We start from the raw sequence: 72,089 nt of genomic DNA, 5'->3' as shown, positions 1-72,089 counted from the left end.
TTGAGGGGAGGACTTACTCGGGAAAGTAAGGCACGAGGAAGTTATCCTTATCTTGGTTTGCCAGAATGACGCCTTCGAGGTAAGAAGTCGCGACTTGCCGGTCCCCAGCGCTGCCCAAGATCTTGGCACGCATGTAGAAGGGGTCGACTATCACGATGTCCGGGGTCTTGTCGCGAATGATCCGCATCTCCATACTCAGCGAAAATAGCCGAACGAAGGTGTAGTGCAGCGGATGAAGGTTCAACATAGCGTGGATGTCATCAAACCGCAGGACGATCGTACCCCCGATGGAGTTATCCACAAAGCCCTTGCCCTCTGGCACCTTGGCCGCGAAAACCGGGTATGCCACATCCTTCTCTCCGAGACGCCGCTTCTCCAAAGAAAGAACACTGTCATGCAGACTCCGCATAGCACCGGTTGCAGCATCGAGCATATTTCTCGGTAGCATCGGCCTACCCGCCACATGCACCCTCCTCGAGATATCCTCAGGTGAAGGTGGCCCGTCCTGAGCACGGATCGTACTCGGTGCCGGCTGGCCCGCACCCTTGTTAGTCTTTCTTTTGCGTGCCTTCTTCTTCTCCTGTAATGGGACCGAGTTCTGCTCACAGACCGCCTTCTTGAGTGTGTTGGGGCTGATAATATTTCGCACCTCGCCTATCTGAGGCTCGGTGAAGTCGGCAGCTGGAGGCGTCTCCTGAGAGCTGAATGGCAGACGACGCCTGTTGCAACTTGGCTTCTCCACAGTACCAGCTAGATCGTGCACGTCTTTTGTTGGGTTGGGTTCTTGAGAAGGAGGCCCCATGAAGTCGCCACCGTACCCATGATCGGCAAAGTACTGATCGACGTTGGCAAATGTATCGTCGTCGTCGTCGTTCTGATCCTGTGCCATATGCATGTTTGGATCCAGTGGCATAGGGATGTCCGGCACCGTTGCGGCGGTCTTGCCATGGGGCCGACTTGGCGCCGGCACGACTGGCGGTGTTGTCTTTGGGGTGGTGTCCCCCGCCCCCAAACGAATCTGGCTCTTCGGCGAAAGCAGGGGCCAGCTCAGGCAGGCGCTGAGGGTCATCACGTCATCATCTCGGCCCCGACGGGTCGAATCGGAGGTAACAACTCGTCGCAGCCTGGCAGCACCCGAACCAGTTGAACCCTAAACAAGTTGGGTGGCATCTGGGTACCGTGGAACAAGGGGTTGCCCGGTTGAACGATTTTGCCCTTGGCGACATCGACCAACTCGTTGTTCACGAAATGCAGGTGAGTGCACGGAACGTCGGCGGCGCCCTACGAAAACATGTAGGGCGTCAGGGATGCCCAGTCAAAGGCAAGGAGATGAAGTCCTCGGCCGAGAGAGGCTTAATTAGTTACCGTGATGATGGCGTCGAGCTCGGCTAATGTCGAGGCACCGCCAACGGCGGGCTTGCAGTTGACGGAGGGGCCGCTTGCTGCAGAGGTGCCGGCCGGCGTACACCCGGGTGCATTAAGCTCCCGTGCCGGCGTCGGAGACACCAATGCGCCCCCGAACCAATGGCCCCGCCATCGCGTTCTGCGAGTTGCTGGCCGTGAAGCTAGGAATCGGGGGCGGCCCCTGTTGGCCGCCCGCAATCCATGCACTCAACCCCTGGATCAAGGTAGGCACAATGGCGGTGATCATCCTTCCGAGTTGTTGTTCCACTTGCTCTTGGACAATCTCCGGAATCCGCGCCACTTGTGCCTTGAGTTCTTGAACCTCGCGCGCCTGGCTTTCCGAGCTGGTCTTTTTCTCCTTTCGCCCACCAGTGTTATAGTATGACGACCATTTTGTCGACAAGCCTTTGCCGGCCACACGACCAGCTGACGTCGGCTTACTGATCTTATCCTTGTTCTTCATTACATTCAATTCCCTATTTAGAGTGGTGTCCCAAGGGTTGCTCTTAGTCGACCCCGCGCTACTGCTTTCAGTCGCCTGCAGAAGGAATGTGAACCATTTAGAAATTTGGCTTCATTAATTAGAATGCAACCATATGGAGCTAATTACACAGGGGTGTATTCCTTACCAGAACAAGCTCAAGCGCCCTGGTCTTCGGATCCGTGGTAAGCTCCTTTGTTTTCGGGTCCTTCTTGTACCGGGCCCTGACAAAGTTCCTGGTCTGCTTGTCACCGTATTTATCGAAGAGGGGCGGTAGGCCTTGCTCGGCACGGTCCGCCTCCTCCTTGTCCCATATAGGCTCCGCCACTCTGTAACCGCCGGGACCGAGTGTGTGTTCCCCTAAGTTCAGCTCCCGCATTTCTTTCCCCCACTTACTTGATTCGGAGTTTGCGGTGCTCGAGCAATTGATCTTGAAGTCGTTGTAGTCATCTTCGGTGATCGAAGGATTTTTCTCCTTGATCTTCTCATAACTCTCACCTTTCTCGATCATTCTCTTCACATTGCTTTTCCAAGTAGACAGGGCCTTGCTCATCTTCGTGAGGGCAGCATTGTTCACTTTATTCCCTTTGAGGCTTGTGTTTTCAAATTCAGCGGGGAACTTGTATCGTTCGTGCAGCTTCGTGAAGAGGAGGTTGCGCAAATTCCCTCGGTCAGGATGCCTCAGGTTCTCGGTGTTGATCGAGACGGTGCTCCGGAGAATGCACCCGAGCTGAAGCGAGTACCCCTTGACTATTCGTTCGGGCGCCGTTGGATTCCCGTCGGAGTCCACTTCAGTAACTTCCTCCTTGAGGGTGCGGAGCACGGTCGGGCGCCGGTCCTTCCGTTGCCTCTTCGGTTGGCTGCCATCTGTGCGTGCGCCGCCATCATCAGTGGTGGCATCCTCGGCGGCACCATCAGTGGTGGCATCAGTGGGGTCATCCTCGGCGGTACCATCAGTGGTCTCAGGATCGGTGGGGAAGGCGGCGTCCTCATACAAGTGAGGTTGTTCCTCCATCTCCTGGGACAGCTCCCAGAATGCCTTGACGCCCGAACCCCCGGCCTCATCGTTGTTGGCCATGTTTCTCTCTAAATAGGAACAAAGTTTGGTCAAAAAGTTGGTTATTGTCAAGGAACAAGATCATGGTCTCATCATTTAGGGTTTGTCGACACCGAGGCATCCTAAAAGCTAAGCTTTTATCATTGAGGGTTTTTCGACGCCGAGGCACCCTAAAAGCCTAAGCTTTCATCATTTCGGTTTTTATCGACACCGAGGCACCCTAAAAGCCATGCATTAGTCACAAGTACGCCGGGGCACTTGATCCTACTTAATTAACTACTAAGATACCCCGGCCCATGCATTAGTCACAAGTACCCCATATGTCCTATTTTTAGCAAAGTCATGCTAAAATTCACGGAAAATTTCAGCATGACCTTTGCTGAAAATAGGACATATGGAGTACCCGAATTTGCCGGAACGGAAGTTAATCGACATTCCAGCAAACTCAAGGGCCTCTCGGGTGGACAAGGCAAAAAAGGCCTCCATCACAACATCAAACTAAGCATGGCAGCAAGACGCTGATGCATCTTCTGTGTCGCCAACTTTCAAAACAGAACCGGAATTCTGTTGATAAATGGAAGCATTTTTATAGTCCCTCGAAACAAAATAATCACAATACAGAAGCACCTAGGTAAGAAGCTGGAAAATAATCACATATCACAGTGCCTATCAGTAGTCAGTCCTACTGACAGCATTTGCAATCCTATCTGTATATCCAAATATCAATCCCCAATTCCAAGAAAACTAAAACCCCATATCACAGCAGCCACCCAACTGAAGCTCCAATAGTACAAAAGCATGATGAACAAATAAAATCAGTTCAGAGGCAGGTTTGCAAAGATCCCCAAATCACCCACTACGCCATTAGAACAACTATTGTGTCGATAGGCATAACTTAGGAAACAACCTACACCATTTCCTAAGGATATGACTAAAATGGCAATATTCTGTTTCACACCATTTCCTAAGGATATGAGTTCAATTCCCATGTATGGCATTGTGTGCCTGTCCAGTATGCTCATGTTACTAATTTTACCTTGCATGTGTGGTGCTGTTTTCCACTCTAGTTCTCTTTCCAGATATGAACATGTGCCACTAGCCATGTGGTAGATAGGCGCCTTTAGGATACGTTGATTACTACTGTTCATATCATGATATAAACTAATGTAGATTCTAGAAGCTGTGCGCAACCAATTCTGCTATACAACTACAGTACCATTCAAAATAGGCATGCACCCCATGGCAATGAAACTCTAAACCGTTATTACTTGAGAAACTAACAGGTCAAACTGTACATTCTTAATTTCTATTTATAGGTTGTTTACTTCTTTAGTAGCATTCAGTAGAAGCATGACTGACATGTGACAACTCTCAACAGCTTGTGAAAAGGTGCATCGTCAACTCATCTATATAATATATCTGAAGAACTCACACGTATAATTAACCCTACTAGACATAGTAAATCTATCTGAATCTTCAGCCCAATTTAAGCAAAGCAGAACACATTAACATGATCCAAATCATCACTATGAGAAATAACAGCGAATTGACAACTAGGCAGTAGCCTAGTGCCAAGGTTCACAGTGGTGCACCCTGCGTCCAGAGTCCGAATCCCGTCCGGAACGAATTTCTGACGCCTCACTCGGGTGGGCTTCTTCTATAAAAATATGTCCAGGGTGCTAGTGCCCATGGATCTCTTTTTTTTGGAAATAACAGCCATCAAGAAACTCATTACTGTATGGTAATGCTATCCCTAGATAATTCACATTTGTTGTATGAACAAGACCACAAAAGATCCATTCAGTTCTGCCTTGCATGCATGCACAGCACAGCACAGCACATCCATACAATACATTCATGTGCGCGCGAGGGGGAGAGGGGGAGAGGAGGAGGGGGAGCTCACGGGGGCCGTAGGGATAGGGCAGTGGGGCGCGGGGAGGATGTCGGGGACGACGACGACGCAGGGGAGGAGGCGACGAGGTCCGGGTGGTGGTGGTGCTCCGGCGACGGTGGTGTGGACGGGGCGGCGTCCGGGCCGCCGGCGACGAGGGCGGCGGGGCGATGGCGTCCAACGAGGTGGGGCGACGGGGAGAGCGGCACCGACGTCGGGGCCTCAGGCGGCGATGGTTGGAGACGTCGCGGCGGGGTTGAGGCGGCATCGGGGCGGCGTCGAGGCGGCGGGGCAGCGTCGAGGCGGCGGGGCAGCGGCGTCGGGAGAGGAGAGGGGAAGGGGATCGAGGGCGAGGGCGAGGGAGAGAGAGGGGATAGGTTTGGGCCGGGGTGGAAATATGGATGGGGGCGGCACAATACTAATGGCGCACCACCCCTCGGTGCGCCATAAGTACATCCATACTAATGGCGCACCTCACCCTGGTGCGCCATTAGTATTTTTTTTTATTTCTGCTCGAGCCGACAGGTTATCTTCCACCTGACCTGATCCACACCAAGTTCCCTCTACTAGCTCGACTGGTCAGGAGCCAGTTCTCACACCAGGAGGTCCTGGGTTTGATTCCCAGGCTCCACAGATTTTTTTTATGCATTTAAAATGCTGTTTGATACTTATTTGTGTTTAAATATGTTCAAACTTGTTTAAATCATAACAGCAATATTTTTTTATAAGACAGTAATAATTTTTAAAAAAATATCATCAAACAGTAATGCCGGTGGAGCGGGGGAGGGTGCGCGGGGTGCGGGGGTCGGCGGCGGCGGTTGAGTAGGGGAGGGGTGCGGGGGGTCGGCGGCGGCGGTTGAGTAGGGGAATCGAGGGTGCGGGGGGTCGGCGGCGGCGGCCGGTGGACCGGGGGGTGCTCGGCGGCGAGGGGGACCGGATCTGGCGAGGTGGGATAGCGATCGAGATGGAGGGGGATCGAGATCGAGTGTCCATGAAATTTAAAAATATTCATGATAGTTCAAAAAGTGCCCATGAAATACAATCGAGAAATGAAGGCTACGATTTAAATACAATCGATCTTAGCTAGCTATCTGTTCACAATCTTCTTGCCCTTCTTTTTCGCAAATGGAGTTCTTCTGTGGAACGGACGTCCTTTAGGTAGGGTGGTCCTGCTTCTTCTTGTGGTGTATGCTGCTACTTCATCATCGTCGTCATGTTCGATCCTCGGGTCGCCGTACTTGTCGAAGTCTTGCTCATTGGCTACTCCATCCATTCCGATGATCTTCCTTTTGCCTCTCCTCACGACAACACGACTGGGCTTTGACGGGTCGGTAATGAAGAAGCATTGGTCCACTTGGGAAGCCAGTACCCATGGCTCATTTTTCGCGGTGACGTTTGCGCCCGCGGTCTTGGATTTGGCTTCGGGTATAACCATGGTGGTGAAATACCGGTCTTCTTTTAGGACGCTCTTGGCCCATCTGACACGGAACATCGGGACCTTCTCTCCAGCGTAGCTCAGCTCCCAGATCTCCTCGATCCTTCCGTAGTATCTGTCCTTGTCGTTACCGGTGTAGGATTCCATCGTTACCCCGGAGTTCTGATAACCATCGCTCTTCATGTCCTTGGCCTCGGTGTAGAATGTGTAGCCGTTGATATCGTACGCCTCATAGGTCATCAGGTTGTGCTCGGCGCCCTGTGACAAGGCGAATATGAGTTGTTCTTCCGCGGAAGAATCCTCATGTAAAGGGTACGACAGAAGCTTCTGCTTGAACCAACGCGTGAAACATGAGTTGTGCTCTTTGAGTATATCTCCGTCCGTCCTCTGTTGGCCTCGGTCATTGTACGTCTTCTTAATAAAGGTTTTGTGCTCTACCACCCAAGGATCGACCACGTCTATGTGTTGTAGCGCGACTAGGTTTGCTCTTTCAAAGTCGGCGAGTCGACCCTCGAAGTCGACATGCATTTCGCGGCGACCCTCACGGTGACCCCATCCAGCGAGCCTGCCGAGGTGCCTGTTGACGGGCAGACCAACGGGGTTCTCGATGCCTAAATAATTCGTGCAGTAGGAGATGCACTCTTCGGTCAGAAAGCCCCTGGCTATGCTTCCCTCTGGACGTGACATGTTGCGAACGTATCCTTTGATGACACCATTCATCCTTTCGAACGGCATCATGCTGTGCAGGAACGTCGGCCCGAGTTGGATGATATCGTCCACAATATGGACCAGCAGATGCACCATAACGTCGAAGAATGCGGGCGGGAAGTACATCTCAAGCTCGCATAGTATCACCACGATCTCTTCCTGTAGCCTTCTGAGTTGCCTCACGCCAACAGACTTCCGAGAGATGACGTCGAAAAAATTGCATAGGCCAAATAGGGTTTCACGGACGTGCGCGTCCATGATCCCACGGATTGCAACTGGAAGTATCTGCGTCATCAGCACGTGACAGTCGTGAGACTTCATCCCGCTGAACTTCAGCTTCGCTGGGTCTAGGTATCTGCTTATCTTCCCCGCGTAACCGTAAGGAAGTTTTACTCCTACGAGGCAGGTGAAAAACTGCTCGATCTCCTCCTGACTTAGAGTGAAGCACGCGGGAGGGTAGTCATTTCCGGTCTTCTTGGCCTTTTTGCCTTTGCGACGACTTTCCGTGTCCTGCTTCGCCTCATCATCATCATCATCATCATCATCATATATAGCGTGAAGCTCCTGCCTGATGCCCATTGATTTCAAGTCTGCCCTTGCTTTCGGCCCATCTTTGGTCCTCTCTGGCATGTTGAGCAGGGTACCAAGCAGACTCTCGCACACGTTCTTCGTGATATGCATGACATCAAGGCTGTGAGGCACACGGTGGATCTTCCAGTACGGCAAGTCCCAGAAAACAGACCTCGTTTTCCATACCTTCAGCAGCGGCTCTGGCGCCTTTCGCTTCTTTCCCGGCTCTGGCGCCTTTTGCTTCTTTCCCGGCAGTGGGCAGTCTTTCCAATTTTTCAACAGCTCGTCTATTTCCTCGCCGCTCCTCGTACGCGGGCGTCCTCGGGGTTCGGTTTCACCATCGAACAGATCCTTGCGTTTTCTCCACGGGTCATCGTCGCGAAGCCACCTTCGATGTCCCATGAACACGGTTTTCGAAGACCCGGGATCTCTATCTAGCTGGCGATACGTTGTGTCATCCATGCACCTGACGCATCCAGAAAATCCGTGGACCACCTGCCCCGCGACATATCCGTAACCGAGATAGTCGTGCACCGTCGTGAGCAGCGCGGCTCTCATAGGGAAATATTCTTTCTCTGCGGCGTCCCACGTATTGGCTGGCGTTTTCCACAGCGTGTCAAGCTCCTCTTTCAGCAGCCCCAGATACAGATTGATGTCGTTCCCTGGTTGTTTCGGTCCTTCAATTAGCATACTCATGTGAATGTACTTCCTCTTCATGCACAACCAGGGGGGAAGGTTGTACATCCACACAAACACAGGCCAGGTGCTATGTGTGCTTCTCTGGCTGCCAAACGGATTGACTCCATCGGTGCTCGCGCCCAGCACGATGTTCCTTGGATCGTTCCCAAATTCTGGGTCTTCGAAGTTCAACGCTTGCCACTGGCTCGCATCCTTAGGGTGACTCAGCATCTTGTCTTTTTTATCTATCTCCGGATCATTTGCGTCATCTTCTCGCTTCTTCTCCTCCCTATCCGCGTGCCAACGCAGGAGCTTTGCTACCTTAGGGTCCGCGAAATACCGCTGCAGACGAGGAGTGATCGGAAAGTACCACACCACTTTTCGAGGAGCTTTCTTCCTCTTCTTGTATCGAGTGACGCCGCACACCGGACATATGGTAGACTCCGCGTGCTCGTCCCGATAAATGATGCAATTGTTCATGCACACATGGTATTTCACGTGCGGTAAATCCAGAGGACACACGATTTTCTTCGCCTCCTCCAAACTGGTCGGGCACTTGTTCCCCTTGGGAAGACGTTCGTGCCAGAATGACATGTTCTCGTCGAAGCATGCGTCGGTCATTTTGTGTTTTACCTTCATCTCCAGAGCCATGAGCGTTACTTTCAGGCGGGTATCCTCGGGCCTGCATCCTTCATACAATGGAGTAACCGCGTCTAACTCAAGTTGATCCATCTTGGCTTTCTCTCGGGCGGCAGCTCTTGCGTTATCCGTCTGCTTGAGAAGCAGCTCTTGAATATGAGGGTCCTGCACCCAGCCCATCGATGGTCCAGCGTCGTCTGCTCCGCCGGCATCATCATCTTCATGATCATGCCCGTCGTCTGCTCCGGCATCTTCCTCATCATCATGTCCTGCATCTTCTACATGATGACTGTGTACAGCATCACCGTCGTGATCATCTCCTGGGGATTCTTCGTCTTCTCGCCCGCCCGAGCCGCGGTGGTTGTCTTGCTGCCCTTCCTCATTTCTTGCCCGGCCCCCATGGACGACTTCGTAGTCATCTTCATCACCTTGCCACCGATAGCCATCCATGAAACCACGCAAGAGCAGGTGGTCCCGCACCTGCCCGGATTCCGGGTCCGCAATAAGGCTCTTCAGCTTGCATCTTCGACACGGACATCTTATCTCCGTCTCGTTCTTTTGAAGCATCTCGGCCTTCGCGGACCTCAAAAACCTATTCACGATGCCTTCGGTCATCGTGCGGACCATGGTCGCCTGCGGGGTAGAGCAAAACGATATTTTAGAACCAAGAAAAAATTTGGCATGACTTTCCCTAAAAATAGGACCAAAAAGAATGCTTAATGCCAAAATTCTCGCCGAAACGGAAATGAATCAACATTCCGGCAAAATATTGGCAACTATCGCATTTCAAATACCGGTACACCTCCAAACACAAACACATATGCAACACCACAAACATATGCAACACCACGAACATACATAGATCTAGCTAGGCCATAAAAAGTGCATGTGCACATTGTTGTAGGGAGAACAACATAAATATAGCTTCCCCCCTTACTTACCTATCAAAACAAGGTAATTTAACCACTTAAATTGAATGAATCTATGGTGGAAATGAGGTGAAAAAGAGGAGGCACCCGAGACAAGGAGGAGGTGGAGAGAATGAAGTGGGGAGAAAGTGAGTGTGGGTAGGAGAGGCTGTCCAAAATATCTTGTTGCTGCCCACTTACTAATGGCGCACCAACTCTAAATGCGCCATTAGTAATCCAGGTTACTAATGGCGCACCTTCTGGTGGTGCGCCATTAGTAGTTTTGCAAAAAAAACATACTAATGGCGCACTGTCCACAGTGCGCCATTACTAGTTTAAACTAGTAATGGCGCACGGTCGAACAGTGCGCCATTAGTAGTTTTGCAAAAAAAGGAATAAAAAATATAATAAAAAAACAACATTAGTGGCGCACTATCCGACAGGTGCGCCATTACTAGTTACAACTAGTAATGGCGCACTGTGTCTGGATGCGCCATTAGTATGTTTGGACAGGCGCACTAGTTCAAAAAAAATTGATACTAATGGCGCACCCTGGGCCAGGTGCGCCATTAGTAGTTTCAGCTCTAATGGCGTATCAGAAGGTGGTGCGCCATTAGTATATACTAATGGCGCACCGCTTGTCTGGTGCGCCATTAGTGTCAATCCCATCTATAGCCCTTTTTCTAGTAGTGCTAGTTACTCTTCGTCGTCGAAGATGTCCACGACGACGGTGCCGGGCGCCGGCTGAACAGGCAGGTAGGAGGGCTCCAGCTCAGACTCCTCCTGCCTGACCTCATCCATGTAGGTGAATATCTCCGCCTCGTCCGCGACCTCTTGCGCCTCCATCTCCTGCTGGCGACGGCGTCTGGCCTCCGCAGCGGACTCCGACCGGACGGAATCGAGGATGGCCTGCTGCTCCGCCTGTAGATCCCCGTCGCCAGTGTCCCCCACGTCCTCCTCCTCCTCCGGCTGATCCCCCTCCTCCTCACAGTCCTCCTCCTCGTCCTCCTCCTCCTCCATCTCCTCCTCCTCCTCCTCCTCCAACTCCTTCTTTGAATCCACTGGATCCGGAGGTAGCCTCGCGTCTAGCCGGGATCTGCTCAAGGAGCTCGATCCTGCGCTCCGGCGTCAGAAATGGCTCACTCCTCACCCGGTGGTGTGGGGGCATGGCTACTAGGCGGACGGGTGGAGTGGAAAGTGGCAGTGGCGGCGAACAGGAGGAGGAAAATGTGGATGGATGGTAGGGTTTTGGTGCCTCCGGTCGATTTAAATAGCCGGACAATGCACTACGCAGCCCGCCAGAGCTGCACCACGTGGCGCCACCGGTCCGACGGAGGAGACGAGCTTGGAACCGTCGGGTTTGAGGGTGTTTCCGGCTGGGACCCTTTCGTCAGTCCGACTTACCGGGCGCGCCCGGGCGCCCTTATATCCGCCCCATATTTGGGCTGGATATGGAGGCGCCGGTCAGACCAGGCGTTTGAGGCCTTGAGACGTTCGTCTGGATCGAAAAAATGTGACAGGACAGTGACCGTGCGGCCCGTTCGGGCGTACGAAACGGGTTTGAGAGGTCCGGCTATAGATGCTCTAAGGCATACAATGCGATGCCTCCAGGTTTGTCCGTTGCTCAGAGTAGAAAATCTTGGTGACAGTCCAGGAGGCACTGTAGTGGCCGGCGAGCAGCGCCTCGTGATGACATGGTTCAGTACAAAAGTCGTTGCCCAGCTAAGGTCTCTTAGGCCTTGTACAATGGGAGGTGCTTAGAGAGATGCTTAGAAAAATAAACTGGGTTTTTTTGAAACATCAGTGCCTATTTCTACAGGAGAGACGCTTAGTTAAGCGTCTATCCTGTACAAATAAGCACCGGTGCTTATAAAAAATCTGGTTTATTTCTCTAAGCACCTTTCCTAAGCACCTCTCATTGTACAAGGCCTTACGTGCCGATCGAGTCAATTGACAATTTGAAATGCTGGACATTTTTATATACAGGAGGAGTCGACAGCTTCGTTAGCAGCCTCCCTCAAAACATAATATAACAAATTTATTAATTAGTATTCATGGATCAGATCATTTTTTGAGCATCAGTATAAACACAAACGCTCATATATACGTGCATACACTTATCCCTATGAACGCATACACGCATACCCTACCCCTATGAGCACCTCCGAGAGACTGAGCCGGCATATCATCTTGAGATTTACGAAGTCACCGTAGGTGCCTCGTCGTCGACGAGAACGTCTCCTCCCACTGAAAGTGCATCGCCGAAAATCCTGAAATAAATCCAGGAATAATGCGAGTACCGGGATTTGAACTCTGGTGGGTTGGTGAATTTTTTAATTAGTATTCACGGATCAGATCATTGACGGTTGTTCGGAGCTAGCGATTTGTTTTCTGTTTCTTTGTACGCCGTCGTCAAACAGTCTACCTCAAGAAATGATTTTTTTTCCTGGGTTGTGTGGTGGGCCGCCTCCAACTATGTACCCACGCCAATCGCAGATACGAAACTCGTCGACACGGATGAGGCCACCGTCATAGATGGTCTGGTAATTCGTTGCGTGATGGAGCTAATTTTGGCATGCTGCACACTTTCTACCCAGAGATCGTAAGATAGCGTTGTTAGCACCCCCCATATGCGTGATGACATGAAACCATATGCGTGATGACATATGTTGTTTTAGTGTGAGATGGCAAAAAAGCTATGGCCGGGGTTAGGACTCCTCGAGCGCATCAATCAAGCAATACAAGTGGATCGGTCAGGATCAGCAATCCTGGAGTTCTTATTTCTAGAACCAGATTCATCTTTGCATATTATGCCAAGTTTGAACTACAAGGAGGTACTGGCGGCCGGATGTTGGTATCTGTGGTGGTTGCGACGGCAACATACACATCATGAGTCTTGTCTTCCTCCTTTTCGATGGACTAGTTCAGTTCTGGCAATTGTTGCAAATTTTATGAAGACTTTATAAAATTTGCAACAATTGCCAGAACTGAACTAGTCCATCGAAAAGGACCAAGACACGATTGCTAAATTTTATGAAGTCTCGGTCGGAACAAGGATATGCTCGAGCATAAATGGAAGACCCCGGAACCGAAACTTACTAAATTAAACGTAGATGCTTCCTACCATGCAGAGGAGGGATCCGGGGCGATAGGTGTTGTCCTACGGGACGATAAAGGCCGTTTTATTGCTGCTCAATATAGATTCATTCCGGTGGCAGCTGATGTATCGGTAGTTGAGGCCAGGGCAATGCGAGATGGTTTAAACTTGGCAAACAGTTTGGGATTTAATAGAATTGAAGCGGAATCTGATTCTTTGAGTATGATGAATTATTGTCAAGGGCAAAATCAATGGTGGGATGCAGCAGCTGCAATATTTGAAAAATGCATTGATACAAAAACTTCAATAGGGAAGGTCATCTTTTTACGTTGTTATCGTGATGCTAATTCGGTAGCTCATGAGCTAGCTAAATTCAGTTTTTGTAATAAGAGTGATGATAAATGGACTGATGAACCTTCGGATTTTCTTATCAGCCAATTACTAAACGATGTAACTATTCTGTGATTTAATAAAGCTAGCTATAATGGCCTCCTCCCCCCCCCCCCCCCCCTTCAAAAAAAAAGAACTTGTTAATTAGCAGCCAGGAGCCAACCACTCACGATGGCTTGCCTGCGGGGCCATTAATTTGTTTTCTATTTTCTGTTTTCTTTATACAGGCTATTTTCTGTTTTTAGTACGCCCTTGATGGAGGAGGTGAGGGACATTGCATCACTCGTTGAAGGAGTCTGTATGTGCCCGTGGTTGGCATCTAAGTGCCGAGTCAATCTCGGTGTGTTTAGTTCACCAATGTTGCACCGGTTCGTAGACAGAACCGTGGTTGCGTGTTTTTCATGTAGCAAACACTTCGTGAACCAATGGGTGGTGCAACGTGAATCATGTATGTGGAGGCAAACCTGTTGCACTGCATAGGAGATGTACGGACATGTGTGAACGTAATTTACTACATAGCCCCCCATAAGGCTGCTATAAGTCATAGGGTTGTCGAACGGCGTGTCGTCTATGGTAGCGAGCTTAGGAGAAGTGACCATGGGAGTTGAGTTCATAGTGGCTTGCAATGTCATGGCCTCAAGGAGTGATGCAATGTACAAGTTCAAAAGGACATGACGTGCAACTTGCAAGGGCTGAAAAAGACAAATGAACAGGGCGCCCAAGCGAACACGGATGACTAAAAAATGCTCTTTTATTGTTTTATCGCGCGGAACTGAACATCATGATGTGAGAAGATGAAGAATGTGATGACAAGTGTGTTCAAGTCAACAATAACATGGATCATAACCAGCGGTGGAGAAGACATGGGCAAAACGTGGAAAGAGTCCGGGTCGCATGGACTACTGCACCGTGCCCTTAGTTTCAAGGTCCTTCACATAAAACCCGAATGATCAAATGAAATGGTACAATTATTACTAGAAGTGAATTGTTGAACAAAGATCAAATATGAATAGTAATAGGACTATAGGAGTAACGAGAATATGGCATAAAAGAATAGGACAATTCGAGAAAAGAGTAGGGAGTAAGAGGTGGTTGGATGTGGCAAAAACGACGAAGGACCCGTTAACCTTGACAAATTGTCGATAGATAGTATGGATGGAGAGTGAGTGGAGAGTGCAAGCACTTGCAAACATGTGTAACGTAACACCCGACTCCATGTACAGGGACCATCAAGGGGTGTTATCAAACCGAATAGCGACGGAGGAGTGTTGGGCAAGCCTAGTAGCGCAAATATTTGGTTACTCCTTTCATACATGTCACATATTGTATTTATCAGCCAATTATGGTTAGGATCAGTGGCGCCGCCAGGAATGGGCCAGACCACAGGCGATTTAGGACAGCCCCAGGACACCTTCGTGCACTGTAGCTACAATGGTTGCTACATGCAACAAAGGGATTGGGCATTTCACAAACACAAAACAAAGAGATTGGGCCACACACCCAAAGGCCATGGCCCGAGCTGGGGTATTTCTTTGTCGTTGATAAGGATTGTACTATTTAGGATTGTTTTCTTTTTTTTGCAGGGGTTATTTAGGATTATTTTCAGTCTTGTACAATGTAATTATATTTAACTAACACGAGATAGGACTATGGCAAGAAAGTCAGAATCGTGTCTCGGTCCCTTGAACTTTAAGATCAGTAGGCTACTTCCACATTATTCCATCATGTGTGCCCATCGCGCCAAGACACATACACGGTTCAATCGACGCCGTAACACCATTCCTATCCACCTACCACTAGGATGAAAATGAAACGAAATCGAATAGAACAGGGTAGTACCACATTTGTTTTCATATGTTTTGTGGAAGCAGAAACGAATACAGAACCTCAAAATTGAATATAGAAACTACTGGAAACGATCACAGAACGAACACGGAGCGGACATGGCAATGGGAGCGGCTGTTGACCGGAACATAGAAACCTATTGAGTTGTAGAGAAAAATACAAGCAAAATAAGAAAATAATCAATTGTTCACATGGCTATAAAAGAATATCATTAGGTTAGCAATTTAGTGTATTGTAGTAGTAGTAGTACTGGACAATGTTGTGTGATAGTAAAAGTTGGGCCTCATATGGGTCATTTTGCTCAATGTGTCATAGTTGTGTTGTTTGGTGGTTTTGGCAAATGATCTAAATCCACATGTAGGGAGAGGGCGAGAGAGTGACGGGGAGTTATGGAGTGGCGATGGAGATGGATGGATAACCTTTCGTACGATGAAATGGTTTGCGCGAGGGTTTGCTCCAAGCAAGCAAATGTGTGGCTACGTCTGACGTGGGAAACCTCGAGTGCCAGAAGGGCGTTCGCTAGGTTGAGCGAGATTTCTGATCGCTCGCCACATATCATTTCCCTAAAATTTTACTCCTTTATTAATTTATTGCCCGAAAGTGTAGATCAGGACGCAAATATTTGTTTTTTTCCTTTTCATACTTATCGCCTACCATATTTATCCACCAATCATGATTAGGATTGTATTGGGATTTTTGGCAGGTGTATCCCGTATAATCTGTTCTATTAATATAATAGGCGATATGACTATTAACTAATTTGATTCTATTAATATATACCCCGACGGCGCCCCAGGTCAGCACTCACCACCGCTCCCTCCGTAGCTCGCTCCATATAAATTGGGAGGCAGGATAGCAGATAGGGGAAGCAGAGCGAAGCAGAAGCAGAAGCAGGCAAGAGTCGAGCAGGAAGAAAGAGATGGCGCCCATCAAGCTGTACGGGATGATGCTGTCGGCCAACGTGACCCGCGTGACCACGCTGCTCAACGAGCTCGGCCTCGACTTCGACTTCGTCGACGTCGACCTCCGCACCGGCGCCCACAAGCACCCCGACTTCCTCAAGCTCAACGTACGCTCCCTCCCCTGCTCCGTCGTTGATTACCAGTAGTTCCTCGCCGAGATCCAGACGCTAATTTTGTTTCTCCTCTGGTTGCTTGCTTGCAGCCTTTCGGCCAGATCCCGGCGCTGCAGGACGGGGACGAAGTTGTCTTCGGTAACCATTCTCATCTGATTATTAACCCAGATCTGGTTTGGTAGATGCACAATCAGTCTCACTAGGATTTTAGATTTACTGACGCCGAGTCACTGGCCAACACACGGCTCACTGGAACTGTATCTTGTTCGCCTCTTTACATTTTATTTTATCCTCCTCCGCCGATCTATCCAAACTTGGACTAGGATCTACTTATAAAATTTCTCGGAAAAGGTAGGAGTAGAATATACTTGTAATTTGCCTGAGATTAAAAAATTAGAGCGCGAGGATTTGGTCATAACAAATCTAAGCAAGATTCCGAGGAGCAGGTCTACGAGCAATTAACTAGTCGAGCAGAGCTTGAGATTTTTTGTTCTTGTTTTGCGTGGAGCGGAGCTTGAGATTAAGCCCCCCAAATCATGAACGAATTTGGCTGCAGAGTCGCGCGCCATCAACCGGTACATCGCGACCAAGTACGGGGCGGCCCTGCTGCCGACGCCGTCGGCCAAGCTGGAGGCGTGGCTGGAGGTGGAGTCGCACCACTTCTACCCGCCGGCGCGGGCACTGGTGTACGAGCTGGTCATCAAGCCCATACTGGGCGCCCCCACCGACGCGGCCGAGGTGGACAAGAACGCCGCCGACCTCGCCAAGCTGCTCGACGTCTACGAGGCCCACCTCGCCGCCGGGAACAAGTACCTGGCCGGCGACGCCTTCACGCTCGCCGACGCCAACCACATGTCCTACCTCTTCATGCTCACCAAGAGCCCCAAGGCGGGCCTGGTGGCCTCCCGCCCCCACGTCAAGGCCTGGTGGGAGGAGATCTCCGCCCGCCCCGCCTGGGCCAAGACCGTCGCCTCCATCCCGCTCCCGCCCGGCGTCTGAGGCCTCGCCGACGCCGCCGTGGGTTCGATTTGCTTGCTTGCTTATTAGCTGCCGCGAGAATGGAATAAAATCGCGATGATGGAATAAACAACATTTTAGAGAGGAAGCTTGGAATTCTTGGCGTCGTTGATGATGTTGAATGTTGGATCTTGGTGTTGAATGTTTATGGCGCATCTATTTATCCGGTTTTTGGCTTGAAATTTGTTGGTAGTTCGGCCCTTAAATCTTTGTCAGCACATTTGGTGGCGCGAGATCTGCTGAATTGATTACGCGCCTCTGCCAACTACACCGTGCGTGCAGTACGAGTGCTTGCTGTAGCGGGAGCTGGGCAATGGCGTTGCAGCTGTGGAACAGGTTCATGGCGACGACAGGGCTGCCAGCCAACCACCCACGTTCAGAGCGCACTCAGGGGCCAGGCCACGAGGCAGGACACCGATCTGGCGATCGGGCGCGTGGCGTGATGAGCGTGTGCGTGGATGGACCATGGAGTGCAGAGTGCGGAACACGAGGAGAGTCGGGGCTTTGCTCTTGTTCAGCGCAGACATACCACACGCCCATAGCTTAAAAAACCGGACCGCTGTCACTGCTGGTTCAGGCCTCCTTTGGTTTGTATAGGAATTCGTTTGTAGGAATTCTATAGGATATGATTTGCTCCTTTGGTTTGTATAGGAATTTGTTCCTAGGAATTCTATAGGATAAGATTTGCAAATAGGATTTGCAAAGAAAAATTTCTTTGAAGCCCTTTTGTTTGCAGGAATAGATTTCTATTCCTATGTAGGATAGAAATCAATCCTTCACGTTTTGAAGGGGAAAAAACATTAGGCTAGACTCAATGGAAAAAAAATCTTATTCTATGCACCAAATGATATAGGAATTGACATGCATGTCATCTCAGGCCTCTTTTGGTTTAAAAGAATTTCATATGAATTCTAGAGTATAAGATTCTTATAGAATTTTTCCTTTAAAGCCCTTTAGTTCACAGGAACGGATTCCTATTTCTACATAGGATTGGTTCCTATCCTCCATATTTCATAGAAAAATAAAAAAGAGCCTAGACTTGATGGAAAAATTCCTTTGGTGTCAACCAAATGACATCTTGTTCTCTATTCCTACTCATATGATTTAAGATACATGTCATCTCATTTCCTATAAGATTCCTATTCCTATGATAATCCTATCCTATGAACCAAAAGAGGCCTCACTGCCTCCTTTGGTTCATAGGGTAGGAAAATCATAGAAATAGAAAAGTCATAGGAAATGAGATGACATGCATCTCAAATCCTATGAGTAGGAATAGGAAAGAAGATGTCCTTTGATTCACTTCATAGGATTTTTTCCATTGAGTCTAGGCTAATGTTTATTTTCTTATGAAATATGGAGGATAGGAAGAATTCCTCCATAGAAATAGGATTCCATTCCTACGAACCAAAGGGCTTTAAAGAAATTTTTCCTGCAAAAATTCTATCCTATGAAATTTCTACAAAAATCCTCCAATCCAAAGGAGGCCTATGATTTTTCTATTCCTATAAAATTCCTATCCTATGAACCAAAGAAGACCTCAGTTTTCACCGGTTCGACCGCTGGTTCATCAGTTTATTCGCTGGTATTTTAATCATAAAAATAATAACTACTCTCTTCGTTTCTAAATATAAGTCTTTTTTAGAAATTTTCATATGGACTATATACAGATGTATGTGGACATATTTTAGAGTGTAAAATTCATTTTTTTGCTCCGCATGTACTAGTTTATATTGGAATCTCTAAAAAGACTTACTCCATCGGTTTTTCCTTCCCATGGCCCTCTTCATCTTTTTTTTTTTTTTGAGATTTTCTGATACTCTCAATTGAAAAAGGACAAAATTAAAACCAAAGTAACTTAAAATAATATAACCCAAATCAACATTTTCCTAAAAACAATGTCCTGCGTTAACTCAATCAAATCTTCCCAAAGTAACATCTAAATTGAAAATTTCCTTTCCTTCACCTTAAAAAACCTGAATCGAATCAAAGTTCTCAAATACATTTATTTAAGAAAATCCCGGTAACTTTATTCATACTCATAACAATTACATGTACACTAATTTGGATCTGAAATTTAAGAAAACACAAAGTAACTCTTATGACTAAAAACTACAATGAAATCTCTTGAAAACACTTTATTCACGGTGTCAATCTCTGCTTGAAGAAATACTCCAAAGACTTCGGTAAAGAGGCTGCAATTGAACTGGAGCAACGTTGTTGTCACTCTTTCACCCGCACAAACATTATGAATACAAGTTTTTGAAAGAGCTTTGAGTCGCTCACCCAAAAAGATGGGAATCCTTGATCGATGAATGTACTTGGGTCGAGGATGATCCCCTAGAAGTACAGGTCGTCGAATCACTACATCTTCACCATGGTGTCGACGAATGATTTCACATCCACAAAGTATCAGACCAACAAAAACAATATAAACTCATTAGATTAGAATAATCGGATCTGCGATAACAGAAAACTCTTTAAACTCATGGGACCGCCAAAAGAACATGAGGAAATTTTTCTCACAAAACTATGATTTTTGTTTTGATAAAGGGAATATATTAATATCACGAAGATACCAATTACAACCGGCCTCTGCACCAACAAGATATCATAAGATATCAAGGATGCACACAGCCAAAACAAAATTAAAAAAAGAAATATAAAAACAAAGACCCCGTTACAGTGATGAAAAACTCGCAACAACGGCACTTTAACCACCACCGAAGACAACACCCAGACAACAGAAGAGGTTCTCCAAAAATGACGCCTCCAAAAAGGAAACAATGCTCAAGCATTGTCATCGTCCGACCAAGAATCTTGAGTTTTCACCTTGGAGAGAGTCCGGGATCCCAAAAACAATGCCTTCGCAAGACCACTGTCAGGTATAACCAATGAAGGGCAGACCTTGGGCTTTCATCCTGGAGATCGCGGCTCGATACTCGAGAAGCACCCCAAAAAATGTTGTCCACCTGTGTTGCTGCCTCCTCCTGCCAAGGCCGCCGCTGTAAGTCCTCAACACCTGACACACAGGAACCTGTGCCGCCATTCTTCAACGCAACCAAAACTCCTCTCCACCATTACACGTCTCCCATTGCAGCCACCATGACTTTCTTCACCACTGTCAATGCCGTGGAAATCTATACTTAGACATGTCCCATGGCATCGGCAAGACAGCAAAGCTTCATGCCACACCCTTGATACGTACATTTGCATCATGGTTTTATATCGATATTTATTGCATTATGGGCTGTTATTACACATTATGTCACAATATTTATGCCTATTCTCTCTTATTTTACAAGGTTTACATGAAGAGGGAGAATGCCGGGAGCTGGAATTCTGGGCTGGAAAAGGAGCAAATATTAGAGACCTATTCTACACAACTCCAAAAGTCCTGAAACTTCATGGGAGCATGTTTCAGAATATATAAAAAATATTGGGCAAAAGAAGTACCAGAAGGGGCCCAACCACCGTCCACGAGGGTGAGGGCGCGCCCTACCCCCTGGACGCGCCCCCAGCCTCGTGGCCCCCCTGGGAACCCACTGATGCCCATCTTTGGCTATATGGAGTCTTTCATCGAGGAAAAAATCATAAGCTATCTCATGGGATGAAACTCCGCCGCCATGAGGTGGAACCGTGGCGGAACCAATCTAGGGCTCTGGCGGAGCTGTTCTGCTGGGGAAACTTCCCTCCGGGAGGGGGAAATCATCACCATCGTCATCACGAACGATCCTCTCATCGGGAGGGGGTCAATGTCCATCAACATCCTCACCAGCACCATCTCATCTCAAACCCTAGTTTATCTCTTGTATCCAATCTTTGTCCCAAAGCCTCAGATTGATACCTGTGGGTTGCTAGTAGTGTTGATTACTCCTTGTAGTTGATGCTATTTGGTTTATTCGGTGGAAGATCATACGTTCAGATCCATTATGCATATTAATATCCCTCTGATTATTAACATGAATATGATATGTGAGTAGTTATGTTTGTTCCTGAGGACATGAGAGAAGTCTTGCTATAAGTAGTCATGTGAATTTGGTATTTGTTCGATATTTTGATGAGATGTATGTTGTCTCTCCTCTAGTGGTGTCATGTGAACGTCGACTACATGACACTTCACCATTGTTTGGGCCTAGAGAAAGACATTGGGAAGTAATAAGTAGATGATGGGTTGTTAGAGTGACAGAAGCTTAAACCCTAGTTTATGCGTTGCTTCGTAAGGGGCTGATTTGGATCCATATGTTTCATGCTATGGTTAGGTTTACCTTAATACTTCTATTGTAATTGCGGATGCTTGCAATAGGGGTTAATCATAAGTGGGATGCTTGTCCAAGGAAGGGCAGTACCCAAGCACCGGTCTACCCACATATCAAATTATCAAAGTACCGAACGCGAATCATATGAGTGTGATGAAAACTAGCTTGACGATAATTCCCATGTGTCCTCGGGAGCGCTTTTCTTTATATAAGAGTTTATCCAGGCTTGTACTTTGCTACAAAAAGGATTGAGCCATCTTGCTGCACCTTATTTACTTTTATTACTTGTTACCCGTTACAAATTACCTTATCACAAAACTATAGGTTACCAATAATTTCAGTGCTTGCAGAAAATACCTTGTTGAAAACTGCTTATCATTTCCTTCTGCTCCTCGTTGGGTTCGGCACTCTTACTTATCGAATAGGCTATGATAGATCCCCTACACTTGTGGGTCATCAAGACTCTTTTCTGACGCCGTTGCCCGAGAGTGAAGCGTCTTTGGTAGGTGGAATTTGGTAAGGAAAAATTTATATAGTGTGCTGAAATTTACTGCCACTTGTTACTATGGAACATAATCCTTTGAGGGGCTTGTTCGTGGTATCTTCACCCCGACCAGTAGAGCAAAGAGTTGCTCCTCAACCTACTGAACCTACTGAAAATGTTTACTTTGAAATTCCTTCGGGTATGATAGAGAAACTGCTAGCTAATCCTTTCACAGGTGATGGAACATTACATTCCGATTTGCACCTAATCTATGTGGATGAAGTTTGTGGATTATTTAAACTTGCAGGTATGCCCGAGGATGTCATCAAGAAGAAAGTCTTCCCTTTATCTTTGAAGGGAGAGGCATTGACATGGTTTAGACTATGTGATGATATGGGATCATGGAACTACAACCGATTGAAATTGAAATTTTATCAGAAGTTTTATCCTATGCATCTTGTTCATCGTGATCATAATTATGTATATAATTTTTGGCCTCGCGGAGGAGAAAGCGTCGCTCAAGCTTGGGGGCAGCTTAAGTCAATGTTATATTCATGCCCCAATCATTAGCTTTCAAAAGAAATGATTATTCAAAAAAATTATGCTCGCCTTCTCTCAGTAATCGCTCCATGGTCGATACTTCTTGTAGTGGTTCTTTTATGATGAAGACTATTGAATTCAAATGTGATTTATTGGACAGAATTAAACGCAACTCTGAAGATTGGGATCTCGACGAAGGTAAGGAGTCAGGTATAACATCTAAGTTTAATTGTGTTAAATCTTTTATGGATACCGATGTTTTCCGTGAATTTAGCACTAAATATGGACTTGACTCTGAGATAGTAGTTTCTTTCTGTGAATCCTTTGCTACTCAGGTTGATCTCCCTAAGGAGAAGTGGTTTAAATATAATCCTCCCATTGAAGTAAAAGTAGTTGAACCTATCAAAGTTGAAGAAAAGACTATCACTTATAATGATCATGTTGTTCCTACTGCTTATATTGAGAAACCACCTTTCCCTGTTAGAATAAAGGATCATGCTAAAGCTTTAACTGTGGTTCGTAAGAGTAATACTAGAACACCTACTCCCTCTGAGCAAATTAAAGTTGAACATAGTGTTGCCATGGTTAAAGATCTCTTGGCCGATAATATTGATGGGCATGTTATTTACTTCTGCGATGAAGCTGCTAGAATTGCTAGACCCAATACTAAAAATAAATATAGACCTGTTGTAGGCATGCCTGTTATTTCTGTTAAAATAGGAGATCATTGCTATCATGGCTCATGTGATATGGCTGCTAGTGCAAGTGCAACACCTTATTCCTTATATAAAGAAATTATGCATGATATTGCACCTGCTGAGATAGATGTTACAATTAAGCTTGCTAATAGAGATACTATTTCACCCGTTGGGATTGTTAGAGATGTTGAAGTCTTTACCCTTTACCTTTTACCTTTTATTGATCAATGCTAGAAGATTATCCAAACACACATTTTTGCTTTCTAGATGGTTATTCTGCTTTCTCTCATATACCTGTGTCAAAAGAGGATCAAGAAAAGACAACCTTTACTTGCCCTTTCGGTACCTTTGCTTATAGACGTATACCTTTTGGTTTATGCAATGCACCTGCTACTTTTCAAAGATGTATGACTGCTATATTCTCTGACTTTTGTGAAAAGATTGTTGAGGTTTTCATGGATGATTTCTCAGTTTACGTAACTTCTTTTGATGATTGCTTAAGCAACCTTGATCGAGTTTTGCAGAGATGTGAAGAAACTAATCTTGTTTTAAATTGGAAGAAGTGCCACTTTATGGTTAATGAAGGTATTGTCTTGCAGCATAAAATTTCTGAAAGAGGTATTGAAGTTGATAAAGCTAAAGTTGATGCTATTGAAAAGATGTCGTATCCTAAGGACATTAAAGGTATAAGAAGTTTCCTTGGTCATGCCGGTTTTTATAGGAGGTTAATTAAGGACTTCTCTAAAATTTCTAGGCCTCTGACTAATCTTTTACAAAAAGATGTTCTTTTTGTTTTTGATGATGATTGTGTAGAAGCATTTGAAATACTTAAGAAAGCTTTGATGTCTGCACCTATTGTTCAACCTCCTGATTGGAATTTACCATTTAAAATTATGTGTGATGCTAGTAATTATGCTGTATGGGCTGTTCTCGGACAAATAGTTGATAAGAAACTAAATGTTATCCAATATGCTAGTAAAACTCTAGACAGTGCCCAAAGAAATTATGCTACTACTGAAAAGGAATTTTTAGCAGTTGTATTTACTTGTGATAAGTTTAGACCTTACATCGTTGATTCTAAAGTAACTGTTCACAGTGATCATGCTGCTATTAAATATCTTATGGAAAAGAAAGATGCTAAACCTAGACTTATTAGATGAATTCTCTTGCTACAAGAATTTGATTTGCATATTATTGGTAGAAAGGGAGCTGAGAACCCCGTTGCAGACAACTTGTCTAGGTTATAGAATGTTCTTGATGACCCACTACCTATTGATGATAGCTTTCCTAGTGAACAATTAGCTGTCATAAATGCTTTTCTTTTGCTAATCAAATATTAGTTATTTTTCCATGGTTTGGAGTCCCTAAATATTTAATGACTGATGGTGGTTCACACTTTATTCATGGTGCTTTCCGTAAAATGCTTGCTAAGTATGATGTTAATCATATAATTGCATCCCCTTATCACCCACAGTCTAGTGGTCAAGTAGAATTGAGTAATAGAGAGCTTAAATTAATTTTGCAAAAGACTGTTAATAGATCTAGGAACAATTGGTCCAAGAAACTTGATGATGCATTATGGGCCTATAGAACTGCATACAAGAATCCTATGGGCATGTCTCCGTATAAAATGGTTTATGGAAAAGCATGTCACTTACCTCTTGAATTAAAAAATAAGGCATATTGTGCCATTAAAGAGCTCAATTATGATTTCAAACTTGCCGGTGAGAAGAGGCTTTTTGACATTAGCTCACTTGATGAATGGAGAGCCCTGGCTTATGAGAATGCCAAACTGTTTAAAGAAAAAGTTAAAAGATGGCATGATAAAAGGATACAAAAACGTGAGTTTAATGTAGATGATTATGTATTGTTATACAACTCCCGTTTGAGATATTTTGCAGGCGAACTCCTCTCTAAATGGGAAGGTCCTTACGTCATCGAGGAGGTCTATCGTTCCGGTGCCATAATAATCAACAACTTCAAAGGCACAAATACGAGGGTGGTGAACGGTCAAAGAATCAAGCATTATATTTTAGGTAATCCCATAAATGTTGAAACTAACGTTATTGAAACCGTAAAACCGGAGGAATACATAAGGGACACTTTCCAGAACGTTTCAGACTCCGAAAAGGAATATGTATGAGGTACGGTAAGTAAACCAACTCCAAAACAGTTCTAATGGCAATTTCTCTCCGTTTTGGAATATTTAAGAAAACAGGAAAATAAGAAGCAGTCCGGGAAGGACACGAGGCTTCCACGAGGGTGGAGGGCGCGCCCTACCCCCTGGGCGCGCCCCTGCCTCGTGGGCACCTCGTGTGCTTTCCGGACTCCGTTTTCTTGCACGATACTTCTTTTGGTCGGTAAAAATTCATTATATAATGTCCCGAAGGTTTCGACCACCGTACCACGCAAACATCCTCTGTTTTTGTTTCGAGCTATTTCTGCTGCAGATTTAGAGCAAGATGTCTTCTCAAGAGTCAGTCGGGGAGAGTCAGGTGTCTCATCCGACACCGGGGCCAAGAGGAAACAACAATGCTGACCACTTTGGGCCATCAACTGAGGAAGAGGTGGAGGCTGACTTGAAAAGGATAGATGCCATGGAGGAGGATGAAGAAGTTTCTTCTCGTTTTCGAGTTGGATTCACGATGGGGGAACTATAGAGCTCAGCTATTCCAAACTCGGTCATCCCTTCCTATGTTAGATTTCTTTCTTATGAAAATATGAAAAAGAGTGTTACTTGTTCTCACGCAGCTATGCAACATCCTTGGGTGAAAGGAGCCTTAGCCGTCACTGGCAAGCTCCGTAAGGAAATAATGGACCTCAAGCAGCAAGTCAATAAGCTCGAGCAAGAGAATCGTATCCTGAGGGGCATTACCGCCAAGAATATCACCTCACCACCCCCGAAGAAAGAGACATAAACACATGGATATGGACACTCCCCTTGGCAACTGCCAAGCTTGGGGGAGTACCCCGGTATCATATCACCATCACACTTTTACCTTTACCTTTTTCTTAGTTCGATCCTTTTGGTAATATCTTGATCTAGTAGAATAAAGTTTTAGTATGATCTAGTTTTGAGTTTCGCTTTATGATCCTTCTATGTAATTGAGTCCGTGAGCTATATATAATAAAGATTAATGTTGAGTCAAGGGCTTGATTATCTTGCTATGATCTTGAGGGATTAAAAATAAAAGAGAAAGAATAAAAGGAAATAAAGAGATCATATGGATCTTATGGAGAGTAATGACTTCACATATAAAAAGTATGATGAATAAAAGTTGTTGAGAGTTGACAAACATAGTTTTGGTCATCGTTGCAATTAATAGGAAGTAATAAAGGAAGAGAGGTTTTCACATATAAATATACTATCTTGGACATCTTTTATGATTGTGAGCACTCATTAAAATATGACATGCTAAAGAGTTGATGTTGGACAAGGAAGACAACGTAATGGGTTATGTTTTCTTACATCTGAAATAAATTATATTGTCATGGATCATCCAGCATGTTGAGCTTGCCTTTCCCTCTCATGCTAGTCAAATTCCTTGCACCAAGTAGAGATACTACTTGTGCTTCCAAATATCTTTAAACCTAGTTTTGCCATGAGAGTCCACCATATCCACCTATGGATTGAGTAAGATCCTTCAAGTAAGTTGTCATCGTTGCAAGTAATAAAAAACTGCTCTCTAAATATGTATGACTTATTAGTATGGAGAAAATAAGCTTTATACGATCTTGTGATGTGGAAGAAATAAAAGCGACAGACTGCATAATAAAGGTCCATATCACAAGTGGCAATATAAAGTGACATTCTTTCGCATTATGATTTTGTGCATCCAACCATAAAAGCACATGACAAACTCTGCTTCCCTCTGCGAAGAACCTATCTTTTATTCTTGTCTTATACTTTATACAAGAGTCATGGTCATCTTCACCTTTTCTTTTTACATTTTATCCTTTGGCAAGCACTGTGTGTTGGAAAGATCCTAATATATATAGCTAATTGGATGTGATTTTTCATGAACTATTATTGTTGACATTACCCTTGAGGTAAAAGGTTGCGAGGCAAAATTATAAGCCCCTATCTTTCTCTATGTCCGATTAAAACTTCATACCCATAAGTATTGCATGAGTGTTAGCAATTGTGAAAGACTAAATGATAGTTGAGTATGTGGACTTGCTGAAAAGCTCTTATATTGACTCTTTTCCAATGTTATGATAAATTGCAATTGCTTCGATGACTGAGATTATAGTTTGTTAGTTTTCAATGAAGTTTCTGATTCATACTTGAAATTGTGAATGAATTGTTACTCTAGCATAAGAAATCATATGACAATATATGTTGCTGTTCTAAGAATGATCATGCTGCCCTCATGTCCGTATTTTATTTTATCAACACCTCTATCTCTAAACATGTGGACATATTTTTCGATATCGCCTTTTTGCTTGAGGACAAGCGAGGTCTAAGCTTGGGGGAGTTGATACGTCCATTTTGCATCATGCTTTTATATCGATATTTATTGCATTATGGGTTGTTATTACACATTATGTCACAATACTTATGCCTACTCTCTCTTATTTTACAAGGTTTACATGAAGAGGGAGAATGCTGGCAGCTGGAATTCTGGGCTTGAATAGGAGCAAATATTAGAGACCTATTCTGCACAACTCCAAAAGTCCTGAAACTTCACGGGAGCATGTTTCAGAATATATAAAAAATATTGGGTGAAAGAAGTACCAGAGGGGGGCCACCCACCGTCCACGAGGGTGGTGGGCGCGCCCCCCTGCCTCGTGGGCTCCCTAGCAGCCCTCTGACGCCCATCTTTGGCTATATGGAGTCTTTCGTCGAGGAAAAATCATAAGCTATCTCACGGGACGAAACTCCGCCGCCACGAGGTGAAACCAATCTAGGGCTCCAGCGGAGCTGTTCCGCCGGGGAAACTTCCCTCCAGGAGGGGGAAATCATCACCATCGTCATCACCAACGATCTTGTCATCAGGAGGGGGTCAATCTCCATCAACATCTTCACCAGCACCATCTCATCTCAAATCCTAGTTCATCTCTTGTATCCAATCTTTGTCCCAAAGCCTCAGATTGATACATGTGGGTTGCTAGTAGTGTTGATTACTCCTTGTAGTTGATGCTATTTGGTTTATTCGGTGGAAGATCATACGTTCAGATCATTATGCATATTAATATCCCTCTGATTATTAACATGAATATGATATGTGAGTAGTTATGTTTGTTCTTGAGGACATGAGAGAAGTCTTGCTATAAGTAGTCATGTGAATTTGGTATTTGTTCGATATTTTGATGAGATGTATGTTGTCTCTCCTCTAGTGGTGTCATGTGAACGTCGACTACATGACACTTCACCATTGTTTGGGCCTAGAGGAAGACATTGGGAATTAATAAGTAGATGATGGGTTGCTAGAGTGACAGAAGCTTAAACCCTAATTTATGCGTTGCTTCGTAAGGGGCTTATTTGGATCCATATGTTTCATGCTATGGTTAGGTTTACCTTAATACTTCTGTTGTAGTTGCGGATGCTTGCAATAGGGGTTAATCATAAATGGTATGCTTGTCCAAGGAAGGGCAGTACCCAAGCACCGATCCACCCACATATCAAATTATCAAAGTACGGAACGGGAATCATATGAGCGTGATGAAAACTACCTTGACGATAATTCACATGTGTCCTTGGGAGCGCTTTCCTTTATATAAGAGTGTATCCAGGCTTGTTCTTTGCTACAAATTGGGCCATCTTGCTGCATCTTATTTACTTTTATTACTTGTTACCCATTACAAATTACTATATCACAAAACTATCTGTTACCAATAATTTCAGTGCTTGCAGAAAATACCTTGCTGAAAACCGCTTATCATTTCCTTCTGCTCCTCGTTGGGTTCGACACTCTTACTTATCGAAAAGGCTACGATAGATCCCCTACACTTGTGGGTCATCAACCCTGATGAAGCTTCTCTGGCCGAACATGAGGGCTCACCCGACCGGATCAATTCCGATCTAGACATCTAGTGGCGCCAAGCACCAAAACTGAAGATCTCTAAGAGGAAGACCAGAACCTGTCCATGTCCAGATAGAGGAGGCCCGCATGAAGTCGGTCGAACTTTTGAAGAATGAACAACAACAGGGTCAACCACCGCGGGAGTCCTCTGGGTCCCGGCAAGGCCGGATCTGGGCAGTGCGCCCCCCGACCGCCATCGCCAACCAAGGCGAGAGTCGCCGGTGCGACCACTCCTCCACGACCAGGACGAAGACGAAGACCGGTCGTCTCCGATCTCCGCCCAGCGCGGCCGCGCCCTAGCCCAGCGCCGCGCCCCACCCTAGCCCAGCGCCGGACTCCACCTGGAACTGGGCCGCGCCGAGCTCCCATACGCGGAGAGGACATAGGGCCCCGCCGCCGCCAGCACCCGCGAGGCTTTGCCCGGCAGCACGGATCGGCGGCAGCGAGTGGAGGGGATGGCGGCGGGGGACTCTGCTCCGGCGGCAACTGGTTAATCTCCCATGACGCGCATGCGGGGAGCGTCGCGGGAGCGATCCCTTTTTTGTGGACGCCTTACACAAAACTATGATGGTCACTAGATGATGGCAAATAACATAGAGGTTTTGAAGATCCGAGGTCCCTCCCACCTCTCAGCTCCAAGAGGACAGCCGGAGGCGAGGGGACCTAAATTTCTTAGATGGCTACGGCGGAGGCGGCACGAGAAACCCTACAGATACATCAAAGGTTTGTCAAATACATTGATTTTCTAATAGTACTAGGCAACAACGAAGCCCACCATGTGACACATGTGGTAAGCAATCCAAACTATTCAAAAAAAGCAACAACGAAGCCCAGCCAGGGTTGTTCTGTTATATCCAGGTTACCTGGGTAGTACTCTCAATTCATCTGAACTTTCACAAAATATTTTTCCGGTTGAACCGCACGGTTTTATTCCAAATTTTGCAGAAAACCTCTCAATTAATTTGATTTGTACCGGTCTAGTTGCAGAACGGTCCGTGGAGCTTAAAAAACCAACGCAAACAGTAAAGTCCATTTTAAACCTTATACTCATAGAGCCCGTCGGAATCGAACCCTAACATCTGAATCCCTGAAATTGATACCCTGACCTTTCTGATTCCGGTCAATATAAACCCTGCACTGATCCTAAACCTGTTTGTTGCACGAAAATAGGCAATTCTGACCGGGATTACTAGGTTCTCTCATCGACTCAGGGGCCCTACATGTCATATTTTTCTTTCTCGGTATTGTTGCTTCGAGCTGCCCGATCGACTATGCTTACCTCGTTGCAAGCACCTGCAGCAGCTAGCACTGCGGTGCGTAGCAAATTCCACGGTATGCCCCAACGTTCCCCAGGTGTCTTTCCGCCGGTCGCCGGCAAGGGGTGCGCCAGTCCCATGTCACCTGCAGGTAGTGCCGCCGGCCGTTGCCGCATGTTGAAGACCCCGAAGCGACGCAGATCGATCAAAGCTAGAAGGCGTGTAAATTTCTACATACGTACGTGAGCTAACTCAGAATACATTGTACATCCACCTGCGTGCCTGCTTAAAGCCCGCTTCTATGTGTTCAAAAACAAGCCAGCTTCTACGTACGTGAAACTGTGAAAGTACGCCGTTGAAGGAAAAGCATCGGATGAGTCAGCTCCTCGTCTTGCCGTGGTCCGACGGCATGCCGGCGCCGGCTTCGCCTACCGCCGGGAATACGCTAGCTAGACACGTCTCCAGGCAGTATATGAGTATCTTGGTCGCCATGTTCATGGCGCGCTGCACCACATAGTAGCCAGCGATGTGGTTGCCGAAATGCCGAGGGAACTTGAGCACGCAGTCGAGCAAGCGGGATCATGTGTGTGTTCTACGTGCACACAACATCGTGCACCTCATGTCGGTCATCGTTGTGACGGAGCTCCCTGGCACGCGGGTCCGTCGCGTCGACCTGGAAGCTCGCGTCGCGCTGCTCTACCATTTCCTGAATGGGCAAACACGGTTCCGCCAAGTCGACGTGAGCGCTGGTCTACCATTTCCTGAACGGGCAAACACCATTCCGCCAAGTCGATCGTGAGCGTGGCCACCTCCACTCCGTGCACGCCATCGCGTGCCGCCCTCCCAGCTCCCGTTCCTTTTTGACGAGTGACGACTCGCCGCGCACCGATGACATTGTGCTCTACATGAAGGGCACCTCCATAGATTCCCCGCGTGGGCCATGCGAACCGGAAACGCCCGCACCCGACGCCCTTCATCTGCGCTGCCCAGCCTCCTGCTTCTCCGTGCGGCGCTGATTTCAGGAGAGATGATTGAGGATAGAAGATGGATATGACATGTGGGACAGAGATGTCAGTGAGAACAGACTATGATCTCAGGCGGGATTGATATTTTCCCGGTGCGCCAAATTAGTCTAGGGTTGATGTTGACCGAGATTAATGAGGTTAGGATACAGATTTTAGGGATTCAGAGGTGAAGGTTCAATTCCAACAAAGCCTACCAGTTTAAGGTTTAAAACAGACTTTACTCTTCTTTAACCATGCACAGCCCCTCACAGCATTTGCCCGAATGTGGCTGGTGGACTGTCACGTTACGTCGGATGACTTTGAGGAATTAACAATTTACCAAGCGCCACCTGCAGAGCAGGGCCAAACCGACCAGTTGATTAAGCGGCGTGTTAGGTGGGGTGCCATCCGTGACTGCTCTGCTCTGCCGGCCACCTACCGGGATCCCCTCCGCAGCTGCTCTCCCGGTCTTGGATCTCGCCGGTCGCCACACCGTGCTTGCCAGCAGCAGAGAAGCGATCGAGGCAGCATGGCCGAGGCGGCGGCGAGCACAAGGAAACTGTACGGCTACGAGCTGTCGTCCAACTCGGTGCGCATCGCGGCGCTGCTCAACGAGAAGGGGCTCGACTACGAGCTCGTCGTCGTCGACGACACCAAGGCGCCGGAGTTCCTCGCCATCAACGTACGTACGCCCGCCCACGCACTCCCCTGCTACTGCTGCTACACTGCACTGATCATCAGCCGATGCGGATCGTTTACTAATTTTTACTGTGTTTGCGTGAGTCGTGCAGCCCTTGGGTCAGGTCCCGGCGTTCCAGGACGGCGACGACATCCTCTTCGGTACGCCCAAGAAATTCAGACCTTCAGACTCGCCGGAGTTAATTGTCAACATTTTGGGCTAATCAACTGCACGAATTTGCTCTGATTTGGGGATCGCGCGCAGAGTCTCGCGCCATAAGTAGGTACATCGCGGCCAAGTACCGGTCAACGGGCACGGACCTGCTGCCGGCGGCGCCGTCGGCGAAGCTGGAGGTGTGGCTAGAGGTGGAGTCGCACCACTTCTACCCGGCCGTGGCGGACCTGGTGTACGAGCTCCGCGTCAGGCCCCGGCTGCCGGGCGGCGCGCCGCCCGACCCGGCCGTCGTGGACGGGCTCGCCCGCAAGGTGGCCGACGTGCTCGACGTCTACGACGCGCACCTCGGCGCGGGGAACAGGTACCTCGCCGGCGATCAGTTCACGCTCGCCGACGTGAACCACATGGCGCAGCTGTTCGTCATGAGCCTGACGCCCCGGGCGGCGGAGCTGGTCGCGGCCAGGCCGCACGTGCAGGCGTGGTGGGACGAGATATCCGCCCGCCCCGCCTGGAAGAAGACCGTCGCCGCGCTCCCGCTCCCGCCGGCTTGAGGGCGCCGGTGGCAGCCGCAGGATGTGGAATAGAGGTGGTTAATGTTTTTAGCTGGAGCAGATGATCGAATTCCCCAGGAATGTTGTTGATGTGAGTGACATACCTGAACAGCTGACCATGGTCGGCTATGAAGTTTATAACTCAAATCCTTTGTTTTGGCAAGGCAATGTGATGGCTTCTGCATTATCTCCGTAAAATTCATCTGGAATTCCTGTTGGCCAATTTCTAAAACAATTTTTGGAAACATTTCCTCTGCTTTCGTTGCTCTCCATGCTGCAGCTATCTTTTCAAGAATGGAGAAAGCAATTAGATACACCTAGTTGTCAAACCCATGCATTCTCACGGGCTACAAGTACTACAAATATTTTACAAACTTCATTTACTATGTTTTTGATAATTTCTGGAATACTAGATCTAGCTGGGTGGCAAAAGAAATTATGAAAAATAGAAATATGGAATTGTGGGGGCACAAGGATCTCACCGATGAAACTCGCAACAAACATAAAGATGATTTACCAAGGGTTAGGCCCTCAAGGTCGGTTGAGCCTACTTGTATGAACACCAATACAAACTGTGGAGTTTTTCTTTTCATGACACATTCGAACCATGCATGACACTAGAAGCAACCAAACCACCGGTCTTCGAAGTACGACCAAATCAAACCACTAATTGCAAATACTTTGGTACAAGAAAGTCTTTCCAACAGACGGCGGCGTGGCGTCGGGCGACGGGCGGCATGGTGATGGTGCAGGTCGGCGGGTGGCTGCCTCGTAGCAGCGCCTTAGCGCCACGTCTGGCGCTGCGGGTCGCGGGCGGCCCCTCTCGCCATGGATCTCTGGTGGAGGGGCGGCGCGGCAGCAGTGGAGGTGGGCGGCCCCGTCCAGCCAGGCCCCTGCGGCTGGACAGCGGCGCTCGGCGCGGGAGGGCCTCCCTGGTGACCTCTATGGCTGCGGCTCGGCGGTTATCTGTGCTCCCTCCTCCTCAGCAGCAGGCGGTGGCCGGCGATCTCTTGCGGATCTGGGCGTTCGGCTTCGGGGGGCAAGACAAGGGGTCTCGGGGGGAGCTGGTAGGGGGGACGGGTGCGCCGCTGCGTACCCCGTCGCCAGCGCAGAGGTGCCGGTCGTGGCCATAGGCCGTTCCTCCTTCCCCCCTTCCCCCGGCCTACCGGGCACGGTTCCTCTTGAGGCAGTGGTCGCCGACGGTTCTGAGGTGGTTGGGCTCATGGATCTTGTCCAAGACGTGACCTTTGGGGCTTCTCGGGGTGGTCCGGTGGCGGGGCGACGGCCCTGGCAGTGGGAGTTGCGTTGGTCGTAGGCGGACTGTGCGACTCGGATGCGGGCGAGCAACCATGGCCGCTTGGGTGGCACGGTTGCAGGTGGTTGGCGGACCGGGGATGCAGCAGAAGGGTGGAGCACCGGGTTTCATCACTTACCTGTCCGTACACGGGTCGACGGTGGCGGTGTCCGCGGACGTCGTGTTCCTCGCGGTCTCCGTCATGGTGCTCTCACTCCTCCCATCTTGTTCCAAGTGAAAACCTGATCTTTGGATCGGACGATGGCGATGGTCCGTGGTCGTGCCCTTCTTGGAGGCATCGTCTTGGAGCCCTCGGTCCGGCGTTGTCCGTTGCACTTCTTCCCGGACGATCTCTCATCTTGATGGTGGTCTTTGTCGGCTACAAGCTATTCTTTTTTCTCATTTTGTTGATACTTGGTAGTCGTTGAGGTTGTGTGTCGGTGTCCGGCATTCTTGTATCTTGCCTTGAGTTGTGTGACGTGCGTTTGTATCGATTGCTTGGATCTAAGTGTTGGTGCTTTATATATAAAGCTAGGGAAAACCCTTTTTCTTAATCCAGCAAGAGCAACAACAGTTAGGGTGTCTATCACTCCTTTTAAATTTGACCTATCACAAGATTTACTACAATGATCAACTTACACGACTACACATAATACACCTCAACTGATCCAGCTGTGTTCGAATGCCCAACACGACCCTTACGCCTATTCACCTCTGATGGTACGCTTGCCCCTAGGGCTTCACTGCTAGACATGTCCTCCCAGTCGAGGCTGCTCGTTGCCATCATGTCGTCAAATTCCATGGGGATCCCACCTTCAGGTGGCCAGACGAATGCAGGTTTCACAAGTGGTACTTCTGGTGGCGGCACCGATTTGGCTAGGACTTGCACTACCTCGGCCATGCTTGGTCGGTCAGACGGGTTTGGGTTGCTACTACATGCCAGTCCAAGAAGCAACAAGCGAGTAGCATCTTTGGGATCAAACTCTTGCGTGGAAGAGAATTTGTCGTCCACCGCATGGAGCAACCTTCCCTCCCGGTGAACCCACCAGACCCAGTCGGTGAGCGGTTGAAGCGTCCCATAGTCATGGTTCCCAGCAAGTGCCCGTTCTCCGGTGATAATCTCGAGGACTAGCACCCCAAAGGCATAGACGTCAGTCTTGCGAGTGGCCTTGTGGCAGACTGAGTACTCTGGCGCGATGAAGCCCCAAGTGCCGGCGACACCCACATCTGTGTAGGAGTTCTTGTTCAAAGTGACGATGCGCGCAAGGCCAAAGTCACCGAGGTGGCCATGAAAGGAAGAGTCAAGCATGATGTTGCTCGCTTTTATGTCGCGGTGGATCACCATGTGTTCGTGCTCGTGATGCACGTAGTGAAGCCCCGCGGCTACATCCACGATGATGTCGTAGCGGGTATTCCAACCTAAGATGCGCCGCTGGAGCCGAGGGTTTTCCTCAAAGAGGTACTGGTCTAGGCTATCATTTGGCATATACTCGTATATAAGCAGGAGCTCCCCTTTCTCATAACACCAACCTGAAATATCATATTTGCCAACCACATAAGTAACGTTAGAATTATGTGAACGCCTAGTGTCTTCCGACAGGAAATCACTCACATAAAATGGACAACATGGCTTTTGGTTTTGGTTTCTTCTCAGTCAGATCTGCGTATACTGACTTGTTCAGTGAGGGTCATGTTTTTCAAAGAATAAACATTTTAAAACTCAAAGTTCTGTTAAAAATTTAAAAATCCAAAACCATTGTAAGGGAATGGTCTTAACGAAAGATAACTTTTCTAAGTACAAATGGCATGGCAGTAAGAGATGTTGTTATTGTGAGAAAAAACCCAAACAATACACCACTTGTTTCTGTCATGTCCTTCTCTACATGCCACAATTACCCGGTGCACTATTCTTCTAAAAAAGAAAGCCGGGTGCCCCATTTATGATGATTTTAGTTTACTACTCCCACCGTCCCATAATATAAGAGCGTTTAGGGACAGAGGGAGTACTACGCAGAAGTATATGTTGAGAAAATTGCATAGGTGGGATGAAGCATAAGAAATCCGGACCCTCAAACTCCCCCGGAAATGATCAGACGCGTCCATGGGCACTGACTGGTCACACCTCATACTTGGTGCTATGCATCCAAGTACTTCATACTTCATTCCATAAATCCCTACAAATCATGCAAAAGAAATCCTATGTACTATGCATATCGCGCTAGCCTAACTACGTTTCGTCGTCGGAGATGTTCACGACGTCGGTGTCGGGCACTGGGTAGATGGGCGTGTAGTAGGGCTCCAGATCCTCCTCCTCATCCATAAACACGAGCATCTCATCGACGTCCGCCTGCTACTCGACCTCCGCCTCCCATAGACGAGAGCGGTTTGCCTCCGCCGCCAATTCCGACCGGAGGGAATCGAGGATCGTCTGCAGATCCACGTCCTCAGCGTCCTCCTCGTCCTCCTCCAGCTCCTCCTCCTGCTCCGCGCCCTCCCCGTCCTCCTCCACCTCGATCTCCTTCTCCAAATCCTCCTCCGGATCCATCGTGTCTGGATGTAGCCCCGCGGTGATCCGAGCTTCGCGCCTTGTCCGGATCTGCTCAAGGAGCTGCAACCGGCGCTCCGGCGTTAGATATGGCTAGCTCCTTACTTAGCAGCGTTGGGGCATGTCTACTAGTGGTGGTGGACGACGAGTGGAATGGTGGTAGCGGCAGACGGGAGGGCGGAAATGTGGAAGGATAGGGTTTCAGTGCCCAGTAGTCCGCTTAAATAGCCGGGACAGGGCATTACGCAGCCCGCCGTAACGGCGGCATGCGACGACGGAGGAAACGAGCTTGCATTAGTTCTGTATATGGAGAGATGCTAGCATGATCTTTGTTGAACCATTATGGGTTGCGGTCTACTAATAGGATTGGTCTTGGGTTTCCGCACTCTATATCACAAATCACTTACTTGCGCTATGACCATCATGAACACATCATGTCATATCTATTGTGCATTGGTTGCCTTAACCCTGAATAATTCAATTTGTATGAATCTTTACTAGACTTGCCATTGTGAAATGGATCCAAGATGGTTGTGTGGACCAATTGATGCAGAATTCGGTGATTTCTCCTCTTTTTTTCTAGTGAATGCCAAGTATAATACTAAAAGGCACCTTCCAAAATACCAGTACTACTATAGTACGCCACTTTTTGACATCATTTTGTAGTATGAACAAAAAATGTGGGTCCGTCATTTTTTCTTTGTTTCTTAGCAGTCATATGCTACCTCAAAATAATAATTAAATAGCTGATATGCATGTACTTACAAAGACAGAAAAATGAATCTTAAGGCAACCCAGGAAATTCTACCTTAGTCAGTTACGTATTGCAAAACAGAAAACCTACTGGCAAATTTGGCAGTTGATGTATACCCAAGGATTTTTTTCCCCTAGTTTACGTTACTGAAAACACTGCAAAGTAATCTGAACTGCGATTGTTCAATTATACAAATTAATCTTGCCCATATGTGACCTGAAGATCGTATTTTTCATAATAAAGAAGTTGCTTCATATAAGGTGGCAAATCTACAGAGTCCATGTGTTGCCCAATTCCAAAATTATGACTAAGAAATTAACCTCTTAAGTGTTTTGAATTCTCCAACACAAGAATTACGTCATTTCTCATAAAAACGTTTGTATTTCACTGACGTAAATGTAATTCATACTGAGGATAGATATCGTAATTTGACAAAGAACTAAATCATTGCCATTCGGTGATGCTAATGGTAGTTAGCCTCTTGGAGCCAGCTACTGTATGGAAACTAAGAAGCTAAAACTGAGTGTATTAATGGCTAGTTTGTTTATAAAATAACTATCTCATCACCTAATCCTACATACCTAAGAGAATCATCCGAATTAAGTTATTTTATCTCAATATGCAAGCATGCCACCTCACCGTATAATTACAAATAGAATAAGACCCACCTCAATATGCAAATAATGCATGGGAAAAGACCCACTACACTATTCAACCATGCACGGCAAAATGTTTTTCAGTAAATTTTTCTACTTATATCCAATAAAGATTGTTACAACTATAGATAATAACATATAGTGAGTATATGTACTCTCTCCATTCCCTTATACAAGGCCACTATGAAAAACACATTTTGCATCTATATAAGGCCACTAACACTAATCGAGGCAAAAATTAATGATGTTTTCTCGTACTACCAACTTATTTAATACTTGCATGCATGTACTCATAATGACACTGTGCTATTTCCTTCACATTCCTTCCTTGCATGCATCCGGGTGTATTAATGATCCTGATTAACGAAAAGAAAAGCTGGCTTGCAAAGATGTCATTAAATTTTACCTTGGTACCTGTAATCTGAGTTTGTGGCCTTATATAAGGGAATGGAGGGAGTATTTTAGATTTTTGATTCTCGGGTTGTCAATCTAAAATTTCATCAATCAATTCACGTAGCAATGCACGGGGTATTCTCTAGTATCATTAGTAATTTTGACTTTTTTTGAGTTAAATTAGTAATTTTGACTTACTCGCACAGAGAGTAATTGTGACTTTTTCCCTTGCCATAAATTATACAGTTAGCTCTACCGTATTTCAAGTACTCCCTCCGTCTAGGTGTGTAAGTCATTTTACGAAAACCAAATAATCCCAAAACACTTAGGCGCGGTACATTAACTCTCATCTCATTTCTTGTTTCGTGACATATCAACCAATAAGAGATGTGGGCCATGCATGCTTTCAACGATTTGAGACAACCAAACACATTAAGTTCTCTCGTTTTCCCCTCCACCTTGGTCACGATGCGCAGCGTAAGATGACTTACACACCTAGACGGAGGGAGTAAGAAAAGCCAACATTTCAAGTACATTTGTTTTTTTCTTGTATGACAGAGGTTGTAACAAAATAATTTGAATCACGTCACCTAGAGAGAACGACATGTCATTTCAATAATATCTCACCGGGAGTTTTATTGTGTGGTGACATAGACCTAATTCTATATAACGAAGGTGATCTTCATTAACATATTTATCTCAACTATACTACATTAACATTCAGCCATGCACAAAAAAAGACTCACCTCAGGATATAAACATGCATGAAAAAAATGCTCAAATGTTATAATTATATTACACAACTTATATTCAATAAATATTTTTATAGTTATACAATATATATTCAGTTTTATTTCTTATATTATTAATTTATAATGGTCATGTTCATATAACTAAATATTATACAAAAATAAATGGTAAGTAATTTTCGCAGCAACGCCCAGGGTATCGTCGACCTAGTAATTAAAATTTCATGTGGTGACAGACTGTAAGACATACCAATGAGCGGCACGACATTCCGATGGCGCAGCCGGTTGATAACGTCGACCTCAGCGAGGAAGTCATCATAGCAGCGGTCTCGATTGCGCGTGAACTTCTTCACAGCTACGTCCACCAGCTGGCACGTCTTGTCTGACCGGAGGCGCAGCGTTCCCCTGTACACTGCGCCGGACCCGCCTTTGCCTAGCTTCCTTGCCTCGTCGTAGTTGTTTGTGGCTTTCCTGATCATGGCGTACTTGAACTCCTTGGGCGTGCCGGGAAGTCGCCGAAGAGCCTCGGACAGCTTCAGCTCCATCTTCAGGGCCTTGTACCTCATGTAGAAGTAGAAGACCGCGACAGATATTATGACGACGGTGGCGGCCGCTGACGCAAGAACTGCGGACAGCACCATCTTCCGTTGTCGGACGGCTCGGTGATCGGGAAGCTTTTCGACTGTCAAGTTCCAGCTCAGGATACGATGTAGGTGATGGCCTTCCCCCGTCGATGCCGTGAAACCAATGAACGCTTGCTGCGGGATGTTCCCCTGACTAGGAAGGGGCCCCCGATGGCTTGGTTATCTTATGTGTGTGATATTTAGGAAAGAGTTGTAATTTTTTGGAAATAATTCTTTCCCGTGTTGACAGATCGCCTAATTCTAAAAAAGGTACAAAGAATTATTTGCATGTAACAGATCACCTGATTTTTACGTGTTTGTTGTTTAGGAAAGAATTCTTTCCCATGTAACAGATTGACTAATTAATTCTCAATCAAAAATGGAAAGAACTGTAACAGAGCAATTAATATTAATTCTGGCCTTGCCTCACGCGAGTGGTGTTCTCGTCTTTCTATTTCTTCTCTTGTAAAATTGGCAACCAATCGGCCATGCCAATGCAAAGTTCAACGCCATGTCACCCGCATGGTCTAATTGTGATTTTCGGCTGCCGGACGCGATTAGTGGAGGAAGTAATGCGATTTTCAAGATTCCATCAACGTCCTCTTCTTTTTATATAGTCTTGTATGATTGTTGAGTTCATGAACTTTTAATCCTCGTGCATCTGTCTCTCACATACTCTGTCTCTCACATACTCCAATTTCCCGTATTGTTTGGGAATAGACAAGGGAAACTGGGATTTCTGTCTGTGACTCGTAAGCAGCAGTAAAAGCTTGCAATTTCTATTTTCTAGCCATCAAGGTACCTTATTCCATGCCTCTTTCTTGGCATTTTTTTATTTAATTAGCAGTGTTCTTCATTTCTTGTATCGTATGTGTGTGCTACTTAGCAAGAATGCTATTAATTTAGTTCCAAAGTATCCATTTGACAAAGAAAGAGAGAGAGAGAAAAAAAGAACATGCATATGAGTTGATTGAGTCCTACAAAAATGTTCTACTGCTTCCCCAGAAACAAAGAATGTGCTGCTAGGGATGTCGACGAATTAGCTTTAGTTACTGTTGAAGAACAACCTGGCGAAATATTATAAGATGATAAAAGTTTATGTTGGCACAGAAGTTTAACTAATTCACCTAATAAAAATGTAGAAGGACAAGTTATGGCTGTGCAATCGCGATATATTGATCGGTGCACCAGGCACGTATATATAAGTACAGAGGTGGGCCACAACCTCAACTATACAGGAGGTGGGCCCTACACACACATATACACGTACACAATATACTCAACACCCCCCGCAGTCGAAGCGGCGCCAGTGACGCAGAGACTGGAACGAAACTCCTCAAAGGTGGAAGTCGGCAGTCCCTTCGTCATCACATCAGCGAACTGCTGAGCAGTCGGCACATGGAGAACCCGCATGCGTCCAAGAGCCACCTGCTCGCGCACAAAGTGAATGTCCAGCTCGATGTGTTTCGTCCGGCGATGATGAACGGGGTTGGCGGAGAGGTACACCGCAGAGACGTTGTCGCAGTAGACAACCGTAGCCTGGGAGACATCGTGATGTAGCTCCTGAAGTAACTGTCGAAGCCAGGTGCACTCGGCGACAGCGTTGGCCACAGCTCGGTACTCAGCCTCCGCGCTAGAGCGCGAAACCGTGGGTTGTCGCTTGGACGACCACGAGACGAGGGAAGGACCGAGGTAGACGCAGTAGCCAGAGGTGGACCGACGAGTGTCGGGGCAGCCGGCCCAGTCTGCATCGGAGTAAGCCACCATCTCCAGAGAAGTGGACGCCGTGAGTGTCAACCCAAGGGACATCGTGCCGCGGATGTAGCGAAGGATCCGCTTCACGAGAGTCCAGTGAGAGTCACGAGGGGCGTGCATGTGGAGACACACCTGCTGGACAGCATACTGAAGATCCGGTCTGGTGAGAGTCAAGTACTGTAGGGCGCCGACAATAGACCGGTAGAACGGAGCATCCGACACAGGCGAACCCGCAAGAGCAGAAACCTTGGCCTTCGTGTCAACAGGAGTAGCAACCGGATGGCAGTTGAGCGTGCCAGCGCGCTCAATAAGCTCATGGGCATACTTCTATTGATGAAGAAAGAAACCGTCCGGACGCCGAACGACCTCAATGCCAAGGAAATAATGGAGAGCACCCAGGTCCTTGATAGCGAACTCGTCACGCAGCCGGAGAGTAATCTGCTGAAGAGCGGCTGCGGAGGAGGTTGTCAGGATGATGTCGTCGACGTAAAGCAGCAAATATGCAGTCGTGTCACCGTGCCGATAGACAAACAGTGAGGCATCCGAGCGAGTGACGCTGAAGCCCAGTGTCTAAAGAAATCCGGCGATCCGCTGGTACCAGGCGCGGGGTGCCTGCTTGAGCCCGTAAAGAGAGCGCGACAGCAGGCACACATGGCCGGGGAATGAGGCGTCGACGAAACCGGTGGGTTGCTCACAAAACACCTGCTCCTCAAGATGGCCGTGGAGGAAGGCGTTGGAGACATCCATCTGGTGAACGGGCCAGCCGCGAGAAACGGCGAGCTGGAGGACAGTGCGGATCGTGCCCGGTTTGACAACCGGGGCGAATGTCTCCGTGAAATCAACTCCAGCGCGCTGGCGAAAACCGCGGACCATCCAGCGAGCCTTGTAGCGCTCAAGTGAACCGTCTGAGCGGGTCTTATGACGGAAGACCCACTTGCCGGTGATGACGTTGGCGCGAGGAGGCCGAGGAACCAGAGTCCAGGTGCGGTTCCGTTGGAGAGCGTCAAACTCTTCCTGCATCGCCGCAAGCCAGTGAGGATCACGGAGGGCGGCGCGGGCGGATGCAGGAATGGGTGACGGCTCCGCGGCAGAGGCGGCGAGGACGTACTCGTCACGCGAGTAGAGGAGGCTCGGGCAGTGAATGCCGGCGCAAGCACGGGTGACAGGACCGGACGGGGCCACCGGTGCCGGCGAGGTGGCCGGCGAGGAGGCCGGCGTCACAGCCGGCGTCACGGCGGCGTCGCGGCCGGCGATAGAGCCGGCGAGGCGGCCGGCGACGGGGCCGGCGAGGCGGCCTGGCGACGAGGCCGGCGAGGCGGCCGGCGGCGAGGCCGTCGAGGCGGCCGGCGAGGCGGCCGGCGTCGGGGCGGCGGAGGAGGCGCCCGACCCGCGGCGCCCGAGTCAGGGGCGGCGGGTGAAGGCGGGGCGCCGGCCGCAACGGCAGGGCCGGCCGTGGAGGGCGCCGGCAGTAGGGCCCGTGGACCGCCAAAGCCCGGAGGCGGTCCACGAACCAGGCGTGCTCGTCCACCTGACGAGGTCGTCGATGGGCCGCCGGTGGCCGGCGGTGACGAGACGACGAGGGGTGCCTGCTGCTGAAACGGGAAGACCATCTCATCAAAGTAAACGTGTCGGGAGGTGAAAACACGGTGAGAGACTGGATCGTAGCAGCGGTAGCCCTTAGTGTTAGGTGGGTAGCCGAGAAAGATGCAGGCGACGGAGCGGGGTGCGAGCTTATGAGGCGCAGTGGCAGCGATGCTAGGGTAGCACAGGCAGCCGAAAATGCGAAGCCCTTCATAAGAGGGGGGTGCACCGAAGAGAAGGTGGTGAGGTGTAAAGTTCCCGCGAGTACGACATGGACGGATGTTTATGAGGAGGGAAGCGGTGGCTAGAGCGTCAGGCCAAAAGCGCGGAGGCACATTGGCGTGAAAGAGAAGAGTCCGAACGCAGTCATTAAGAGTGCGAAGGATGCGCTCAGCACGACCGTTCTGCTGCGAGGTGTACGGGCAAGTGAGACGAAAAATCGTGCCATGTGTGGCGAGAAGATCGCGGACAGCGGTGTTGTCAAATTCCTTCCCGTTGTCTGTCTGCAACGCAAGAATGGGCCGGCCAAACTGCGTGCGGACATAAGAGTAGAAGCCGACAAGAGTGGAGATAACGTCCGACTTGCGGCGCAACGGGAAGGTCCACACATAATGCGAAAAATCATCAAGGATGACAAGGTAATAAAGAAAGCCCGTATTACTTGCAACAGGAGATGTCCAAACATCACTATGAATCAACTCAAACGGGTACGATGCAACAAAGGAAGAAGCCCTAAACGGAAGACGAGCATGTTTGCCAAGACGGCATGCATGACACGAGTGATCCTCGTTCTTATTACACGTGAAAGAAAAACTCCGAAGTATGTGGCGAAGGGTGGCATGATTAGGATGACCCAAGCGAGCGTGCCAGAGATCCACTCCGGTGGCGAGAGCGACAGGGGCGGCGGAAGTGGTGGAGGCGGCGGAGTGAACCGGGTAGAGCTCGTCGGGGCTGTCACATCGGTGGAGCACCATCCGCGTGCGAGCGTCCTTAACAGAAAAACCACAGTCGTCAAATTCAACGGTCACCGGATTTTCACGTGTAAGAGAACGAACGGAAACGAGATTTTTGATAAGATCCGGAGAAACAAGAATATTAGACATGGATATAGGGGTGGAGTTAGACGGAAAATATGTATGTCCAATATGGGTGATAGGAAGAGAAGAACCGTCACCGATGGTGATGCGGTTGGAGGTGTGGACAGGGTGGGCAGTATGGAGGTTACCGGGGTACGCCGCCATATGAGCGGTGGCGCCACTGTCCATGTACCAATCGCCGCCGCCGGTGTAGCTGGACGGGGAAGGGGCGGTGTGGAGAGCCGCCAGGAGAGCCGGGTCCCATGGCGCCGGCGGAAGAGACGGCGCAGACGTCAGGGGCAGCAGCGGCGGCCCGCCTGGCGGCGGCTGCTGCTCGTAGGGTGCCGCATAGGGCTGCGGCGCGGCGTAATACGCCTGGTGTGACGGAGGCCGAGTGCCGAGAAGACCCGGAGTAGGAGCCCGTGGAACCGGCATAGAATAGGCGTGGACGACGCCGGTCCACGGGTTCTGACCGGCGTACCACGGGGCCGCCGGCGGAGGAGCCGACTGCTGCTGGCGTGGCGCTTCTCCCTGAGCACCGCCGCCGCCTCCCTGCTTGCGGCCACCCCAGCGGCCACCGCGACGGCCTCCCCCATTGCCCGCCGGCTGGGGCGGCGGAAAGGGGGCGGGTGGGGCGGGCGGGAAACCCGGCGGAAGGCGGGCGCCGCCTGCGGGGGCGGCGTCGGGCGAGACGGTGGTGGGGCCGAACCCCCACGTGTGCCGGCAACGAGGGCGGTATGGGTGGCGCGCGTCCTGGCCGCCCGCATCCGGCGTTCCTCCAGCTTGAGGTACGCGACCACCTTGCCAAAGGTGGGCTCCGGGATGAGGGTGAGGTTGGAGGCGGCGTTCCCGAAGTCCTCGTTGAGGCCGCCGGAGAGGGTGCTGATGAGGAGCTCGTCGCCGATCTTCTCCCCCAGATCACGGAGCTCATCGGCGAGCTTCTTGAGACGCATGCAAAAATCATCGATGGACGAGTCAAGTTGCTGGCACCCGTAAAACTCACCATAGAGGAGGACCTTGCGCTACAGCCGATTGTCGGTGAAGAGGCCGTTGAGCTTGGTCCAGACCGCATGGGTGTCGTCCTCGTCGTTCACCACAGTGTGGAAGATGTCGCTGGAGATGGTGAGGTAGAACCAGCGAATGATGGTGGCGTCGAGGATCATCCACTCCTCGTCATGGATCATGAGCGCGGAGTCCACGGTGCCGTCCACGTGGCCGTGAAGGAGGTACTCACGGAACACGAGCGAAAAGTACCGCTTCCACGCGGAGTAGGAGGCGGTGGTGTGGTCAAGCTTGACCGGGACGCGCTCATGGATGTTGAGGTCGCGGACGAGGGTGACGTTGGGACCGGCGAACGGGTTGGAGACTGTAGAGGAGGAGGAGCTCATGATGGCGGCGGTGATCGGGTGGGGGCGTGGCGCGAGTTACAGAGAGGGAGAGGGAGCGGCGCGGGTTGGGAGGGGGGGTGGGCGGCGCGGGTGGGGATGGGAGAGAGGTGCGGCGCGGGGAAGGGAGGGAGCGGAAGTGGTGCGGCGGCGGCAGGCGGGGCGGGCGGGTGAAGGCGGCGGTGACCAGGGGCGGCGGCGGCGGCTTAGGGGAGGGCGGCGGCGGCGGCGGCGGCGGCGGCTGGTGACGGCGGCGTGAGGCAGCGGCGTCGGCGGCGGCGCAGAGGCGGCGGCGGCGGCGGCGGCGGCTAGGCTTAGGATCTTGCTGCGATAGATACCATGTAGAAGGACAAGTTATGGCTGTGCAATCGCGATATATTGATCGGTGCACCAGGCACGTATATATAAGTACAGAGGTGGGCCACAACCTCAACTATACAAGGAAAACAGGAGGTGGGCCCTACACACACATATACACGTACACAATATACTCAACAAAAAAAATATAAGTATCGATTGAAAAGAGTAAAAAAATATAAGTATCAATTGAAAAGAGCGATCAACTTTTATGTGCCTTATTTTTGAATAGTTGAGGTAACAAGGAAGCATAAATTATAGTGTAAAATTTGAGATTGAAACAAAAACACACATATTTATATAGCTTTAGGGCCCCCTTTTTGTTATCTTGCCCCGGGCCACCGGAATCTCAGGACCGGGCCTGCGGCCATGGACGACGGCGAGACAGCACCACCAGCAGCCAAGAGGAGGCGGAGGAGAAAGAAGAAGACGACGAAGAAGAATCCGCACATGCCGCACGAGCTAGCTCGTCTCTGAGATCCTGGCCCACCTGCCCGTGCAGTCGCTGCTGCGGCTCACCCGCGTGTGCAGGGCGTGGCACGCCACCATCTCCAGCGACACGTACTTCCACCGCGCGCACCACCGCCTCCAGAAGCAATGCCTGCTCGTCTCCCCGCGCTGGCGATTCCTCGAAACCTACTGTTGTTGCCCAGAAACCGTTGGCTTGTACAGGCGGGTGGCTGGTCAGGAGGACGCCGATGCGCCCCTCGTCGTCTACGTCAAGATATTGGCCGACACGGTGCACGGCTTCACGCACTGCGACGGGCTGGTCTTGGTGCCCCACGACGCCATGGTGCAAGTGATCAACCCCGCCAAGCGGCGCGCCGTGCGGCTGCCCCGGAGCCCCAATCTAGGGGTATGTTTGGATTGTGCCCCATCTAGCCCTACCAAATTATTGGCATGGCCAACTTGAAGGCAAGACCAAAAAATTGGCAGGTTATGGCTGTTTGGTTTGTAGCCCATAGCACTTGCCAACTTTTTGGCAAAACCATTGGCCAGCGTTTGGTTTGAAGCCAAATATTTGGCAACCTTGATTGGACTGTGTTTGGTTTGGTTCCAAAATGCATGCCAGCCAAAAAGTGATCAACATCAGACACTACCTCACATATATCACATGACATTAATACAAATTTTCAATTTAGAAACACACAGTGAGACAAACTGTAAGCATGCATTTCATAAATTGACAATGACATGGTTCAACTAATACATTAGATAACTCATATTGTTCGATACATCAGATTAATCATCAAGGAGGCTAAATAAAATTCACATAGTAACCAAGTCTTTACCAGACCAAGTAAGTCATACTAGTCAGACTAGCACCAAGTCTGCTCCATATAAACAAATATGATGCACCCAGCCTTCTCTATATAGACAAAATATGCATGATGTATGTTACCCATGCTCCTAGCGGTAAACAAAAGGAAGCCGCAATCTCTATCTAGTCATGTGGCCATTCAGTGAGCAGTTGCAGATCCACCATTGCCACCATCTTCTTGAAACCGAGGCTCGAAGAAGCTAAGGACCCACTGTCCAAGAATTGTTTCATCAGCATAGTTGAGGTAACTACGAAAGATATCTTGATCTGGCTTGGATAGATATGCTACAATCTCAAGTTTATCCTTAGCTGGTATGGTAAGGGCATTTATCCGCTTCCAAAGGTTTGCATATGGATCTGTAGGTGGCATTGGTTGCACAGAAACAATAGGAGATGCAAGAGAGTCAGCTAGCTTCTTGATACTGGCTGCCATATCATCATTAGATATCTTGCCCTTCTTGTTTGCTTTCCCCTTAGTTGGCTTCTTGGAAGGTGAAGATGACACGTGCTTGCACTTCTTGTTTAAAGAATTGCCTTCCAAGTCAACTTTAGGACTATGACGATTAATAGTGTCAGAGTCAGCTTCATCACTGTCAACTGGAATTAGATTGGCCTCAAGTTCCCTCACTTCCTCGCTGTCATCACTATCATCATCCACATTGACAGTGGTTTGGTCAGTTGCAAGCGAGCCATCAACAAATGCACTAGAAGCATAGTCCCGACCAGCATACAAACACCCATCTTCAGCAACACTTGAAGCTTACATACTAAAATAAGTCAGACAATCTTACAATGATAAAATAAGTTGCATAAATTCATCAAAATCAAAACACTACATCCTTCAATTGTTCCCTCACGTTGGACATGAGAGGGCATCTTTTAGCACAAGAGAATCATGGGCAGAGCCCTCCCAACCAGCTAGAACATATGTGAACCGAAGGTCGAAGTCAACAACTGCTAGCACATTTTGGGAGGGATATGACTTGCGGCCCCTAAATTTGTCCATCATGTGAGCAGGAACACAAGCCTTAACATGAGTGCCATCTAGTGCCCCTATGCATCCCTACGAATATGAAAAAGGGAAGTTCATGTCAAGCTTGGGCTAGGCCGATCTTGTATAATCAGTAAAAAAATCTATGGTCTAAGGATTACCTCAAAGTACGGGTAGAATCTGTTCGGGCTGCTAGTGATTTTTGTGTGTGTGTCCGTCGATCTAATATAAATTAGATCACGTGCTAACTCCCCCATCGCACGTAGGACAATATTGAAATATCTGCTCACTGTTTCACTAGATCGCCAGAACCAAAATCCAACAGATGAATTTGTGTGATGCTGACCGACCATGTATAGGAACATTGCAACTTGTTCCTCTACCGAAACATGAAATGTGTCACTTAACAACTCCTTCTGCCTAAGCCTGTTACATAGCTTGTAAAATACAGCTCAAGTCATCCTTAATTGCTTGATGCATGTTGCATCCGATGTGTCAAAGAGCCTAATTAGTACATTAGTTCTGTAGATGTCTCTCTGAACTAATGGACCATACTTCCTGCCTTTACCTCTAAATTTTCTACCATCTCTGCTTCTATACCAGAGGGCCAAGAGTAGAACAATAACACAGAGAGTTCTCCGCTTCAACATGTTGTAATAATAATATCTTTGTTGATCCATGTCCATCTGGGTCAATATGAAATGTACAAAAATATGAATGAGCTAACTTGGTACATTATTACAAATGATTACTTGCTAAAAGATACATGTTAGAAAGCAAACCTGCTTCTAACCAGTACCAAGGATGCACAATTTGTAAAAAAAAAAACACCTTGATGGACAAAAAATCGAAGCATGTCTCAGTAGTTAACTATGTATATCCAACTTCAAAAAATCCACCTTAATGTTCTAAAAATAGAGACCATACATATGGCACAAAAAGGGAAGAACAGACCATACTACTTTCAGAACCATACCAGGTTAATTAACTAATTAACATCATTATTCTCATGTGATTTGACTTGCGTCAAATAAAGAACATGGATCACCCACAAAAAAAACAAAGAATATGGATGAGAGTCTCATATGTTTTTACTTGCAGCAAACCAACAACATGCACGGGAGTCCCATTCCAATTTTACTTCCAGCAAACAGGGAAGAGGATTCAGCAAGCAATTCTCAGATCTAGCAAGTAGTACCTCCGTACAATACATACATCCATAAGGGGATGATGGGGATTTGAGCTCACAAATCAGACCATAGAAAAGGGGATCGGAGTAGTGTTGGATGGGGATTTCAGTGGCTGACCTTGGAGCGTAGCTTGACTGGGAGAGGAGGGCGAGAGGTGGAGCAGCGTCGCCGGTCGCCGGCCGCCGGAGAAGCTGGCACCAACGCAGAACGCGGCCGCCCGGTGATTGGATCGAGAGCGCTTCTGTGCGTGGAGATAAGAAGAGAGATGGGGAAAGTGGCGAACAGGTGGGGAAAAATCAATCGTGCCTTTTATATCACGGTGGCTGGCTCGCGCCAGATTTGGCAGCCAATATTTTGGCGGCTGATTTCCGCGCCGCTGTTTCGCCCGCGAGTTGGCGAAAACGGTACGCGGGCGCGCCCAAGTCGACGATGGCGAGCCAAAAATGGTACCAGACCAAACGCTAGCCAAATATCGTGGGCGTGACCAATTTTTTGGTAAGGCTAGTGTTGGTCACCATCCAAACAGCCCCTAGATCTGCACGTCGATATCCCGACAGATTAACTGCCCTGTCCGGCAGCCACCAGGCGTTTGGTTTCGGGCATGATCCGCGCTCCAACACGCACAAGGTCGCCCGCTTCTTCTACCGCTCCGCGGTCTCCGGGGGCAGCTATACGACTGGGAGTCTGGGATGGAGGTGTTCACCGTCGGAGTCGACCGGTGTTGGCGCGAGATGGCGGCGCAACCGCAGTACCCTATCGTGCCACAACGGACGGCAACCTTCTTCAAAGGATCCTTGCTCTGGACAATATCAGATGAAATCTTCAAAGATGTCGCGCCATGTTTCCTTCGCTTCGGCTTGGAGGATGAGGAATTCGTGGTCACGCCGCTGCCTCCTTATCACCCAACGTCTGATAAAACCATGACTAGTTTTGTTGAACTGCGCGGGGAACTAGTCATAGCTTGTGTGGGTGCCACGGTTGAGATGTGGATGTGCGACGACATCAACAATCCGAGATGGGATCTGCGCTACAAAGTCAGTGCCACGGCGCGTGGTCTAGCGTCTCTATCTCCCATTGCAGTGTTTGATGGTGACATCGTGTTCAAAGATGAGGTGTTGTGTTGTCTCATTAGCTATGATCTCCAAACCAAAGCTGCCAAGAACGTTGTTCCCATGAAGGAGTTTAGGTATCATAATCCAAGCACAGGCACGGTCGAACTTGAGCATCTAACGAAGCATTTCTCCTCCTTTGACGTAATCCCATATGTCCCAAGTCTAATTCCAGTCTAGCTGAACATCCCACTAGATTTCATTGCTTCTGGCGACCCATTAAATATCCTCTCGCTGGAGATGGTGGCGTGCCACGCCCTGCACACGCGGGTGAGCCGCAGCAGCGACTGCACGGGCAGGTGGGCCAGGATCTCAGAGACGAGCTAGCTCGTGCGGCATGTGCGGATTCTTCTTCGTCGTCTTCTTCCTCCTCCTCCGCCTCCTCTTGGCTGCTGGTGGTGCTGTCTCGCCGTTGTCCATGGCCGGCCACCGGATAGATCGATCTGTTCCAGGAGTCATGCGTGACGTTGCCTCTAGTCGCTAATTTTTTTTTTTTTGAGAACCGCCTCTGGTCGCTATGGATGGGATTGTTCGCAATGGATTATGAAGCCTGTATTCCGGGCCCAGGAAGTACTGCAGGCCGAGGTGTGCGAATATGTCTGGTTCTTCGTGATATCAACCTCCTGATCCTGCTCCCGAGGGCAAAAGACATTAATTTGACCTCAGGGCGAAACTATTTCACAAACTAAACTATGTTTGAAAGTATTTCACCCAGCCGATCTTTAATGTGCAGCGCCTAACAGCAAGGCGCTACACTCTACTATGCAGCGTCTAACACACATGCGTCACACTGTGCAGCGCCTAGCTGTAAGGAGCTGCACTACACTGTGCATCGCCTAGCTGTAAGGACTTGCACAGTAGAGTGCAGCGCCTTACTGTTGGGAGCTGCACAAAAGGGTCAGCGGTGTGAAATATTTTCAAAAACAGTTTAGTTTATGAAATACTTTCGCTTTGAGGTCAAATTTGTCAATTCCGCCGCTCCCGAGTATGCAGAAATCCATGTCAATCGACGTGGCGGTTATTCCGTGGAAGCTCATCTTTGGTTATTCCTTGTGTGGATGACCAGCCGCGTTAGAAACAATAGAATGCCGGGAGGGCATTGCACTAGCACAAGATCTCAATCACAGAACTTCCAACTTGGTCATCTCCTCCGATTCGAAGCAAGTGATCTCAGATATAATCAAAGGAAACCGGGGCAAGAGTGGTGCTATAGTTAGTGAAATAAATTCTTCATCGGCTCTTTTAATTTGTATTTTTGTTTTTGAATCATGTCAATCATGAAGCGCATAGTCTAGCCAAGTATACACTTTCTCTAGGTCCACGGCGTCACGTTGTGTATGTCCAACCCCACGACCTGAACTTATCGCACTTGTTGTGGGTTTTGATAAATAAACTTGGCTTTATCCCTAAAAAATATAAATCCTAGTGCACATATGACCAGCTAACATTTTTTTGCACGAATATGGAAAAATATCGGAAGGAACTTCTGTTGAATGATGATCCATCTTTCATCACTTTGCCTTTATTCAGTTTGGAAACATTAAGGTCTGAACCATGGGGCGATTAACTGTAATCTAAATCATGAAATTGTCAGGAACTACTGGTGTCACTTGCACCTTTTGGCCAATTGTCTTGTCCAGAAGATTTCTTTTGATATGGATCCACTTGGATTCCCAGTAACATTATTGCCCAAACTGCTTCTCTTTTGGTCATGGAGCTACTACGTCAAGGTGCTTAAATATCTCCTCAACCCTCTTGTTTGATTGAGGTGGGACATGAGGAACATTATCACTAGAAGATTTGTGATCTTGGATATTTCTGTGTCTTTCTACAGTTCACAAAGACTGACCAGTCCCAACCAAGTCTTTCTGATCTAGGAGTTTCCTGGAGAGGCAAACTGCCTTCAGCCAAATCCGAAACCGAAGTATGGCCAAGAGGAAAGTTTCCTGAGGACTCCCACGAGCATCTTAATTTGCAGGGAGACATCATATTTGACTTTTGACAAAACCAAAGTCGGTCCTCTTGGTTTCTATGCCTGCAAGGAAGATGATTTATAAAAGCTTTGGTGAAAGAGGACCTCCCTCCCCAAAGCGCCACACGCGAAAGAAGACCGTCCTTTAATCATCTTTTGATTGGCGCCCTGTTTCGTGCCATTGGTGCAGCACATTTGTCTCTATACTAGTATGGTTTCCACTGTTTGTTTGATTTAAGTGCATAACGAGAGTGATAGTGTGTGCATCAATATCATTCTAGTTAAATCCTAGTGCACAAAATAAGAACAGTTGCTGGAACCTGTAGAATCAATGAAATCTTATATTGCACTGGCTTACAACTAGACTAGAATTAGGCTTGGAACGAAGGGGATTACATCAATAAGCCCTCGTGAAAGATCCTCTTGCTCTCATTTTCTTCCCCAGATCACAATCTGATTTAGCAAGTTCGAGGATGAAGAGAAAAAAGAGAAAAGTGGTCCATTGAAGGGTGTATGTTGGCGCTCGTTTCTTGTTTCATTCAAGTCGACATCTAGAGTTCTGGACTATCAACTTGAGATGTACATGGTCAAAAATAAATTTACGAAAGAGAATAGTTACAAGTAAAAGTAACCACACACATAGATAGAACATATAGTGCAATAGTCCGTCACTTGAAGCAAAGAAATCTTTAACGAAATGCAAATCTCATGCTAGATTGGAATTAGGCTTGGGGTGTAGGGGATTACATCAAAGTAAAAGGACTGCTCAGGCGTACACAACCGGAATCGCACCCTAGGCCGACGGCCAGGGCCGTCGGCATAGCCCTGAATGGCCGTCGGGACAGGCCTATGCCGACGGCCCCCGTCGGCATAGGGCCGTCGGCAACATATCCGTCGGCATAGCCAGGAAGGCCGTCGGCATAGAAAGGCCGTCGGCAGAGGACCTATCCTGACGGTGTCCGTACATCTATGCCGACGGCCAGGGCCGTCGGCAACGTTATCGCCTAACGGCGGCCACCGTCAAGTGTTGACCAACGCGTGCTCGACACGTGGCACGTCTGTGCCGACGGCCTAGCCGTCGGCATAGTTTCAAACTAAGCCGATGGCTAGGCCGTCGGCATAGACGTGCCACGTGGCGAGCAGGCGTCACCCCTGGGGCGGGTCTATGCCGACGGCCTAGCTGTCGGCTTAGTTTGAAACTATGCCGACGGCTAGACCGTCGGCATAGACCTGCCACGTGGCAGTCACTGGGAGCTCCTGGAGCAGGCCTATGCCGACGGCCTAGCCGTCGGCTTAGTTCGAAACTATGCTGACGGCTAAGCCGTCGGCATAGACCTGCCACGTGGCAGCCACTTGGAGCTCACGGCAGCTCTATGCCGACGGCCTAGCCGTCGGCATAGTTTTTGTCTGTTTTTTTTTTCTTTTTTCTGTTTTGTTTCAGCTCAATTCATTTGAATATATACAACATCACACAACAAATATATGCATCACATAACAGCTGGCCCAGCAGCATCACACAACAAATTCATCATCACACATCATAAGAAGCATCGCAAAGCATAAACATATAAGTATCATCACCACCAAGCATATAAGAATCTCACAAACAACAATAAGAAACATCACAAGCATATAAGTATCATCACCACCAAGACCGCCACAATGTGACCCAAAGGCTTAAGCGCCAGGACGTCGAGCACCACGGAGGTCGTCACCGCCAAGACCGCCAAAGCCCAGGTCGTCACTGCTAGAGGCAGCGCTACCGCCAAGACCGCCTCCACCTCCGCCTCCGCCTCCATGGATCGGAGTGGTCGGGCTCCGTGTCTCCGGAGTGCTGCGAACACCACCGCCGACGGTAGATCCACCTGTTCCCTGGATGTTGAAAAGACATATGCACGGGATATATGACTGTGTTGAAAGGCATGACATGCTTTGGGTGAATAGATTGGGGATGAACTAACCGGCGAGGGGCCAGCGTTCTGTGCCACAAACTCCTCAAAGCTCATCAGCACTGGTTGTGCTGGAGGGCATTGTGCTGGAGGGAACTGAGGACACCTGCCGGCCGCCATATCCTGAAAAGCCTGCTGCATCTGGCTATCCCTCTGCACTTGGTGTTCATAAAGCCTCTGATGCCACGCCATGGTCTCCTGGCGTGTGTACTCCAGGTAGGCCTATGGTATGAGATGATGGAACTCATAAGACTACTAAATGCGGAAAATGAAGTGAGCAATGAAGATAAGAGGGAAAATACTTACACATTGTTGCTCCTGAAAGAGGGACTGTGTACTGGTCACTGGCTGGCTCGTGCGCTGGCTTAGGCTCGGGTCGATCGGACGAAGCTGTGTGTAGGAGATACTAGGAGTGATCACAGCATCGAGAACCGCCTCCCGACCGTGCTCCTTGGGCCCCATCCTCACCACCGCCATGTCGTCCAGAGGCGCCGCAATGGGGTCAGGTGTGTCAGGATGTAACTTCAGATACGCTTCGGAGTAGGCCTTCTTCCTCCCCGCGGTCTTCTTGCCGTAGTACTTGGGCTCGCCAGGCTTGGGGTCCTTCCGCGTATGGGCGATCTCCCACGCCTGCATGTGTGAGAGCGGCCGCTTCAGTTTCTCCTCCTGCACCACCAAATAGAGGTTAGTCATACATAAGAAAGTGATGGTAAATAGAAGAAGAATGTTTAATGGGGTTAGTCATACATTAACTGCCTTGTGGAGATAGTGGTTTCGGTTTCCCTGAGCATGTACTCCCTCCGTCCCTCGGTTAGCCTTATTTTGGTTCTCATAGCCGCCTAGGCTCCAGCCTCATCACACCAAAGATCCACCAATGCCGCCCAGGACTCGTCTTTTCCATAACACCAATTTGGACACACCTACATAATAAAAGCATAATGGCATGTAGGTGTGTCCAAATTGGTGTTATGGAAGCATAAAGCATAAAGCATAATGTACCACAAGGTAATGAAAGCATAATGAAAGCATAATATATGAAAGCATAATGAAAAATCTTTTATACTTACCGCCAAGAACTCGGGCCTCTCCAAGGTAATGCCCATCCTCCGCGCTTCTTCCTTGGTCATCTTCACACCAAGAACGTCGTGGTAGTATGTGGAGATGGCCACATAGTGCACCTCGTACTGCATCTGGCGGGCCTTCTTCTTGCATTGGTGCAGCACAATCTGGTCCGCTCTAGCCCTGTGCTCCGGAAGAACTCGATAGAATTTCTACAATCATGCATGAAACAAGAATGGAAGAAGCCATGAGTTAAATTATTCATGAAACTAGAATGGACTTGTGCTTATGAAGAGAACTCACCCAGAAAGTAGTGATCACGGCCTTGGCATGGGTCTCATGGTCCGCGTGGCGGGCCGCTTCCCAGTGGTCCCAGCTCGTGGCCAAAACCCGACGGTCCGGCTGCCTGACTGGATCAGGACAGTACAACCCCGGCCAATATAATTTCAGCAAGACGGTGATGAGGCCATTGGGAATACGGACCCCTTTAGAATATATCCAGTTGCTGCAAAAGAATGAACTATTAGCATGTGACAAGCAAAATAAATAACAACCGGAATAAGCATGTGACAAGCAAAATAATGAACCACTTACTCTTTTCCCGTGGGCTCAATGAGCCACTTCTGCTCCTCAGTAGCAGGAACCTGCTTTGGTAGCTTTGCGTTGCCACGCAGCCACCCCTTCTTGTCAACCCCCTTCCCGTCACCACCATAATCCCCGCCACCACCCTCCTCCTCGCCTGCCTCCCCCTCCCCAACCTCCTCCCCAACCTCCTCCTCCTCCTCCTCCTCGCCTGCCTCCTCCTCCACCTCCTCCTCCCTAGAGTGTACCTCACTAGAGGAGGGTACCTCACTAGAGGAGGGCCTCGAAGACAACACCCCTAAGTCGGTGAGGGTGCACTCTTTCTGGCCGCGACCCCCTGTAGTGGCTCTCCCCCCAGCACCTCGTCCACTAGAGGCTCTCCCCCCGCCCCCTCCTCCTCTAGGGAAACCTCTCTCTCGACCTCCCTGTGAGGAGTCATCGTCAAGTAGCCGAGGGGGAGGATTACGTGCTCGACCACTCCGACTAGGCAGGCCGACGACCTTGCGTAGGAAACCCATGCCGTCGGCCTTCCCCTTGCCCATGTTCCACGAACCTGCATTGAAAAGAGAAAAGGCAATTAGTAAATTAATGAAATGAAGGAAAAGGCATGATAATAAACACATTAATAAAAATGCATAAAAAGGCAATTCCTAAACTATAGAAAAAATACTTGAAACGTACATCTACTAGAACCCATATGAATCATCACTGTTGTAACCTCTTTCTCGATCCGTCTCATCATCACTATCAATCATATCATCTTCGTTGTCTGACGGAGGTGGAGGCTCTTCCTTGTCGTCAGCGTCTTCGTTTAACTTTTCTAGCATAAGTATGTCATTTTCATTGACAATGGTCTCACCATCATTCCGTGCATCGTCGACGTTTGGGTCCACATCATCATCACCCAATGGTCTAGCGTCATCGTTTCTAACCACATCATCATCATCATCATCAGGTTGCTCTTGATAGAACACTCCCTCGTATATCATGGGGTTAATGTTGTAGTAATCGTCTTCATTCGGGTCTGGTAGCTTACCATGTGGCAACACCTTGAACACAACTTCCCAACCCTTTAGATACACTTTCTGGCATGGGTAAGGCAGATAATATACTTGTGTAGCTTGGGTAGCCGCAATGAAGAGATCGGCTCCGGCATAGACAGTTGATGGTTTAACTTCGACCAAACCAATGGAAGGCGTATGTTCTACCCCCTCCCGCGGATCGAACCATCGGCATTTGAACACAGGCAAACTTAGGGTCTCACGCCCCTGGCGGAATTTAACCTCGTATATATTTTGTACCCTTCCGTAGTAGTCTACTGAATTTTGACCGGGGGTGTACACTCCAGTATTTATAGTTTTGGGATCGGGGCTGCTGTTTTGGTGCTCCTCTGTATGGAAGCGATACCCATTCACATCATACTTTTTACATGTCATGACGGCAGGGTCAAAACCCATGGAAACCCATCTCAATTCATCATCCATAGATATGTTCGGATCTTTTCCCTACAAGTATAATGGAAATTGTTGCATGCATTAGTTCGGTTAACTAATAAATGTTGAAGTAGGTATTTAATAAGGGAGTGTGGAAAATTACTTTCTCCATGAACCAAGCAACAAAATTTTTACGTCCAGGGTTTCCATGACGAAGAAGAGTAAGTGCCTCCGCCTTAGTAGGAGGATTCACTCCCGTCCATTCCTCTTGAACGAAATCACTAAAAAAAGATAAGCGGTGTTAGACCGGGACTAAGTGAACATGAAACATGATGATATGGAAGACATAAAGGAATGGTGTAGTGGTATTACCTCATCCACACTTCCTCAACTTCCTTGATGTTGTGCAAGATATAGAACATGAGGTCCTCCCACTCTTGTCGTGGCATGTTATAAGATTTCGAGGCCCCAGCCCTCCCACCTTGCGCGTTGAATAGATCAAGCCTGGGTTGATACTTGGGCTCTTCTATATTGTATCGAGGCACCTTGTTATGCAGATGGGGAACGTGGTCTGGATAGTATGATGTCCTGAGGTCTAACACCTCCTCTAGGATAACTGCCTCAGCTATGGAAGCTTCAATCTTAGCTTTGTTTCCACATTTCCGTCGGAGATGCTTGTTCTGCCTCTCAGGGCCGTACTGCCAGCGATTTTGCACAGGCCCCCCCAACAATACCTCGTTCGCGAGGTGCAGAATGAGATGTGTCATCGGAGTAAAGAAGCCTGGCGGAAAGATCTTCTCTAGCTTGACTATCAACTCCGCTGCCTTCTTATGCAATTTTTCAATCACCTCTTTACTTACTTCTTTAGCATAGAGCGTGCGGAAGAAATGGCTAAGCTCGGCAAGCACTCGCCAGACATGCTCGGGGACATAGCCTCGAACCATCACCTGCATTATCCGCTCAATCCATACATGGTAGTCATGACTCTTCAGGCCGGTCACTTTGCCCGTTGAAAGATTGACTCCCTTACTTATATTCGATGCATAACCATCGGTGAACTTCAAAATTTGTTTCAGCCAGATAAGTACTTCTTTTTTTCTGGCGGTTTAAGGACAAAGTCAGCATCTGGCTTGAACCAGTTTTTTCGACCGCCTGTGGGAGGCTTCATGTTCAGGCTTGGTCTATCAAAAATTCTCTGTTGATCGGCTCTAGCTTTTACGTTATCCTTTGTCTTATCAGGAATGTTGAGGATCGTGTGGAAAAGGGACTCTGCCACATTCTTTTCGGTGTGCATCACATCAATATTGTAAGGAAGTTTGAGGTCCTTGAAATAGGGAAGCTGCGAGAAGGGGGTAATGTGCGTCCAGTTGTGCGTCTCACCATATCCCTCGAAGCCTTTGGCTTTGTCTTTGCCTTTGCCTTTGACTTTAGGCTTGAGAGCTTTTAGCTGAGCAAGAATATTTGCCCCCGAAAATGTTGGAATCTCGGTTACTTCATGAACAACCCAGCCTTTCATGAAGTTCTTCTTGTCTTCCCTGTCTGGATGGTCTGGAGGGAGCAACTATCGATGCAGGTCAAAGGCTACATACTTGCCACCCTTACTCAGCCAAATCATTCGCAGAACCTGCATGCACACTGGGTATGGCATCTTACCACTTGTACACCATCCGCAGAATAGAGCATAGCCGGGAAAGCCATGCATGCAATAGTGCAACCAAACTTTCATCAAGAAATTTCTCTGCAGATCCCGGTCGTATGTCAACCTCGGAAAGTACCAAGAATGGTGCAAGGCATCCACAAGCGGCTGCATAAACACACCCAATTGCTTCCCCGGGTAGTCAGGCCCCGAAATAATGAGCGACAAGAACATGGTCTTCCGTTGCATTAGGGCACCGGGAGGAAGATTGAGCGGAATTACAAACACAGGCCAGCAGCTGTATGGATTGGACGACATACCATATGGATTCAACCCATCACCTGATATGGCTATTCTGACATTCCCAGCCTCGGCTGCTTCCTCGGGGTATTCTTCATCGAATGACTTCCATGCTTCCCCTCCCGATGGATGTATGATTTTTTTTGGATTGTACCTTATACCTTCCTTGTGCCACTTCATCATTTTGGCAGACTCCTTCGTGATGAAAAGGCGCTGCAGTCTTTTTATAAAATCAAGATACCGAAGAACCTTAACGGGGATGGTTAGCTGCTTTTTCTCACCATCCTCACCGACCACCTCAATGTACCGAGACGAACCGCACTTCCTACAGTACTTGTCATCCGCATACTCGTGCCTAAACAAAAGGCAATTCTTCGGGCAAACATCTATTTTCTCATAATCCATAGAGAGTGCCTTCATGATTTTCTTTGTATCGTACATGCTTTTCGGCAGTTCATGACCCTCAGGGAGGCTGTTAGCCCATACTCCCAGGAATGCTTCGAAGCATTTCTGGCTACAGCCGTACTCAGCCTGGACTACAATCAGTTGCGAGATAGCATCCAGCTGAGATATTTTCGCACCCGCATAAAGAGGTTTCTTCGACGAGGCCAAGACCTCCAAGAAGGCCTTTGCGGTTGCCTCCGGCTCCTCCGGTTCATTCTCTGAAGGTGTCGCATTTGCCGTTTCTGCAACAATGACATCATCTAGCATGTCCCTGACCCCGTCGTCCTCATATCCATCGATGCGTTGTCGCATCACCTCCTCTCTACCACGGTCCTGCTCGGCTATGTTTATCGGCGGCATGTCAACGTTTGGCATATATCCGTGCGTGTGAAGGTGCTCACTCATGTCCGTCTGATTTCTACGGTGACATCTGGCACATCTCGCACAGGGGCATGGTGGGATAATTCTCATTGGACGACGGAATATCTCCTTCAAATACACATCGGTTTTCGCGATCCACTCTGATGTTACTCGATTCCGACGGATAAAACCACTGTACATCCACTGATTATCCGCCATCCTCTGCTTTTTTGCAACCCACACAACATAATTAAGGATTCACTTAAATTAATCACATCAAATTTCCAGTTTCTACCGCGTTTAATCCACCTACATCTCTAATAGGTAAAGATGGGTCCTAATCCCACCCGAGGATGTGTAGATTGAGTACGTTCTCCATTGTACCCCGTTTCGAGACAAAATTTCGGTAGCACCTCCCCGCTGTTCTCCAGATACACGTCTCGGCAAATAGCCGAGAGAATGTGCTCCGGAGAACAATGGGGAGGCGCCGCCGAAATCCTGTCTCGGAACGGGGTAGAACATGGAGAACATACCCAATCTACACATCCTCGGGCTGTCCATGGAAAACGCTGGACAATCTGAAAGAGCTGCGGTGATAAATATGCAATTGAATGCATATTTATCGATGCAACCCTTTCGGACGGGAGACGCCTAGGTTACGTCAGTTGACTTGAGAATGAAATCTAGTCACATGATTCGTAGCTCACCCTCGGCTGTAGAGGAAGTAGTCGAACACCGGAGGGACAACCGGGGACCAATAGCTCCTATGACGATCACTCCACCGAGATGGAACACCACAGAACCTGCACCGTGACAATAATTAAGTACATCACAATATATTCATCATCATCATCTAACAATCATCGAATCATAAAAATCAGCATCCTATATCATCTCTTCCGCAAAAAAATCATTATCTATCATCAACATCATCATCTATCATCATTAACATCATCATCTATCATGTAACAATCATCATACATTTGCAACTATCATCAAAAAATCTATCATCTAACGTCATGCCCCTTGTTAAAAAAATTGCTTTTCTTGCATTTCTCACATTTGTAACTATCATCAAATCATCTATCAACTAACTATGCATCCATCCATCTAGTTACATAACTATGAACAACAACAAAATTATCAAAAAAAATCTACAGAGAGGGAGGGAGGGAGCTCACCGTGGGGGAGGGCCGGCTCGGGGGGAGGGGCAGGCACGGACGACGGGCCAGAGCAGGCGGCGGAGGGGCAGGCACGGACGAAGTGGCCGCCGGGGCGGGGTCGATGGAGGTCGGGCGAGGACGGAGGTCGGGGGAGGGAGGGCCGGCCGCGCGGGTGGGTGGGGGAGACGGGGGAGGTGCGGGCGATGGCGGGTTCGGGGCGGGGCGGGGCGGCCCGGGGTTGGTGCGGCGCGGGGCGGCGGGCTCGGGGCCGGCGGTGGCGTGCTCAGGGCGGGCGGCGGAGGTGGTGGGTGGCGGCGCGGGTGTGGGTCGGGGAGGAAGGGGGAGATGGATGGCGAATGGCTGGTGGGGGCGAACCGCAAGGGGATAAGGTCGACCCTATGCCGACGGCCTTGCCGTCGGCATAGGCCCGCCCCTTTGCCACGTCATCGATCCGTGGACATGTGCGCTGCTATGCCGATGGCTAAGCCGTCGGCATAGATACTTTGCATTTTTTTATTTTTTTGTTACGGCATTTTTTATTTTTTATTTTTTTGTTACGGCATGTGCTGCACCCCCCAACACCATTCCGGCCCAAAACACCCAAAGATACCCTCTGTGTCGGCCCGACGTGGCCGTTTGCCCCCTCTGGGACACGGCGGCAGCCACGCCCGTGAGGTCTACACGGCAGGACGGGGGCCGTGGGGGAGTAGTAATGCCACCGGAGCGTCGCACCGGGTCCTCATACATGCGGGGTGGTGTGGTGGCATGTCCGAAGAGGCGGCACGCGTCTCCGGGGTGTGCCCCCCCTCACGGAAAACGCCGCCGCCGGCACCTGGAGGGGGGAAACGGACGCGTCGGGTCTACACGGAGGGGATCTTGCTGTGGGTCTGGCCCGGATGTTGCTCCAGAGTGTTCCTATGGGCTTACCTAACACAACCGAGTGGGGAGGTCCACTGGTCAAAGCCCGTCCGTGCAAAGTCAAAGGGCTAGATCGCGTGGTCAAACGCTACAGGGTTAGGCAGGACGGGGGCACTTGGGGGGTAGCAATGCCACCGGAGCGTCACACCGGGCCCTCATACATGCGGGGTGGTGTGGTGGCATGTCCGAAGAGGCGGGACGCGTCTCCGGTGGCATTGCTACCCCCCAGTGCCCCCGTCCCGCCTAACCCTGTAGCGTTTGACCACGGGATCTAGCCCTTTGACTTTGCACGGACGGGCTTTGACCAGTGGACCTCCCCACCCGGTTGTGTTAGGTCAGCCCATAGGAACACTTTGGAGCAACAACCGGGCCAGACCCACAGCAAGATCCCCTCCGTGTAGACCCCGCGCGTCCGTTTCCCCCCTCCAGGTGCCGGCGGCAGCGCCGTCCGTGAGGGGGGCACACCCCGAACACGCGTGCCGGGCGTTTGCAACCGCCACAACACTTCCAGACTTGTGAGAGGCCGCCTATGCAAGATTTGGCGGCATGCTAGCCCGCGGAGGCCGCCGGCCACAGCCGTAGACGCGCGAAGGGCAATCCGCATAGAGGGAATTTTTTGGATACTTCTCCATCACCAAAAATTATGAAAAAATACCATCGTTCCTATAGCACATGTGCCCACGTCGTGCAAAAAAACTCATGATTTTATCGCGCTCCGAGTATTTAGTAATATTGACGCCGCATCGTTACCGCAGAACGTCTACTACTGTGTCATCGCCGTCCGTGAGGGGGGGGCACGCACCGGAGATGCGTCCCGCCTCTTCGGACATGCCACCACACCACCCCGCATGTATGAGGGCCCGGTGCGATGCTCCGGTGGCATTGCTACCCGCCAAGTGCCCCCGTCCCGCCTAACCCTGTAGTGTTTGACCACGGGATCTAGCCCTTTGACTTTGCACGGACGGGCTTTAACCAGTGGACCTCCCCACCCGGTTGGGTTAGGTCAGCCCATAGGAACACTTTGGAGCAACATCCGGGCCAGACCCACAGCAAGATCCCCTCCGTGTAGACCCCATGCGTCCGTTTCCCCCCTCTAGGTGCCGGCGGCGGCGCCGTCCGTGAGGGGGGCACACCCCGGACACGCATGCCGGGCATTTGCAACCGCCACAACACTTTCAGACTTGTGAGAGGCCGCCTACGCAAGATTTGGCAGCATGCTAGCCCCCGGAGGCCGCCGGCCACAGCCGTAGACGCGCGAAGGGCAATCCGCATAGAGGGAATTTTTCGGATACTTCTCCATCACCAAAAATTATGAAAAAATACCCTCATTCCTATAGCACATGTGCCCACGTCGTGCAAAAAAACTTATGATTTTATCGCGCTCCGAGTATTTAGTAATATTGATGCCGCATCGTTACCGCAGAACGTCTACTACCGTGTCATTGTCGTCCGTGAGGGGGGCCACGCACCGGAGACGCGCCCCGCCTCTTCGGACATGCCACCACACCACCCCGCATGTATGAGGGCCCGGTGCGATGCTCCGGTGGCATTGCTACCCCCCCCCCCCCCCCAGTGCCCCCGTCCCGCCTAACCCTGTAGCGTTTGACCACGGGATCTAGCCCTTTGACTTTGCACGGACGGGCTTTGACCAGTGGACCTCCCCACCCGGTTGTGTTAGGTCAGCCCATAGGAACACTTTGGAGTAACATCCGGGCCAGACCCACAGCAAGATCCCCTCTGTGTAGACCCCACGCGTCCGTTTTCCCCCTCCAGGTGCCGGCGGCGGCGCCGTCCGTGAGGGGGGCACACCCCGAACACGCGTGCCGGGCATTTGCAAACGCCACAACACTTCCAGACTTGTGAGACGCCGCCTATGTAGGGGAACGTAGCAGAAATTCAAAATTTTCCTACGTGTCACCAAGATCTATCTATGGAGAGACCAGCAACAAGTAGAAAGAGAGTGCATCTACATACCCTTGTAGATCGCTAAGCGGAAGCGTTCAAGTGAACGGGGTTGATGGAGTCGTACTCGTCATGATTCAAATCACCGATGATCCTAGTGCCGAACGGACGGCACCTCCGCGTTCAACACACGTACAGCCCGGTGACGTCTCCCACGCCTTGATCCAGCAAGGAGAGAGGGAGAGGTTGAGGAAGACTCCATCCAACAGCAGCACAACGGCGTGGTGGTGGTGGAGAAGCGTGGCAATCCAGCAGGGCTTCGCCAAGCACCATGGGAGAGGAGGAGTAGGGAGAGAGGTAGGGCTGTGCCAGAACTTCGTGTATAGCTCCCATGCGCCTCCCCACTATATATAGGGGTGGAGGGGCTGGTTTCTTGCCCTCCAAGTCCATTGGGGCGTTGGCCAAGGTGGGAGGAAAGAAATCTCATTATTTCCTTCCCCACCGATTGTTATCCCCCCTTTTTAGGGATCTTGATCTTATCCCTTCGGGATATGATCTTATTCCTTCTAAGGGGGGATCTTGGTGCGCCTTGACCAGGGGTGTGGGGCCTTGCCCCCACTACCCACGTCCATGTGGGTCCCCCCATGCAGGTGGGCCCCACGCCGGAACCTTCTAGAACCTTCCCGGTACAATACCGAAAAATCCCGAACATTTTCCGGTGGCCAAAATAGGACTTCCCATATATAAATCTTTACCTCCGGACCATTCCGGAACTCCTCGTGACGTCCGGGATCTCATCCGGGACTCCGAACAACATTCGGTAACCACATACAAACTTCCTTTATAACCCTAGCGTCATCGAACCTTAAGTGTGTAGACCCTACGGGTTCGGGAGACATGTAGACATGACCGAGACGTTCTCCGGTCAATAACCAACAGCGGGATCTGGATACCCATGATGGCTCCCACATGTTCCACGATGATCTCATCGGATGAACCACGATGTCAAGGACTTAATCAATCCCGTATTCAATTCCCTTTGTCTATCGGTATGTTACTTGCCCGAGATTCGATCGTCGGTATCCAATACCTTGTTCAATCTCGTTACCGGCAAGTCACTTTACTCGTTCCGTAACACATCATCCCGTGATCAACTCCTTGGTCACATTGCGCATATGATGATGTCCTACCGAGTGGGCCCAGAGATACCTCTCCGTTTACACGGAGTGACAAATCCCAGTCTCGATCCGCATAAAACAATAGATACTTTCGGAGATACCTGTAGTGCACCTTTATAGTCACCCAGTTACGTTGTGACGTTTGATACACCCAAAGCACTCCTACGGTATCCAGGAGTTACACGCTCTCATGGTCGAAGGAAGAGATACTTGACATTGGCAAAGCTCTAGCAAATGAACTACACGATCTTTTGTGCTAGTCTTAGGATTGGGTCTTGTCCATCACATCATTCTCCTAATGATGTGATCCCGTTATCAACGACATCCAATGTCCATAGCCAGGAAACCATGACTATCTGTTGATCACAACGAGCTAGTCAACTAGAGGCTCACTAGGGACATATTGTGGTCTATGTATTCACACGTGTATTACGATTTCCGGATAATACAGTTATAGCATGAATAAAAGACAATTATCATGAACAAGGAAATATAATAATAATACTTTTATTATTGCCTCTAGGGCATATTTCCAACAGTCTCCCACTTGCACTAGAGTCAATAATCTAGTTCACATCGCCATGTGATTAACACTCACAGGTCACATCGCCATGTGACTAATACCCAAGAGTTTACTAGAGTCAGTAGTCTAGTTCACATCACTATGTGATTAACACTCAATGAGTTTTATGTTTGATCATGTTGCTTGTGAGAGAGGTTTTAGTCAACGGGTCTGAACCTTTCAGATCCGTGTGTGCTTTACAAATCTCTATGTCATCTCCTAGATGCAGCTACCACGCTCTATTTGGAGCTATTCCAAACAACTGTTCTACTTGGAGCTATTCTAAATTATTGCTCCATTATATGTATCCGGTCTCTCTACTCAGAGCTATCCGGATAGGTGTCAAGCTTGCATCGTCGTAACCTTTACGACGAACTCTTTTACCACCTCCATAATCGAGAAAATTCCTTAGTCCACTAGTTACTAAGGATAACTTTGACCGCTGTCCTGTGAGCCATTCTTGGATCACTCTTGTACCCCTTGACTGACTCATGGCAAGGCACACTTCAGGTGCGGTACACAGCATAGCATACTGAAGAGCCTACGTCTTAAGCATAGGGGACGACCTTCGTCCTTTCTCTCTATTCTGCCGTGGTCGAGCTTTAAGTCTTAACTTCGTACCTTACAACTCAGGCAAGAACTCCTTCTTTGACTGGTCCATCTTGAACACCTTCAAGATCATGTCAAGGTATGTGCTCATTTGAAAGTATTATTAAGCATTTTGATCTATCCTTATAGATCTTGATGCTCAATGTTCAAGTAGCTTAATCCAGGCTTTCCATTGAAAAACACTTTCAAAATAACCCTATATGCTTTCCAGAAATTCTACGTCATTTCTGATCAACAATATGTCAACAACATATACTCATCAGAAATTCTATAGTGCTCCCACTCACTTCTTTGGAAATACAAGTTTCTCATAAACTTTGTACAAACCCAAATTTTTGATCATCATCAAAGCATACATTCCAACTCCGAGATGCTCACTCCAGTCCTTAGAAGGATTGCTGGAGCTTTGCATACTTATTAGCATCTTTCGGGATTGACAAAACCTTCCGGTTGTATCACATACAACCTTTCCTCATTAAAATCGTCGAGGAAACAATGTTTTGACATCCTATCTGCAAGATTTCATAAATAATGCAGTAATCGCTAATATAATTCCAACAGACTCTTAGCATCGCTACGAGTGAGAAAATCTCATCGTAGTCAACTCCTTGAACTTGTCGGAAAACATCTTAACGACAAGTCGAGCTTTCTTAATGGTGACATTTACCATCATTGTCCGTCTTCCTTTTGAAATCCATCTGTACTCATTAGCCTTACGACCATCGAGCCGTTCTGCCAAAGTCTACACTTTGTTTTCATACATGGATCCTCTCTCGGATTTTATGGCCTCAAGCCATTTATCGGAATCCGGGCCCACCATCGCTTCTCCATAGCTCGTAGGTTCATTGTTGTCTAGCAACATGACCTTCAAGACAGGATTACGTACCACTCTGAAGTAGTACGCATCCTTGTCATCCTACGAGGTTTGGGAGTGACTTGATCCGAAGTTTCATGATCAATATCATAAGCTTCCACTTCAATTGGTGTAGGTGCCACAGGAACAACTCCCTGTGCCCTGTCACACACTAGTTGAAGAGACGGTTCAATAACCTCATCAAGTCTCCACCATCCTCCCACTCAATTCTTTCGAGAGAAACTTTTCCTCGAGAAAGGACCCGATTCTAGAAACAATCCATATTGCTTTCGGATCTGAATTAGGAGGTATACCCAACTGTTTTGGGTTTCCTATGAAGATGCATTTTATCCGCTTTGGGTTCGAGCTTATCAACCTGAAACTTTTTCATATAAGCGTCGCAGCCCCAAACTTTTAAGAAACGACAACTTAGGTTTCTCTAAACCATAATTCATACGGTGTCATCTCATCGGAATTACGTGGTGCCCTATTTAAAGTGAATGTGGTTGTCTCTAATGCCTAACCCATGAACGATAGTGGTAATTCGATAAGAGACATCATGGTACGCACCATATCCAATAGGGTGCAACTATGATGTTCGGACACACCATCACATTATGGTGTTCCAGGCGGTATTAATTGCGAAACAATTTCCACAATGTCTTAATTGTGTGCCAAAACTCGTAACTCAGATATTCATCTCTATGATCATATCATAGACATTTTATCCTCTTGTCACAATGATCTGCTACTTCACTCTGAAATTACTTGAACCATTCAATAATTCAGACTTGTGTTTCATCAAGTAAATATACTCAACATTTACTCGAATCATCTGTGAAGTAAGAACATAATGATATTCACTGCATGCCTCAGCACTCATTCGACTGCACACATCAAAATGTGTTACTTCCAACAAGTTGCTATCTTGTTCCATCTTACTGAAAATGAGGCTTTTCAGTCATCTTGCCCATGTGGTATGATTTGCATATCTCAAGTGATTCAAAATCAAGTGAGTCCGAACGATCCATTTGCATGGAGTTTCTTCATGCATATACACCAATAGACATGGTTCGCATGTCTCAAACTTTTCAAAAACGAGTGAGTCCAAAGATCCATCAACATGGAGCTTCTTCATGCGTTTTATACCATTATGACTTACATGGCAGTGCCACAAGTAAGTGGTACTATCATTACTATCTTATATCTTTTGGCATGAAAATGTGTATCACTACGACCGAGATTCAATAAACCATTCCTTTAGGTGCAAGACCATTGAAGGTATTATTCAAAAATAGAGTAACCATTATTCTCCTTAAATGAATAACCGTATTGCGATAGACATAATCCAATCATGTCTATGCTCAACGCAAACACCAATCTCGGTGGTAGAGGGAGCGTGCGATGCTTGATCATATCAACCTTGGAAACACTTCCAACATATATCGTCAGCTCACCTTTAGCTAGTCTCCGTTTATTCCGTAGCTTTTATTTCGAGTTACTAACACTTAGCAACCGAACCGGTATCCAATACCCTGGTGCTACTAGGAGTACTAGTAAAGTACACATTAACATAATGTATATCCAATATACTTCTATCGACCTTGCCAGCCTTCTCATCTACCAAGTATCTAGGGTAATGCTGCTCCAGTGGTTGTTCCCCTTATTACAGAAGCACTTAGTCTCGGGTTTGGGTTCAACCTTGGGTTTCTTCACTAGAGCAGCAGCTGAATTGCCGTTTCATGAAGTATCCCTTTGTTCCCTTGCCCTTCTTGAAACTAGTGGTTTCACCAACCATCAACAATTGATGCTCCTTCTTGATTTCTACTTTCGCGGTGTCAAACATCATGAATATTTCAAGGATCATCATATCTATCCCTGATATGTTATAGTTAATCACGAAGCTCTAGCAGCTTGGTGGCAATGACTTTGGGGAAACATCACTATCTCATCTGGAGGATCAACTCCCACTCGATTCAAGTGATTGTTGTGCTCAGACAATCTGAGCACAAGCTCAACGATTGAGCTTTTCTCCCTTAGTTTGCAGGCTAAGAAAATCGTCGGAGGTCTTATACCTCTTGACGTGGGCACGAGCCTGAAATCCCAATTTCAGCCCTCGAAACATCTCATATGTTCCGCGACGTTTCGAAAACGTCTTTGGTGCCTCTACTTAAACCATTTAATTGAACTATCACGTAGTTATCAAAACGTGTATGTCCGATGTTCGCAACATCGACAAACGACGTTGGGGTTCAGCACACTGAGCGGTGCATTAAGGACATAAGCTTTCTACTGATCGCATAATCGCTACTATCAACTTTCAACTATATTTTCTCTAGGAACATATCTAAACAGTGGAACTAAAGCGCGAGCTTACGACATAATTTGCAAAAGGTCTTTTGACTATGTTCAGGATAATTAAGTTCATCTTATGAACTCCCACTTAGATAGACATCCCTCTGGTCATCTAAGTGATCACATGATCCGAGTCAACTAGGCCGTGTCCGATCATCACGTGAGACGGACTAGTCATCATCGGTGAACATCTTCATGTTGATCGTATCTACCATACGACTCATGCTCGACCTTTCGGTCTCCGTGTTCCGAGGCCATGTCTGCACATGCTAGGCTCGTCAAGTTAACCCTAAGTGTTTTCGCTGTGTAAAACTGTCTTACACCCGTTGTATGTGAACGTAAGAATCCATCACACCCGATCATCACGTGGTGCTTAGAAGCGACGAACTGTAGCAACGGTGCACAGTTAGGGGAGAACACTTCTTGAAATTTTGTAAGGGATCATCTTATTTACTACCGTCGTCCTAAGCAAACAAGATGCATAAACATGATAAACATCACATGCAATCAAATAGTGACATGATATGGCCAATATCATTTTGCTCCTTTTGATCTTCATCTTCGGGGCTCCATGATCATCATCGTCACCGGCACGACACCATGATCTCCATCATCATGATCTCCATCATCGTGTCTTCATGAAGTTGTCACGCCAACGACTACTTCTACTTCTATGACTAACGCGTTTAGCAATAAAGTAAAGTAGTTTACATGGCGTTCTTCAATGACACGCAGGTCATACAATAAATAAAGACAACTCCTATGGCTCCTGCCGGTTGTCATACTCATCGACATGCAAGTCGTGAATCCTATTACAAGAACATGATCAATCTCATACATCACATATCATTCATCACATTCTTCTTGGCCATATCACATCACATAGCATACCCTGCAAAAACAAGTTAGACGTCCTCTAATTGTTGTTGCATGTTTTACGTGGCTGCTATGGGTTTCTAGCAAGAACGTTTCTTACCTACGCAAGACCACAACGTGATATGCCAATTGCTATTTACCCTTCATAAGGACCCTTTTCATCGAATCCGTTCCGACTAAAGTGGGAGAGACTGGCACCCGCTAGCCACCTTATGCACCAAGTGCATGTCAATCGGTGGAACCTGTCTCACGTAAGAGTACGTGTAAGGTCGGTCCGGGCCGCTTCATCCCACAATACCGTCGAAACAAGATTGGACTAGTAACGGTAAGCATATTGAACAACATCAACGCCCACAACTACTTTGTGTTCTACTCGTGCAAAGAATCTACGCAATAGACCTAGCTCTGATGCCACTATAGGGGAACGTAGCAGAAATTCAAAATTTTCCTACGTGTCACCAAGATCTATCTATGGAGAGACCAGCAACAAGTAGAAAGAGAGTGCATCTACATACCCTTGTAGATCGCTAAGCGGAAGCGTTCAAGTGAACGTGGTTGATGGAGTCGTACTCGTCGTGATTCAAATCACCGATGATCCTAGTGCCGAACGGACGGCACCTCCACGTTCAACACACGTACAGCCCGGTGACGTCTCCCACGCCTTGATCCAGCAAGGAGAGAGGGAGAGGTTGAGGAAGACTCCATCCAACAGCAGCACAACGGCGTGGTGGTGGTGGAGGAGCGTGGCAATCCAGCAGGGCTTCACCAAGCACCATGGGAGAGGAGGAGTAGGGAGAGAGGTAGGGCTGTGCCAGAACTTCGTGTATAGCTCCCATGCGCCTCCCCACTATATATAGGGGTGGAGGGGCTGGTTTCTTGCCCTCCAAGTCCATTGGGGCGTTGGCCAAGGTGGGAGGAAAGAAATCTCATTATTTTCTTCCCCACCGATTGTTATCCCCCCTTTTTAGGGATCTTGTTCTTATCCCTTCGGGATATGATCTTATTCCTTCTAAGGGGGGATCTTGGTGCGCCTTGACCAGGGGTGTGGGGCCTTGCCCCCACTACCCACGTCCATGTGGGTCCCCCCATGCAGGTGGGCCCCACTCCGGAACCTTCTAGAACCTTCCCGGTACAATACCGAAAAATCCCGAACATTTTCGGTGGCCAAAATAGGACTTCCCATATATAAATCTTTACCTCCGGACCATTCCGGAACTCCTCGTGACGTCCGGGATCTCATCCGGGACTCCGAACAACATTCGGTAACCACATACAAACTTCCTTTATAACCCT

The 72,089-nt window shown here is 48.3% G+C and overlaps 3 protein-coding genes across 3 annotated transcripts; 2 read left to right on the top strand and 1 right to left on the bottom strand.

Moving 5' to 3' along the window:
• Positions 1–15,902: 15,902 nt before the first annotated feature.
• On the top strand, positions 15,903–17,377 carry LOC123063260 (glutathione S-transferase 3). Its single transcript, XM_044487002.1, has 3 exons — positions 15,903–16,172; positions 16,268–16,316; positions 16,735–17,377. The coding sequence occupies exons 1-3, from the start codon at positions 16,023–16,025 to the stop codon at positions 17,175–17,177; spliced, it is 642 nt and encodes a 213-aa protein (XP_044342937.1). The 5' UTR covers positions 15,903–16,022; the 3' UTR covers positions 17,178–17,377.
• Positions 17,378–30,984: 13,607 nt separating this feature from the next.
• LOC123059151 (glutathione S-transferase 3) lies at positions 30,985–33,050 on the top strand. Its single transcript, XM_044481789.1, has 4 exons — positions 30,985–31,197; positions 31,725–32,144; positions 32,254–32,302; positions 32,406–33,050. The coding sequence occupies exons 1-4, from the start codon at positions 30,985–30,987 to the stop codon at positions 32,864–32,866; spliced, it is 1,143 nt and encodes a 380-aa protein (XP_044337724.1). The 3' UTR covers positions 32,867–33,050.
• A 1,753-nt stretch (positions 33,051–34,803) lies between these two features.
• Positions 34,804–40,404, bottom strand: LOC123057156 (probable L-type lectin-domain containing receptor kinase S.5). Its single transcript, XM_044480269.1, has 3 exons — positions 40,399–40,404; positions 39,508–40,030; positions 34,804–35,690 (listed from the first exon to the last, which is right to left on the bottom strand). The coding sequence occupies exons 1-3, from the start codon at positions 40,402–40,404 to the stop codon at positions 34,804–34,806; spliced, it is 1,416 nt and encodes a 471-aa protein (XP_044336204.1).
• Between the last annotated feature and the right edge of the window lie 31,685 nt (positions 40,405–72,089).

This window comes from Triticum aestivum, chromosome 3A (assembly GCF_018294505.1).
Source record: "Triticum aestivum cultivar Chinese Spring chromosome 3A, IWGSC CS RefSeq v2.1, whole genome shotgun sequence".
Lineage (NCBI taxonomy): Eukaryota > Viridiplantae > Streptophyta > Magnoliopsida > Poales > Poaceae > Triticum > Triticum aestivum.
Note: the sequence above shows the minus strand (reverse complement) of the source record. Positions and strands in the feature narration are given on the sequence as shown.

What these genes read in the sequence shown, in the direction of transcription:
- LOC123059151 (XM_044481789.1), top strand. Translation starts at nt 30,985, where the DNA reads ATGTGGTTGCCGAAATGCCGAGGGAACTTGAGCACGCAGTCGAGCAAG. An exon ending in CGGAGTTCCTCGCCATCAAC is followed by an intron (nt 32,145 to 32,253) that starts GTACGTACGCCC and finishes TGAGTCGTGCAG; the next exon opens with CCCTTGGGTCAGGTCCCGGC. An exon ending in CGGCGACGACATCCTCTTCG is followed by an intron (nt 32,303 to 32,405) that starts GTACGCCCAAGA and finishes GATCGCGCGCAG; the next exon opens with AGTCTCGCGCCATAAGTAGG.
- LOC123057156 (XM_044480269.1), bottom strand. An exon ending in GAATGTCGTGCCGCTCATTG is followed by an intron (nt 35,691 to 39,507) that starts GTATGTCTTACA and finishes ATGATATTTCAG; the next exon opens with GTTGGTGTTATGAGAAAGGG.
- LOC123063260 (XM_044487002.1), top strand. Translation starts at nt 16,023, where the DNA reads ATGGCGCCCATCAAGCTGTACGGGATGATGCTGTCGGCCAACGTGACC. An exon ending in CCGACTTCCTCAAGCTCAAC is followed by an intron (nt 16,173 to 16,267) that starts GTACGCTCCCTC and finishes GCTTGCTTGCAG; the next exon opens with CCTTTCGGCCAGATCCCGGC. An exon ending in CGGGGACGAAGTTGTCTTCG is followed by an intron (nt 16,317 to 16,734) that starts GTAACCATTCTC and finishes ATTTGGCTGCAG; the next exon opens with AGTCGCGCGCCATCAACCGG.